The sequence below is a fragment of the Zingiber officinale genome, chromosome 7B (assembly GCF_018446385.1).
Source record: "Zingiber officinale cultivar Zhangliang chromosome 7B, Zo_v1.1, whole genome shotgun sequence".
In the NCBI taxonomy this organism is placed as follows: Eukaryota; Viridiplantae; Streptophyta; class Magnoliopsida; order Zingiberales; family Zingiberaceae; genus Zingiber; species Zingiber officinale.
In genome coordinates, this window is record NC_055999.1 from 112698839 (window position 1) to 112770927 (window position 72089).

At 39.4% G+C, this 72089-nt stretch overlaps 1 protein-coding gene and 3 long non-coding RNA genes across 4 annotated transcripts; 1 reads left to right on the forward strand and 3 right to left on the reverse strand.

Annotated features, from left to right (window-relative positions):
• Positions 1-4835: 4835 nt before the first annotated feature.
• Positions 4836-5777, reverse strand: LOC122004080. Its single transcript, XR_006118207.1, has 3 exons — positions 5253-5777; positions 5092-5170; positions 4836-4906 (listed from the first exon to the last, which is right to left on the reverse strand). It is a non-coding gene; the product is annotated as an uncharacterized LOC122004080 (long non-coding RNA).
• Positions 5778-12774: 6997 nt separating this feature from the next.
• On the reverse strand, positions 12775-13745 carry LOC122004081. The gene is made up of 3 exons (XR_006118208.1): positions 13218-13745; positions 13057-13135; positions 12775-12871 (listed from the first exon to the last, which is right to left on the reverse strand). It is a non-coding gene; the product is annotated as an uncharacterized LOC122004081 (long non-coding RNA).
• Positions 13746-30391: 16646 nt separating this feature from the next.
• Positions 30392-35788, forward strand: LOC122004082. The gene is made up of 3 exons (XR_006118209.1): positions 30392-30931; positions 31059-31169; positions 35668-35788. It is a non-coding gene; the product is annotated as an uncharacterized LOC122004082 (long non-coding RNA).
• Positions 35789-68043: 32255 nt separating this feature from the next.
• On the reverse strand, positions 68044-69372 carry LOC122006952. The gene is made up of 2 exons (XM_042562660.1): positions 69190-69372; positions 68044-68817 (listed from the first exon to the last, which is right to left on the reverse strand). The coding sequence occupies exons 1-2, from the start codon at positions 69262-69264 to the stop codon at positions 68197-68199; spliced, it is 696 nt and encodes a 231-aa protein (XP_042418594.1). The 5' UTR covers positions 69265-69372; the 3' UTR covers positions 68044-68196.
• Between the last annotated feature and the right edge of the window lie 2717 nt (positions 69373-72089).

Genomic DNA, 72089 nt, shown 5'->3' on the forward strand with positions numbered 1-72089 from the left:
ACGGTGCAAACGGAACTAATAATTCCATTTCCTTTTTTTGATATTTTTATCTGATTTTCATATTATCATTCAGATATTTCATTTTTCAAATATTTTAAAATTTATAATTAAATATTTAATTAAGTAAATATTTATAGATAAATTCGTTGAATATCAAATATCTTTAATTCTCTCCTTAAAAAATTAGATTTCAAAAAAAAATAATAATAATAAAAGTAAATAAGTAATCAATGCCCACTTTTTTTGGTGGCCCCTGCTACACGTCACCCACGTGCAACCAATGCAAAGCCCGTCTTTTTTTTAAATATTTTTTTATGTATTTTTTAAAAATATAATGTGGAGAGGATCCGCATGGATGCCCTAATAAGGAAGACGTGTGGCAGCCTCGCGCTTGTTGCGAAGACAATAGCAAATGAGACCCACAGAAGTCGCGTGTTGCTTCCCAGTTGATCATGGTCTTTGTGTTGATTTACAGTGAAACAACGTTCTAAAAGAAATCAAGAAAGTAAATGTACAAAAAGATATTCGGTGATTGACTAAAGCTCACCTATAAAATTTCAGAATTCCTAATTAAAGAACTCACTAAAGTTGTTATTTTTCAAAAAGTGCATTTATTTCCGATAATACGCCTCTCGCCAACTGCTTATCCCATTCCCAAAAATCAGAGCAACATATTCAAAATAAAAAAAAATATTTGATTCGGATGCATATAATCTCGACATCTCTTCGCTCTCCCAGTTCACAGAAATTAAATCTCCTCTCTCTCTATTAGCTCGTCGAAAACAATTTCCTCAAAAGTCGAAATCCTCCACGTAGATCTATCAACTCGCCGAATGTGACTTAGGATCTATTGATAATCTTTCCCTCTCCCATTCAAGTTTAGGGTTTAGTTTGACTTCTCCTTCTGTATCCCAACGTTGGTCATCTGTCTCCTCTCCTATCTTGGATCGCTGACCTAGTATTGTATTTCAACTTCTCGATCAGGTATGTTTCATATTTCTATTGTAGTCCCCATCTCTTACACATGTTTAGACTTTGCCACACTTTAACTTGCATTCCTTTGATTTGATTTTGTATTGGTTTGCATTGTCCTTAACCACCACGCTATTTTCTTGAAATCTGAAAATCCATCGATAACTTTTAATCAAAATTCATTGGTGGGCGTGACATAGAGTTTTATCAATTTTAAAATCTTATAACGGGTAGACTGTATTAGACTGGTTAGAGGGGGTGAATAATCCTGAAAATAAGTTAATCGACTTTTACTTAGCAAGGATAGTCAAATTAATTAATCACAAATAATTAACATTAAAATCAATAACAAAAATAAAGTAAGTGAATAAAAAGATTTACTTGGTTACAACCTAGGTGATTGTTAATCCAAGACAATTATAAGCTTCACTAAGAAAAATCTTCTTCGTGCAGGCGGAGTAGCCTCTTACAAACTTTGAATGCTAAAAAAAAGCTAGGAAAATCAATACAATGATTGTTGTTAAATTCCTTACTCCATGGAGTTTTTTATAGTCTCCTGAGATGATGTTACCGTTGGCTGATGTGGCTCGGAGCCACCTCCAAAAGGATCCAAGACGCCTTTAGTGTGGTTAAAGTTTTATCCTTAGTGGCATAGTCACCAACGTCTCTGCCACGTTGAAAGGCACCTTCATGAGGATTGACGGCGCCTTCACACCTCTTCTGAAGGTACACAAAAATTAAATCTCCTCTCTCTCTATTAGGTCGTCGAAAACAATTTCCTCAAAAGTCGAAACCCTCCACGTAGATCTATCTGCTCGCCGAAAGTGACTTAGGATCTACTGATAATCTTCCCTCTCCCATTCAAGCTTAGGGTTTAGTTTGACTTCTCATTCTGTATCATGATGTTAGTCATCTCTCTCCTCTCCTATCTTGGATCACTCACCTTGTATTGTAATTCAACCTCTCGATCAGGTATGTTTCACATTTCTATTGTAGTCCCCATCTCTTACACATGTTTAGACTTTGTCACACTTTAACTTGCATTCCTTTGATTTGATTTTGTATTGGTTTGCATTGTCCTTAACCACCACGCTATTTTCTTGAAATCTGAAAATCCATCGACAACTTTTTATCAAAATTCATTGGTAGTTTCAAGCCCTCATTACATAGTTATTTAATTATGTTACACATTTAATAATTTACAATTGATTTTCCTTGGAGGCCTACTTTCAAATTTGTTTTGCATGATGCACCTTTTTGTTCAACTATGACTTCCTTCTTATATAGTGTAAATGGTTCTATTTTTACAATCGGTGATCTAATTGATATCTATTGTTCAATTCTATTTAGGAGGGCCTCGTCTAGTAGGCCATATAACAAGTTTGTATATTCTTCATCCAGGTTCACTGTAAGGAACTAAAATTATCTAGTAATATATCATGATTGAATATGTTATATTAGTTGGTTAATTATATATTTATGCACAATTACAGTCAACATCAAAATGTTTGTGGAAGACTTCCACAACACTTCATAAAAATGGATATGGAAGATGGAGGAGTTAAGTATATTTTTATACCTATTGCCAGTGATAGAATACACTTTCACTTATTGTCTATTAGCACAAATACAATGACTTTTAACCATTATGACTCTCCAACATATAATTTTGAAGTAGTAGTGAGTATACGATATTTGTGTTTATGTTAGTATTTTAGTATAAATTAATAGTTATGTTTGTTTTTTTCATTTATTCATATAGGTATCTAAATTTTAAGAATATCCTCATGAGAAACTTAGTGATATTCGTCATTGTTTAGAATATTACCACTCTATTGTTGGTTCGGGTCGGCCGACTGGAGAGGGTTGAGTTGCCTGAAACACTAAAATACGTTTCTCGATCTTTCAACTCAGGTTAGCAGTAATAGCATAAAGATAAAATTAAACAATAAGAAACTAAAAAAAGAGGCACCAGAATTTACTTGGTTACAACTTAGGTGATTGTTAATCCAAGCCAAATGAAATCTCTTAAAAAGTCTCCTTTACTAAAGGCGGAGAAGCCTCTTACACTCGTTAACAGCTCAGACTATTGCTAGGAAATCAATACACAATTTGTTGTTTCTTTCCTAGGTCTAGGGGTCTTTTTATAGCCCCTGGAAAACCTTATACACAAGCTGAAGGCACCTTCCATAGGACTGGAAGGCCCCTCCAGCAAAGCAAAAGATAAAACTTTATCCATTCTGCCAACGGTCAGATTGCTTGGACAAAGGCGCCTTCCATGGCTGGTTGAAGGCGCCTTCTGCCTTAAGGTTGCAAAGGCGCCTCCAACTCCTGTTGAAGGCGCCTCTAGTAGCTCCATAGCTGTCACGCCCCCAGAAGAGTCCCTGTCCGAGAAAATTTCGATAGCATCTCCCCTGTACGGCGGACAATCAAAATTTTCTACAAGCACTAAATACTCAGCCACAGGCGGCTGGAATAATAACGGTAATGAAAATCAATCACCACGCAGTTTATATATATATATTCAGCCTCTGGCTGACACAACCACGCAGTAATAATACTCTGACTCGAAATCAACCCTACTCAACTACACTCGTAAAGCCCAAATCCGATTTTTTTCTTACCTCTTCTGCCGTTTAGGCAGGCATGTAGTAGAGTAAATCCAAATCATACGAAAAGTTCATCCAACGGAAAGATTCCATACAATATCCATATGTAAGTCCAAAACAAAACTAAAATAAAGTCTGATAGCGAAAAGCTAAAATGAAACAACTCAAAAACCAGCAGCGGAGTAGCACTACGTGCAGTGGGACTAGCGACTGGAACTCCCTCCTGACAGCATCAACCTGAAAATAACAACAATGGAGGCGGGGTGAGTCCAACACTCAGCAGGTACAATTGATATGCAAAGTAAAGAAATAACACCTAGCACTAATCATGCGTACAGTCTCCTGATAAAGATAAAGGTAACTACAAACCGAAGAAGACAGGAGAGAAATCTGTACTAACCAGGACCCGGTAAAAGGACAAACAGTCCGAAAGGTATAGAAGACCTGTATGCATGTCAATCAAGGTATCCAAGCAATGTGCAGCATATAAGTGCAACAAACACAAACACAAACAATAAATGCATCATGCATATGATGCCAATGTCATGGTCACCCCTGACGCCAGTCAGCCAACTCACAACAAAAGTGGGACTAAGTGGATAGGGCTGTGACAACCGTGCACTCAGCAACACTACTCACGATGGTGATCGAGTGGACGGGATCTGTCGAGTACATACGTACTCCTACCCCAAATCATAAATGGGGAGCGCAATGCTCTCAACTCCGGGTATGACGGGGAGGAATCTCTAACGTGCTACACGCTGCGTCACACTACCCCTGAGCGGATCAACGGAGCACCGGAAGAGTCAAACTGACGTGCTACCACGCTGTATCTCGCTACCCATGAGCGTCACAACGGAGCACCGAACAGTGATGAAACTGGCAATGTGCTCGACAATAATGGAGCAATCTATCGCACAGCATGCGATCATGCAAATGGTGCATGTCACTAAGCATGGTAATATACTAATCCAACCTCTGGACATATCATAATGTGCACAAAAGCGAATGAATCATATCAAGATATACTGATCAATAAGGTATCAAACCTAGGTCCTGAACATGTGAAACGTGGTTATATCACTACCCATGAGCATGATAGATCAGGTACAAGACCAATACGAGATGCAATCAAACAATCAATCAAACAGGTAACATGTATTGGGCAGTGATTAACCGAAATAAATAGGAAACACAATTAATGCAACATATTATTTTCATTACTAAGCATATCAAAGACAAATAGTCAAAAGTACCCGCCTCCAATCGAAAAGGATCGTATCCAAAACAGATCCCCCGTCAAGACACCGTCTCGAATCAATATCCTGTAATAAATCATACAGTTTGGCTAAGTTTAATTATAACTAAAATAGCTAAACCAAACTATTTTCTTCAGGAACCCCAATTGAATTTAACTAAAAATCAATTAGGATTAGTTCCATTAACCCTAACCATTCTACTATTCGATTTCGTTAAAACCTACACATGAATCCAACTCTCTACTTCTTACCTCAATTCTTCTTCAGCCGTTCTGTAATGGCAACAGAACCAATCAGTAATGAGATGACTGGAATTGAGGAAACCCCAATCTGCAAACCCGGTCAGAACCAATCAACAACAGCACTGATGTTTCAAACCACAATAGAAACCCTAGGGAGGAAAAGGGAGAACCTCGGATCAGCAATGAAAACCAGGGCACAATGAACAACAAATCAGATTGGTAGCGCCGAGGAGATGGGTGTCGCGGCTGAGGCTAGGGCACAGCTCTGCTCGACGATCGGAGGGAAAGCTCTAGGGCCGAGGAAGGCCGGCGGCAGCGCTGCTCCGGGCGGAGGGAGAGGCGATCGGCGCTGTGCCAAGACACGGCAGAGAGGAAGAAGGGCACAGAGAAGTCGGACTTGGGAGAAAGGAGGAAGATGACCGGCGCTGCTCTGTGTGTCGCCGACGGCAGTGGCTCGGTGTCGGGTGGATAGGGCAAGCAGAGGAGAGGAGTTTGGCTCGGGCAGGCGGTCGGGCGGCGGTGCTAGGGCTCCGGCAGAGGAGAGGAGGAAAGGGAGAAGAAGTGGCCGGCGTTTTTGTGCTCTCGGAGAGGAGGAATCCGCCGGCCGGCGGTTAGGGCAGAGAGGAGGAAAATCGGCGGCGTCGGGGAGAAGGGCTCGGGCTCGCGGAAGAGGAAAAGAAACGGAGGAATAAAAATAAGGAAAAAGAAAAAGAAAAGAAAAAGAAAAAATAAAACTTTTCCTCATTTAAATAAGATAGTCTAAACAGGCTTTTCCGGGCCCCGTTTTTATCCCCGTGAACTTATCCGTACGAGCTCCGAAAAATTCCCGAAAAATTTCCAAAATTTCCGAAAAATTCCCTTAATCATATTCGCCTATTTCCGGTATTTTACATTCTCCCCCACTTATAAAAATTTGGTCCCCAAATTTCGTTATCTACCATCAGCAAATGCTAACAACAGACAGCAAGTATAAATGCTGAACGGTAACTAAATCACATACCTCAAGTGAAAAGATGGGGATATCGAGCTCGGATCGTATCCTCAAGCTCCCAAGTAGCCTCCTCGTCTGAATGATGCTGCCATCCGACTTTAACCAGCCGGATGGTCTTGTTCCGCAACTGACGCTCCTTCCGGTCGAGAATCCGTACCGGAACCTCCTCATAGGTAATGTCAGGCTGAACTGGAACATCGGGTCGGGCACGTATCTCCTCAGCATAGATACGTGGAATACATCGTGGACGCCTGACAGGGACGGTGGTAGTGCCAGTCTGTAAGCTACCGCTCCGATCCTCTCCAAGATCTCGAAAGGGCCAATGTACCGCGGAGCTAGCTTACCTCTGAGGCCAAATCTCTTCACCCCTTTCGTGGGTGAAACACGCAGAAATACATGGTCGCCAACAGAGAACTCCAGGGGTCTGCGTCTCCGATCAGCATGGCTCTTCTGACGATCCTGCGCCTCTGACATCCTCCGTCTGATAGTACGGACCAACTCTGCATCCTGCTGAACTCTATGAGGTCCCAACAACTGAGCCTCTCCAACCTCATCCCAAAGGACGGGTGTCCGACAAGGTCTACCATACAACGCCTCAAACGGTGCCATCTGGATAGCCGAATGGAAGTTGTTGTTGTAGGCAAACTCTACCAACGGCAGATGGTCCTCCCAACTGCCTCCGAAATCCATAACACATGACCTCAGCAGGCCCTCTAAAGTCTGAATGGTCCGCTCTGATGTCCATCCGTCTGCGGATGGAAAGCTGTCTGAAACGGAGTTGTGTGCCCAAGGCCTGCTGCAGACTCTGCCGAAACGAGGCGTGAACCGTGGATCTCTATCCGAAATGATACTCAATGGAACACAATGTAGTCGATAATCTCTCGGCATAATCGATCCAGGGGATCAGTCCTCCAAATCGCTAAAAAGTGCGCGGATTTGGTTAATCGATCAACGATTACCCAAATCGCGTCATGGCCTCGTCGTGTCCTCGGCAACCCTACCACAAAGTCCATGGTAATGTGATCCCACTTCCACTCAGGAATAGGAATCCGCTGAAGTAATCCTGCAGGTCTCTGGTGTTCAGCCTTCACCTGCTGACAGACAAGACATCTAGCTACGAAATCCGCGATGTCTTTCTTCATGCCGTTCCACCAGTAGGAACGCCTCAAGTCTCGATACATACGGGTCCCGCCTGGATGGATCGCAAATCGAGAACGATGTGCCTCCTGTAATAGCTCCTGTAAGACCGGATGAGACTGAGGTACGCATAATCTGCCTCGGAAGTATATGATACCCTCCTCGTCTCGTGTAAACTCGGTCTGCTGCCCGGAAGCTATCTGACTGCTAATAAACTGCAAATGCTGATCACTGGCCTGTGCCTCTCGGATCCTCGTCCTGATCGACGACTGAGCAACCATGGTAACCAGAATACCCTGCTCTGTCGGTCCCTGCTCCTCAAGATCTAACTCCGAGAAACTCTGAATCAAGTCCGTGACTGAAGTCCGGTGGCAAGCTAAAGTCCCTCTGGACTTCCTGCTGAGCGCATCTGCAACCACATTAGCTTTCCCCGGGTGGTAGCTAATGGTACAATCGTAGTCCTTCAGGAACTCCATCCATCTCCTCTGTCGGAGATTAAGCTCCTTCTGAGTGAAAATGTATTTGAGACTCTTATGATCAGTGAGAATCTCAAATGTGATACCGTATAAATGATGACGCCAAAGCTTCAAAGCAAAGATGATGGCGGCTAACTCCAAGTCATGAAGGGTAGTTCTTCTCATGCTCCTTCACCTGAGCATAAGAGACTACTCTGCCGTGCTGCATCAGAACGACAAACCCTGTAGAGCAGCGTCGGTGTAGAGTACAATCCATCCTCTCCGAAGGTAAAACCAAAGCTGGGCCGACACTAATCTCCGCTTGACTCCTGAAGCAATCCTCGGACCATATGAACTTCACGCCTTCCGGGTAAGGCGTGTCGGTGGCATAGCAACACGCGAGAAGCCCTCTACAAAGCGTCGGTAATATCCGCCAATCGAGCTGCGGATCTCTGGCGACTTGGTGCTCCCAACCGGTGGCGACCTCGATCTTCGAGGATCAATGAAATACCTGCTAGAAACCACGTGTCCCGAAAACCGATCGAGGATAGCGAATGCACACTTGCGAACTTGGCGTCGGTGATGTCGTCGAAGAATCTCCAAGGCGTGCGATGATCGTGCATGCTCCTCCTCGGAACGAGAGTAGACCAATATGTCATCAATGAAAACGATAACAAACTGATCCAGATACTCCAGAAAGATGCGGTTCATCAAGTCCATAAACACCGCTGGAGCATTGGTAAGCCCAAATGGCATTACCAAAAACTCATAATGACCGTATCTGGTACGGAAAGCTGTCTTCTGAATATCTGAGTCTCTGACTCTCAGCTGATGATATCCGGATCGCAGATCAATCTTAGAATACACTGAAGTACCTCTGAGCTGATCAAACAAATCCTCAATCCGTGGTAATGGATATTTATTTCTGACGGTCACTGAATTCAGCTGCCTGTAGTCAATACACAACCTCATAGTACCATCTTTTTTCTTGACAAACAGAATGGGAGAACCCCATGGTGAACACTAGGGCGAATAAATCCCCTTTCTAAAAGCTCCTGGAGTTGAACCTTCAGCTCGTTCAACTCTTTTGGTGCCATACGATACGGAGCTTTCGATGTCGGCCCGGTTCCCGGAATCAGCTCAATAGCGAACTCCACTGGCCTTCTGGGAGGCAAACCTGGCAGCTCCTCTGGAAATACATCTGGGTATTCCCGGACAACAGGAACATCGGAGAGCTGCGAACTACTACTGTCCTCAGTACTGATCAACGATAACAGAAAACCATGACAACCGTGAGACAGCAGCTTCTGCGCCTGAATCGCTGAAATAATCGAGATGCCGTCGTCTCTGATGCCAGTGAAACTCCACGAGGGTTGGTTCGGAGGCCGGAAGGTGACCACCCTCGTCTGGCAATCAACGGTAGCATGATATACTGATAGCCAATCCATGCCAAGAATGACATCAAACTCGATCATCTCCAATACTAGAAGATCTACCATAAGTATCATGTTGCCAAAGTCTAGGGCGAACCTATGATCTCTGGGTGACGTCTAAAGTATCACCCGACGGTAGGGAGATAGTCAATCGCCCAACCTAACGATGGTAATCTACCAATCTCCGCGTAAAGTGCAGGATATAAAGAATCGAACTACGATGTCAATCAAAATATCGTGATAAATGCATAAATAGAAATCGTCCGGAAAAGCGGATCCGTCGGCCCGAGCATCCTCTCTGTAATCGCATGAACACGACCGGTCTCGGAGGAGGAGGTGGTAACATCGCCGCGGTAGGCGAAGCACTCGCCAGCTGGACTATGTGCGGATAAGGCGAGAGGATGGTGGCGTCTTGTGCGGTGGTGGGGTCGATCGCCTGAGTCGGATAATATGGTCACGAGCAAAACTACGGGTGCTGAAGCCTGGAGTACTCTGTCCAGCATGCCAAATCTTTGCTGCGGAGGCTGCTCCTGCCGTGAGGTGTGAATCTCCGCCCTCCTCGTCGAGACACCTGGACTAGGCTGTCCCCTGCTCGACCCTCCACAGCCGTGTGCTGAGCCTTCGCTGACAATCTCGGCTCTGGTGCCCGGCAGTTTGCAATAAAAGCAAACCGATTGTCCCTTAGTGTGATGTGATCTCTGGAACCACATCGGAAACACTGTATATCGCTAGTGGATTGTTTCCGATCCTGCCGAGGAGACTGGAAACGTCCCGAGGAAGGCATCACGACTTCGAGGCCTACGAGAAACCCCGGAAGAACTCTGACCTGATCCTGTCGCCTGTGTCTGCTGGACCAGCCCTGATGTCTGACCCGTATACTTTCTTTTCCTGTCCGGATATGCTGTCTGCTGAGCTAACTCTATCATCAAAGCTCAATTCAATGCATCAGAGTAAGATGTAATCCCTAATCCGGCAAGCTGTACATGCAGATAACCATCCAATCCCTATATAAACTGCATCATGCGAGTTCTGTCCTCCGCAACTAACTCTGGACAAAACTGAGCCAACCGGAGGAATTCAGTATTATACTCGGTCACTGAGCGATTATTCTGCCTCAGACTCATAAAATCCTGTCGGCGAGCCATCTGATAGGACAGTGGAAAGAAACGGCTCTCAAAAGCCTCTCTGAACCTGGTCCATGTGACGTTGCGCTCACCAATAATAGAACGCTGAGTAACCCACCAGGTATTAGCTTCATCCCGTAAATGATAGGCAGCCAGCTCTGCTTTCTCCCACTCGGAGCAAGCCATATAGAAGAAAGTCTGCTCCATAGTCTCTATCCATGACAGAGCCATACTCGGATCGAGATCTCCGCGAAAAAGAGTGAAACGAGTCTTCATCGACTCGGCCAGTGCTGGAATCCTAGCTCGTGCAGCGACGATATCAGTGATCTGTGTCGGGACGGCTGTAGGAGCTGGCGGAAACACTGGAGCTGATACTACGGGTGGTACCGCGGAATAGACCGGAGGAGGAACTCCCGGTGCTGCTGTATATACCGGAGCATAAGCTGTCGGTGGTACTGCCTGGGGGACAAAAGTGGTGGGAGTGCTGCTACTGTAGGCACTGGGGGCACAGGTGCCACTGGTGTCGGGTACACTGTAGGTCCAGGTGGCGGTGGTGCCGAGTACGTCGTAGGCTGCTCTGGAGCAAATGTCGGGTACGCCAATGGTACACCTGATGGTACGGTAAACAGGGTAGGCGTGGATACCGTCGGTGTGGCCAAAGTAGGTATCTCTACAGGAGCTATCGGGATTTGAGAGCCCGATGCTCCCGCTGCATCCCTGACTGACAGGCTCACTAACAATGGGCATCTTTGGCATATCCAGAGATCCCGTGGTCCTCCCACGTGGTCGTCCAGCACCACGTCTCGCAGCAATACGAGTAGATCGTCTCATATCTGTTAAATTAAATTACAGATATCAATACCAATATAACAACCATAAAATAACAACATACCTATTTGATGTGAGATGTCGCTGTCCAGTTCCCAATTTGACCTCAAAATTCCGAACGTACATATCGCGGAAATCATAAATCAAACGGAAATCGAAACATAACCATATCGAAAATCCGATAATGCCGGTTTGACTCAAACTGGCTAACCCAAATATCACGAATACCAACAGCGGTGTCGATAAATCTCGAACACAGCGGTATCATAACCGCTCGATACCAAATAATAAATTGTATCGCCTAAATCGAAAATCCAAAATACGAAACAAAAGATCGTAAAACTTATACCACTAAATTGTCACGCCCCGAAGAGTCCCTGCCAGAAAAAATGTACGGCGGACAATCAAAATTTCTACAAGACTAAATACTCGGCTGGAATAATAACGGTAATGAAAATCAATCACCACGCAGTTTATATATATATATTCAGCCTCTGGCATAGTAATACTCGACTCGAAATCAACCCTACTCAACTACACTCGTAAAGCCCAAATCCGATTTTTTCTTACCTCTTATGCCGTTCAGCAGGCATGTAGTAGAGTAAATCCAACGGAAAGATTCCATACAATATCCATATGTAAGTCCAAACAAAACTAAAATAAAGTCCGATAGCGAAAAGCTAAAATGAAACAACTCAAAAACCAAGCGGAGTAGCACTACGTGGACTAGCGACTGGAACTCCCTCCGACAGCATCAACCCGAAAATAACAACAATGGAGGCGGGTGAGTCCAACACTCGGCAGTACAATTGATATGCAAAGTAAAGAAATAACACCTAGCACTAATCATGCATATTCCTGATAAAGATAAAGGTAACTACAAACCAAAGAAGACAGGAGAGAAATGACTAACCAGACCGGTAAAAGGACAAACAGTCCGAAAGGTATAGAAGACACATGTCAATCAAGGTATCCAAGCAATGTGCGGCATATAAGTGCAACAAACACAAACCAACAATAAATGCATCATGCATATGATGCCAATGTCATGGTCACCCCTGCCGTCAGCGACTCACAACAACAGTGGGACCGAGTGGGTAGGGGTGACAACCGTGCACTCAACAACACTACTCCCGATGAGTGATCGAGTGGACGGGATGCTGTCGGAGTACATACATTCTACCCCAAATCATAAATGGGGAGCGCAATGCTCTCAACTCCGATGCACGATGACGGGGAGGAATCTCTAACGTGCTACACGCTGCGTCACACTACCCGCGGATCAACGGAGCACCGGAAGAGTCAAACCGACGTGCTACCACGCTGTATCTCGCTACCCATGAGCGTCACAACGGAGCACCGAACAGTGATGAAACTGGCAATGTGCTCGACAATAATGGAGCAATCTATCGCACAGCATGCGATCATGCAAATGGTGCATGTCACTAAGCATGGTAATATACTAATCCAACCTCTGGACATATCATAATGTGCACAAAAGCGAATGAATCATATCAAGATATACTGATCAATAAGGTATCAAACCTAGGTCCTGAACATGTGAAACGTGGTTATATCACTACCCATGAGCATGATAGATCAGGTACAAGACCAATACGAGATGCAATCAAACAATCAATCAAACAGGTAACATGTATTGGGCAGTGATTAACCGAAATAAATAGGAAACACAATTAATGCAACATATTATTTTCATTACTAAGCATATCAAAGACAAATAGTCAAAAGTACCCGCCTCCAATCGAAAAGGATCGTATCCAAAACAGATCCCCCGTCAAGACACCGTCTCGAATCAATATCCTGTAATAAATCGTACAGTTTGGCTAAGTTTAATTATAACTAAAATAGCTAAACCAAACTATTTTCTTCAGGAACCCCAATTGAATTTAACTAAAAATCAATTAGGATTAGTTCCATTAACCCTAACCATTCTACTATTCGATTTCATTAAAACCTACACATGAATCCAACTCTCTACTTCTTACCTCAATTCTTCTTCAGCCGTTCTGTAATGGCAACAGAACCAATCAGTAATGAGATGACTGGAATTGAGGAAACCCCAATCTGCAAACCCGGTCAGAACCAATCAACAACAGCACTGATGTTTCAAACCACAATAGAAACCCTAGGGAGGAAAAGGGAGAACCTCGGATCAGCAATGAAAACCAGGGCACAATGAACAACAAATCAGATTGGTAGCGCCGAGGAGATGGGTGTCGCGGCTGAGGCTAGGGCACAGCTCTGCTCGACGATCGGAGGGAAAGCTCTAGGGCCGAGGAAGGCCGGCGGCAGCGCTGCTCCGGGCGGAGGGAGAGGCGATCGGCGCTGTGCCAAGACACGGCAGAGAGGAAGAAGGGCACAGAGAAGTCGGACTTGGGAGAAAGGAGGAAGATGACCGGCGCTGCTCTGTGCGTCGCCGACGGCAGTGGCTCGGCGTCGGGTGGCTAGGGCAAGCAGAGGAGAGGAGTTTGGCTCGGGCAGGCGGTCGGGCGGCGGTGCTAGGGCTCCGGCAGAGGAGAGGAGGAAAGGGAGAAGAAGTGGCCGGCGTTTTTGTGCTCTCGGAGAGGAGGAATCCGCCGGCCGGCGGTTAGGGCAGAGAGGAGGAAAATCGGCGGCGTCGGGGAGAAGGGCTCGGGCTCGCGGAAGAGGAAAAGAAACGGAGGAATAAAAATAAGGAAAAAGAAAAAGAAAAGGAAAAGAAAAAATAAAACTTTTCCTCATTTAAATAGGATAGTCTAAACCGGCTTTTCCGGGCTCCGTTTTTATCCCCGTGAACTTATCCGTACGAGCTCCGAAAAATTCCCGAAAAATTTCCAAAAATTCTGAAAAATTCCCTTAATCATATTCGCCTATTTCCGGTATTTTACAATAGCTCCACTCTAGTTCTTCCGTTGTTCCGTTCGCCTGGGTGATTTCGGCCAACCGAAATAAAGCTCACCCGAACCCAATTTCGGTCTTCTCCTCGAGCAGGCTTTTGCTCCAGCTTCTCGTCCCGTGAATGTCACACACGTCCTTCTCGTCTATCGATGTACTCTTCCGCAACATCTCGACCCTTGGACGCACCGAGCCTATCGACTCTCTCCCGTGCTGTCCTTCTCGCTAGTCGCGTCTTCCGCTCGACTTTCTGTGCACCTAAGCTCCTGCACACTTAGACACAAGGATCGAAACATAACAAAACCTAACCTAACTTAGTTGATCACACCAAAATAACCTTAAGATTCCAACACCTATTGACAACTAAGTCTCTATTACATGTTTCAATTGATTGTTCCTAACACGAAGTCAACTTATAAATAAACGAAAAACAATATTAATGTGCAATTTTGACAAATTTTGAATACTAAATATCTTATGTTATTTACAACAATAATTGTAACTTTATTACAATGTAATACATTAGATATCTTATATATGATCTGAATATAGATTTCAAACAAGCAAAAAAAAAAATTATAATGGGTGTATCAATATCAATTTTGACGGACATCTTTTCAAAAATTTTAGTTTAATTATTCATCTTGTTGTAACAAAAAGAGTTTGGTAGGGATTGTAACTGTGAATTTATTTATGTATGTATGTGACTTATATATTTTTAGTGGATAGATATTTACTGCACGTTTGAAATGATACAGCAGAGTTATGGTTATAGCAATCCTGTGCTAGTCATATAATGTATTGGTAATTGTCGTAATAACTGTATTGTTAATTATATTAGAGTTGTTTGTTATTACTTTTATTAAATGTTTATTTAACAGTGTTATGTATGAATTTATTTATAGTAAATTGTTACAATGTTTTTACTATCATGTCGAACAAAATACAGCATATCAATTGTCACTTTGGTACTATTATTTGACAATTAACACCACTATTATTCTGATCATTGAACAATAGCATTACAAACTTTTGATCTTTGAAAATTAACACCACAATATTGTTATTTATCCAAAAAAATGATGATCTCTAAAACTAGCACCAAAATGATGTTGCCATATTGTGATCTTTGCAACACAGTGGCATCGGTGTTTGAACAACAACACCAAATAGCTTATGAGTTCTCTAAACCAGCACCACCATTTTGTGATTTCACCAACTCAATGGTGCCAGTCTTTGAGCAACAACACCAAAAATGGTTCTGATTTTGTGCCAATTAGCACGAACTCATGACTTCTTGTGAGGGTCTCAGAATTAGGTGTACACTTCTTATATACCTTCTCCACATTCCTCTCTTATATCCTGTGCCCATTTTTAAGAAATCTAAATCTCCTAAATTCATCAATGAGTTTCGATCAAAATCTATTGATAGACTTAGCAAGCTATGATTAAACCGTTTGCAAGTTTGACCCATTTCTACAATGCCCTAGAGTCCAAATATGTCCTGAGTTATTAGCTTCAAAGCATTCCCTACATTGCTCAAATGGTTTTTAGGATTCATTTGGTTGGGGTTATTATCAATTGTTGGTTGGCCCTAGGAAGATCATACCGACTCCACTGTACAAAAATTTTGTACAAGTGTCGAACCTTTCCTAAACAACCTATTGTGTTCTTTAGAAATTAAATTAGAAATCGCAAACGGAACTTAACACTATTGATTCCAAATTTAACTTATCTGTTCTTAATGGTTTAGATTTGGATCGCAAACGATGCTTAACATTATTGATATAAATTCACCTATGTTATAAATTCAATTAAATATTAATTTCTAAAATTGACTTCCAGGACTGCATGGCGAGGCACTAGTCCTTCTTGGGTATGGGATCATCCACCACCGCCTAGACAAAGCCTTTTAAGGAAAGCTAATATTTAATTTCCTTATATAACTCTAGGTTTAACCAAAAAGAACAATAGAATCACAAATTCGAAATATAAAAAAAAAACACAAACTTGAATCACAAATTCGAAACTCTAGAATCATCTGCATCTTGTGTTTGGAATTCATACAAAGAAAAACTAGCATGATGCGGAAAATAATTACTAGTTATACCTTTTCTTTGTATGCTAATAACCTCAAGATCTTCTGTCGTATTCCTCGCCTCCTCTTAGACATCGTGTGGGCGACGATCCTCCAAGATGAACACCACCCAAAAGCTCCTCCTTCTTCTCTAATATTCAGCCACCACCACCACCACCACCAAGGAAAAAGAAAGCAAGGGGAAAGGAAAAGGGAGAGGGCCAGCCACAAGAGAGAGCACAAGCAATAGAATAAGAATTGATACCTCATGAGGTCTCTCCTCCCCTTCTTTTATAATACTTGCCCAAGGCAAATAAAGAAAGATTTTTTACAAAAATTAAAATCTTCCTCTTGTTTTCCTTTTCTCCTTTTTAATTTCCTTTTCTCCTTTTAATTGATTGAATGGTCGGCCCCCTTGCTTGGGCACCAAGCAAGGGTGGCCGGCCCTTAAAAGAAGAAAGAAATATTTTGTAAAAATTTTATAAGCAAAGAAAGAAAGCTCTTATAAAATTTTACAAGCTCTCTTCTAATTTCCTAACATGGATGTTTAAAAAAGGAAAATTTTAAAACAAGTTTTAAGATTTAAAACTTCTCATTTAAAATTCCCTTTTTTAACATGGTTACAAAAAAAGAAAATTTAAAATTTAAAATTCTCTTTTTAAAAACCATGTGGATGGTTAAAAAGGGAAAGTTTTAAAACTTTTAAAACCTTTCTTTTAAACCATGTGACCTAATTCAAATAAAAAAAAATTTATAATTTTAAAATCTCGCTTTTAAAACTTGTAGATATCTACAAAGAGAAGATTTTAAAAATTCAAAAATACCCCTCATACTTTGAATTATAGTGGTCGGCCCCCCTCTTGCTTGGGCACCAAGCAAGGGGCCAGCCCCTTTGAGAAGGAAGTGGTCGGCCCTATGGCTTGGTCACCAAGCCAAGGGTCGGCCCCCTCTTGGACACCAAGATGGGCTTTTCATGAGTGGATTTGAGGCTTCATTGTGGCTATGACAGGGACCTAGAGGAGAAATTGGTTTTGACCTCCCGACGAGCTCGAGTATCCCGTGTTCGCCCCGAACACACAACTCAAGTTCATCAATAATAACTCATTCCACTATAGAGTTATTATTGCACTACCGCACCAATCCCAAATTACATTATGGGCTCCTACTTATCATGAGTGTGTTAGACTCCCTGTGTTTAAGATGTCGGATGTCCACTAATTAATTGAGTTACTGACAACTCATTTTAATGAATATCTCAGTCCAAGAGTAGTACCACTCAACCTTATCGTCATGTCGTCCACCTGCAGGGTTTCACATGACAATCCTTATGAGCTCCTCTTGAAGACATTATCAACCTAGATTACTAGGACACAGTTTCCTTCTACAATCAACAACACACACTATAAGTAATATCATTTCTCAACTTATCGGACCTTTTGATTTATCAAGCTAAATCTCACCCTTTGACAAGTTAAAGAAATAAATATTAAATATATGTGCTTGTTATTATATTAGGATTAAGAGCACACTTCCATAATAACTAAAGTTTTGTTCTTTTATTAAGTCAGTATAAAAAGAACTTACCTTAAATGGTCCTACTCAATACACTCAGAGTGTACTAGTGTAATTTATTAGTCAAGATAAACTAATACCTAATTACACTACGACTATTTCAATGGTTTGTTGCTTTCCATCTTAGTCGTGAGCTACTGTTTATAATTTATATAGAACCGATAACATAATCTTCTATGTGACACCACACATCATATTATCTACAATATAAATTAATTGAACAACTACACTTAGCATATAAATGTAAATATTTTTGACCAATGTGATTCTATATTTCTAAATAAATATTTACAAAAGTTAGGCTTTTAGTATACACTCTAACATCAATAACCTTAGTTATCCACACAAAATTATGTTGTTTAACTCCTTTTGGTTTAGGTAATGGGCAATTCCCTGATGCATTCCCAGTGCATCAACAAACATCAGTAAAAGGGGAATAAAACCTGAAATGGGATTACCTCAGAATTATAAGATTTTTCTTGATTCCGAGGTTAATGAGAATCCAGCCTCAGTCGTTTGTTGGTCGAGCATGAGCAGCGACTGATCGTCGTAGCGAGAGCGAATAGCAGTCGATCATTCCTTCATCGCAGCGAGGACGAGTAGCGGTTGGTCCTCCAATGGCAAGCAGCAGTCGATTGTCACAGCTAGGGCAAGCAGTGGTCGGTCGCCCCATGGCTAGCAACAATCGATCGTCTCATGGAGTGAGCATGAGCAATAAATGTTGTCATCATTCCTTTTGTGCAGAAGGCTAGCCGGATGTGGCGGCGGCTCATCAGTCTCATGAACAAGACGATCGACAAGTGGGGGCGGATGTTGCAGGCGCACAATCGCCATTGCGAGAGACGACGGTAGGGACGGTAGGTTCACAATCACGTACGTGAGGTGACTGTGATTTTGTTTAACTTTGGGTTTTTTTTACTTTAAATTTTTGATTAAAACTTTAGTCAATTAATCAATAAACTCCTAGCTCTAATTAAGATAAATTAAGTAGATCTAATCTAAAGCCCAGTAAAATTATTCTCTAAAAATTCTAAAATATTATCTAAATTAATTTATTTATATATTCATCATTAATAATAATAATAATAATATTATTATTATTATTATATATTTTTTTGGTTTATTTTCACTCTTATAAACTTATTATTATCTAGGTTATAATTAAAGCCTCCAAATAAATAAGTTTTATTCCATTATCTAAGATTGAACTAAATAATATTAAATTACTTTTTGTTTCCCATAATTTGATTATGTGATTACCTAATAATTACACAGTCAAAATTATGCATAATAACCAAATGCACACTTAAATTTTTAACTTTGATTTTGATCTTTGAATAATAGCTCCAGAATTGTGTTGATCCTTGAAAACTACCACCACTATTTGTGAGATTAGTATAATATATCGGTTCTAATATTTGAATAATAGCACCACAATTGTATTGATCATTGAAAAACAAAACTACCATTTTGTTTTTTATCATAAACAACGGTTCTATTATTTCAATCATAGTACTAGTGTTTTAAAAAATTTCATTATGCATGTCAATTGGCACAGACCAATAACTTCTATAGAACTCTCATAACTAAGGTTGAACATCATCTCTATCTATTTCAAACTCAACTCTTCCATTCCATGACTATTTTTTAGAAATTCAAATCCCCTAAGTTTATTAATAGATTTTAGTCAAAACTCATTGATCGACATAACAAGCTGAGATTCAACCTATTCCAATATGGTAGGTTTTTTGCAGTGCCCTAGAGTCCAAATGTAACTTGAGTTATTAAAGTTTAGCTTGTAGGCAATTCCAGTAGTGCTCAAATGAATTTTAAAGTTTCAAACTTTATGCCAATTGGAACGGATCCATAACTTCGTTTATGAGGCTTAAAACTAGGCTTCCACATCATAACAACTATCTCTACACTACCTTCTTCTAATACATGTCCATTTTTCAAAAATCCAAATTCTCTAGGTCCATCAATGAGTTTCGATCAAAATTCATTGATAGACTTAACAAGCTCTTATTGTACTCATTCCAAGTACGATAGGTTTTGACAGTTTCCCGATCTAAATGTGCCCTAACTTATCATCTTAAAGACATTCTTAGCAATGCTCAAATAGTTTTTAAAGTTTCAAACTTTGTTTCTAACCTTTAAATTACAACATCAGAATGGTGTTGATCCTTGGAAATCAATACCACCATTTTAGTATTTCTAATAAACAATAGTTTTGTTCTTTTGAACTCTACACTGGTGTTTTAAAAAATTATATCATGCATGTCAATTGGCATAGATTCATAACTTCTTGTAAGGGCCTAGAACTAGGCTTGCACACCATATATATCTTTTCCACACTCAACTCTTCCATTCCATGGCTATTTTTCATAAATCTAAATCCCCTAGGTTCATTAATAAGTTTTGGTCAAAACTCATTGATGAACTTAGCAAACAACGATTGGCGACATTCCAAGTTCGGTAGGTTTTTGCAATTTTTTAGAGTCCAAATGTGCTCGAAGTTATCAGTTTGAAGACATTCCCAACATTGCTCAAAATATTTTAAAAGTTTCAGACTTCGATTTTGATCTTCAAATAACATCACCGTAATGGCGCTGATCATTGGAAACTAGTACTATCATTTTGTTAATTATCGTAAACAATGGTTCTATTTTTTCAAATGCAGCACCAGTGTTTTAAAAAATTTCATCATGCATGCCAATTAGCATGGACCAATAACTCTTGCAGAGGTATTAGAACTAGGGTTGCACACCATATATACCTTCTTCACACTCAACTCTTCCATTTCAGGGTCATTTTTCATAAATTCAAATCCCTTAGCTTCATCATTGTATTTCGATCAAAACCTATTGATGGACTTAGTAAGTTCCGAGTGGATCCATTCCAAGTCCGATAGGTTTCTGTAATTCCTTAAAGTCCAAATATGCCCTAAGTTATCATCCTGAAGATATTCCCAATAGTACTCAAATGGTTTTTAAAGTTTTAGACTTTGGTCTTCGAATAGCAATACCACAATGATGCTGATCCTTAGAAACCAACACCATCCTTTTTAAGATCAACAGAACATATTGGTTCTGATATTCGAATAACAACATTTTAATGGTGTTGATCCTTAAAAACCAACACCGTCATTTTGTGAGATCAATAGAACATATTGGTTCTAATCTTCAAATAGAACCATCACAATGGTGGTGATCCTTGGAAACCATCACCACCATTTTGTGAGATCAATAGAACATATTGGTTATGATCTTCAAATAATAGTCCCACAATAGTGTTGATCCTGGGAAACCAACACCATCATTTTGTTATTTATCATTTACTAAAGTGACCCCCAGGACATAGTTGAGTTGGCTACTGTTGGATAGATATTGCTACAATGGACAAGGGGTTGAATCTTGGTAAAGCTGAGAAAAATGCTCTCTCCATAGTGGCCAACTGTAACTTCCCGATTTACCTCCTCACATATAATCGTGAAACTGATTGTGTGGGGTTGCGGTGTGACAGATTCCACCCTTATTGTTACAATGTTTTTACTAAAGTGTGTATAAGCTTGCTGTATATTAAACAAATACATTATTATATTTAAAACAAAGCATGCCTAAATCATATCAGTGGGCATGTTAATTTAGGGTTACCTCCAAAATTTTGTTCTTTAACTCATCAAACACTTCAATTCAATTCTGTGAGGAGGTAGTCTTATTTTTTTAGTAACCACTGGCTTGTCCTTTCCTTTCTCATTGACATTCAAATCAGACTCGTAGCCTAGAAAACTCCTCAGCCTCAACATCATTCAGATATCCCCTTTACTGACTGAATAGGGTCTACAATAACTAATTGATTTTTTACTCTCCTTTTTTTGGAACCCTATCAAACCACAAATGGGTAGTTCCTGTAGGGTGCATTTACCATAGGAGATGCTCTTTTTTGTACAAACCTTCCTCCTCATAGGAGATGCTCTTTTTGGTACAAACCTTCCTCCTAGTGGATGTAGTATCCTGTTATGTTTGTGTCGTGCTTAGAGGCTCCCACCAACAATAGTAAGTTGGCCATATATAAAGGTGATAGTAATGCAAATATGTGTAACTTTACGACTGATTTTGCAATGAATGAGTTGCTCCTACTACAAAATGGTCAAATTGACCTTGCTTAGATCCCAAACTATCATCATTCTACTTCTTTGCATACGCAATGCGTCATGCTCAGTTCTAAAATGATGAAACCTAAGCTTCAACAGTTTGTGATCCACTTCATGCTTGAGTTTGGTTTCCAAAAGTCCCAATATTGCAATTCCTTGCTTTCAAAGGAGACCCTCTACTAGGAATGATAATTTCTTTTGAACCCTATAAACGATCTGATATATGACCCGAATGAAGGAGAGTATAAAGAGATTTTTTTTTGTGGACTTGATTAAACAATCGGATAATCAGTATGAAGATTTTTGGGTTCAAATCTAAAGACAGGTTTAGTAGAATTCTACCCATACCTAACCCGAATACCCAATCATATATATATATATTAAAGAAAATTTTCATTTCATCGCGTCCTCTTCATCTTCCACTTTAAAACCCTAAACCCTATATTCTTTAACTTTTTTTGGGGGGATGAAAATAAGGTTTAATCCTAAAACTCTTAATTCAGTTAAGCGGAATAAATCGACATTATCAACTAAACTAGAGTTGCACCATTGAATGTTGATTTTCAAAAATCAGCACCACAGATAGTTCGGTTAACTTGAGTTTTGATCGAATTAATTGATGTTTTATAGGTCTAGTTTGGTTGATCTTTATTGGAAAGATTGGTCGGTTTGGTTAGTTTGAAAATTTTTGATTTATTCAGTTTCAATTTAATCACTTCGGTCGATTGAGTTTTGAACCGATTGCTCAGTCCTAATTTGGATAAATTATTTTTAATATTTTATTATTTCTTCTATGATATTTAATTTGTTAATTTTTTACTTTTAATCTTTTTTTCTTCTTATTTTTTTAACGAAATTAGTAAATATTCATAACTTCATCAAAATAATTTAATTTAAAATATATATATAATTATAGGTGGTAATAGGATATTTGGATAGGTTATGGATATCTGATCCTTTAATAAGTATAAGAATAAGGAAGGAGATGAAAGTTGAATATCGGATGGGAATAGAAATAAATATAATAAATGGGGGCAGGGACAAAAGATATAAAATCTAATTTAAATCCGACCTGTTATCATCCCATCCTCTACTCCTCTTGTTTTCTGGGCTGGTTGGAGCTCCTAAAATTCTATATAACTATCTTCATGTCTCCCATTAAGGGTGGAGTTAATGCAGGTTCAAAGTGGATAGCTTGGTCTAAAGACAAAAAATGATAACATGCAAAAAAAAATAAAAAATAAAATAAACATAATCATAAATGAGCTCATTACAGAAAAAAAAAATATGTTTCAAGAAGTGGGCTTAGAGAAAAAATAATAACATCCAATTAAAAAAACAAAGAATAAACATAATCAGGAGCTCATTAGAGAAAAAAAATAGAATATGCAATGAACTTTAAGGAGTTCCTAGAACTCCATCAGTTCATGAAGATATTTATTTAAGAATTATAGATAGTTGAAATATTTATTTAAGAACTATAGATAGATGCAATTCTATTAAAAAATATATGTGATATTTGAATTTTATTTTAAGTTAGAAAGTATAAATAATTTTAGTTTGAGCTTGGTATGAAATAAAATTTGAATTAGTTTTACTTGTTCGAACCTCGATTCAAGAAGAATAGAATTATAGTTCGAAATGACTTAAATTTAAGTTCAGTTCAAATTATTTAGCTTTAATTTAACATATTTAAATTAAAATTATGTAAAAAAAATAATCAAAGTTTGATTTAAGTTCAGCTCACGAATAATTCGTTAATAATTGAATAAAATATTATAGATTCGATTAGGAATGAAAAAAATTATTGAACATTAAATTCGACTCAAATTCAATAATTTCAAACACAAACCAACTATTTTTCGAATTGACTCAAAAAAAAGTTGAATATACTCATTCATTTGCACCCTATTTGACTATACAAATCCTAACTCCGCTCCTATGAGTAATCTTCCTTCCCTTTCATGCTGCCATGAAATTGTCCTTGGTTACCTAGAAATCTCTCTCTCTCTCTCAATATATAAAAAGCTTTACAAATTAAAAATGTCGTTAATCGAGTCACTATATGAATTTAGGTGGTGTTTAGTTAATGGATTTATGAATAAGGGAATAGAATAATAATAAAAGATAATATTTAAATTGTGAGTTTGAGAGTGACAATTTGAGAATGATTTCTACATTTATGGGAATCAACCAAACTCATATAAGTAGGTGAATTTCATTTTCATTCTCATTCTATCTAACTATCAAACTCATACTCATAGCTAGTCATTCCAGTCATTTAACCAAACACCATCTTATATTTTTATATAATACCAGTTAAAGCACGGTTCAAACCATATTTGATTCATTTGGAATCCGACTCTTAATTGACACACCACACTACAAAAAATAAAAATTTTACCGATGAAATTTCCGACGGAATTTTAATTTAGTCGGAAATCCCTACTTTTACAAACGAAATTATTAATTCCGTCGGTAAATTCTGATTTTACCGACGGAAGAGTAATTTTCGTCGGTAACCCCAGGATTTTACCGAAGGAATTAATAATCCCGTCCATAAAATTAGGAATTTCCGACGGAATTAAAATTCCGTCGGAAATGCCCCTTAAAAAACCCTGAAGCTTCGCTTATTCCCTCACGTGCGACGGCCGACTCTTCTCCATTTTCCCCGATCCCGATCGCAGGTATGACTTTTCTCCTTCTTTCCAACTCTTCTCCGTTGTTTTCCAGTGGTCGGCAACTGCCGCTGGCCTGCGCCCACCAACGGCGGTCGGCGGTGGTCGCCTACACCCACTGGTGCCCGCCAGCTGCTGCCTGCGCCTGCTGTCGGCTGTGCTAACCGTCATCGGCCGCCAGCTGGCTGCCGATGGTTGTACCGGTCGTTGTCGGCTGCCAGTTGGCTGCTGGCGGTTGTGTCGGCCGCCAGGAGCTGCTGGCGGTTGTGCCGGCTGCCAGGAGCTGCTGGCGGTTGTGCCGGCCGCCAGGAGCTGCTGGCCGTTGTGCCCGTCCATCGTCGGCCTGATCCAGCTTTGTCGCCTGCTGACAGGTTTTGCTTGTTGCCGCGAGCAACTTGTCATTTATTGTCATAATTTTTTAGCTAAATTATTTTTATTTTGTAAACATGTAGCATTTGCTGCTCTTCTTCTGTTGGCTTACACATCTTCAAGTAAAATTTACTAAATTATACTGTATGTTATTTAACATGGTTCAATTTAGAAATATGTTATGTTAATATGTTAATCTATAACATAATATAGTCCGTTTGTTTGTTTTGTGTTAGTATGTTAATCTATGCTAATTTCTAATTCTGAATATATTAGTTCTAGGTGAAAATGTCTATGAACAAAACTTGGATGTACAATCGATTAGAAAATAGATTTATCAGAGATGATTTTATTGCTGAAGTTGAACAGTTTGTGAACTTTGCTAAAAGTCACCCTGAATGTATGAATTGTGTCGAGTTATGGTGTCCATGTAATCATAAAAATGTCAAAATAGAGCTTTCCGTGATGAGGATACTGTAAAATTGTATATATGTAGAAATGATTTTGTGGCAAATTACTACAATTGATACTGTCACGGAGAGCCTTATTTATATGAACCAATTGAACCTTATGGTGGTTCATCATCTGGGACAACTGTTACCGCTCCTGAAGCATCAACTAATATTGATATTACAATGCAATCAATGGTTCATGGTGCGATGAATGCTGCAGTTGATTATTCCAATACAGATGAAACACCAACACCTGAATATCAACAACTATATGAAATGTTAAAGGCTAGTGAAAGAGAAGTGTGGAAAGACATTCCCTCTGGTCATTCTCAATTATCAGTTATTGCAAGGTTATTGAATATGAAAGTAGAACATCATTTTTCATAAAGATGTTACGATGACATTTGTTAGTTGATGTCAGAATTGCTTCCTGCTGATAACATAATGACTGATAGTTTTTACAGTACAAAAAAATTGGTCAAAGGTTTAGGTTTGCCTGTAGAGAAGATTGTTTGTTGTATAAATAACTGCATGATATTTTGGAATGAAGATAATGATCTGCGTGAATGTAAAATCTGTACACACCCTCGTTATAAGCATGGTACTCGCATATCAGGGCAGAAGAAGAAAAAGATTGCTTGGAAAGTGATGTATTATTTTCTGTTACCTGCTAGACTTCAACATTTGTATGCATCTGCTGCTACAGCTTGCCATATTACGTCACATTATGAGCATGAGCAAGATGGAGGTATAATGTGTCATCCTTCTTATTCACCAGCATGGAAACATCTAGATGATGTATTTCCTTCTTTTGCAATGGAACCACGTAATGTGAGATTGGGACTTTCTGCAGATAGATTTCAGTCATTTGGATAGTCAGGGCAACAATATTCATCTTGGCCAGTTATATTAACACTGTACAATTTACCATCATGGATGTGTATGAAAGATGAATTTATGTTCCTTACAGTACTTATTCCTAGTCCAACCAATCTCAAAGAGAAGATAGATATTTTCTTACAACTTCTGATTGTCGAGTTAAATGAATTATGGAATGTAGGGTCGGTGATTTATGATGTTGCAAGTAAAACTAATTTTAGATTGAATGATGCATTATTATGGACGATCGGTGATTTTCCAACATACTCAATGTTGTCGGGTTGGAGCACGACTGATAAATTAGCATGTCCACACTGCATGACTGATTCTGATGCATTTTCATTATCTTACAGTAGGAGGGTGTCTTGGTTTGATAATCACCGTAAATTTTTACCACTTGATCACTCTCTCAGGCGAAATAAGAAAAAAATTTTAAAAAATGTTGTAGTTAGAAACCCCCCTCCACTCCATGCTTCAGGTGAACAAATCATTCAGCAAATTAATAGTTATGTATTTCTACCAGTATTTCAATCTGGTTCTGATGAGATAAATAAATATATTGTTAGGATGTGCAAGTGTGGTTGGAAGAAAAGGAGTATTTTTTGGGAGTTATCGTATTGGAAGTATCTGTTTATTCGACATAATTTAGATGTTATGCATATTGAGAAAAATTTCTTTGATAATATGTTTAACACTGTGATGAACGTGCCTAGAAGAACTAAAGACACGCAAAATCACGCGAGGAATTAAAAGAATTAGTCAATAGACCAGAGTTGTATCAAGATGAAATAACTAATAGATTTCCAAAGGCTTGTTATACATTGGACAAAGATGGCAAGCAAGCTTTATGTAATTGGTTGAAAGAAATCAAATTTCCAGATGGGTATGCCTCAAATATGGCTCGATGCGTGGATATAAATAGATTAAAGATGTTTGGAATGAAAAGTCATGACCGTCATGTATTTATGCAAAGACTTATTCCAGTAGCTTTCCATGACTTACTTCCTCAAAATGTTTGATAAACACTCACTGAATCGAGTCTATTTATTAGAGATTTGACAGCAATGTGTATTACGATGGATGATATGCTTCAGCTAGAAACAGACATTCCTCTCATATTATGTAAACTGGAGCGTATATTTCCACCAAGTTTTTTTGATTCAATGGAACATCTACCAGTACATTTACCATACGAGGCACAAATAGCAGGTCTTGTGCAGTACAGATGGATGTATCCATTCAAACGATTTCTGAGGAAATTAAAAAATAATATTCGTAACAAAGCAAGAGTTGAAGGGTCAATATGCAATGCTTATCCAGTTGAAGAAGCTTCTTCTTTCTGCTCCTATTATTTTGTTGATAGTGTGCAAACAAGACATCGCAAGTGTCCTAGAAATTCTGATGATGCTTGTCAGCCGATATATCCATCGATCTATCGCAAGTGTTAAAGCTACATGGAATACTTACTGTGCCAAACTCTACATAGATCGTATGTATTATATGAGAAAGAAGGGCACTAGGTCTGTGTATGTTTCGGAGGTTATATGGAGTGCATGGACGGCCACCTGGGTTGCAGAAAGGTGGCAAGCTAATACCGAAAAGGCAAAAGCAAATAGGAATTCAGAGCTAGGTGGCCGAAGCACCGGAACCGCTCGGCATACGTCAAGATCCAGATCTATTGTTGAGCATACCATGAATCTGGTGAGTATAATTTAAAATTATACTTTGTAACAAATTTTATATTTATTACCAACCTTGTATAATTTTTTCCCGAATTTTTTGAATGTAGGAACGTGACCTTGCTCGACATCCCACATGTATGGAGGTCTTTCTCAAGACCCACAGGAAGAAGGATGGGTCATTTGTTGATTCTCGATCTCAAACTCTACATGTAAGATTATTAACTTTATTACATTTGCTCATTTCTATCTTGATTAGTATTTAGTAATACTGATCAAATTGGATACTATATTTTTTTTATCGAGCAACAAATGACAGAAAGGGTGGCTTAGGCATCTCAGCCATCAGCAGAGGGTGGAGAGTCACATTCTTTATCCATCGACGATCTAAATGAGATTTATTATGATGTTATCGTTTGAGAAATCCAATAGGTTGTGCTAGTTCCTCTTCTTCTAGTGAGATGCAGTCTTTAAAATGTGAAAATCAAGAATTGCGTACTCAACTGAAATCAATGGATCAGAGTATGACTGATATGGATTAGTGGAGAGCTGATGAGGAGAAGAAGAGAGCTGAACGTGACAAGAGTAATAAAGATCTCATGGCCCAAATACAGGCGATTGTGGCTTCTTTTACCTAGGCATCACATGGTTCTGAGTCACAAGAGACTCAAGATCCATCAGACGATGATGATTAGCTTTTTTGAGGTTTGTTCAACTACACTTTAGTTTTTTATTTATCATATAGAACCTGAGCTAATATATTTATTCTGTTTTGATATTAAAACATGTTTATTTCTAAATATTTTATTACTATATGTTTCGGGAGTCACGTTCGGTCCTATTTACATATTGGCTCTTCACTACATCATTTGCTCATTTTTATTCAGGTATCATTTCATATAAAATTCATTATACATATATATGTAAACTGTTTATTTATACATCAAAATGATCATTTTGATATAGGATTTTCTTTATAATTTAGCGTTCTTGTATTATTTGGAGTACATTCTAGTGCGGTATGTATTATGTAAACTTGACTTTAGATATGGATATTTACATATATATATTCTGTAGATTTGGTTAGCTATGGATTATATGGAATGTTTTTTTTTTGTGGATTTTATTAGTGTGTGATTGTTATATGATATATATATATGTGTGTGTGTGTGTGTGGATTATATTTGATGTGGATTATATTTGCTGTGGATTGTATTTGATGTGTGGATTGTATGATACCATGGTTTGTTTATATATTTGAAAATTTTATATGGGAACAACGTGTAAACGATTTGAATCTGGAAATATTTTTTTCATTTTCCGTCGGTATTTCTGAAATTTCCTGATGGAACCTATGGTTCCGTCAGAAGTTTTCCGGTATTTGGTACAGTATTTTTGCCAACGTCATTGATGAAATTAAAATTACCAGGAGTTTTCCGATATATATTACCGACGGAAATGGCGTTTTCCGTCGAAAATCATGGACCATCGAATATTTTCTCGACGGAAATTATTTCGTCGAAAGTCTGTTGGTATAGGCATATACTGACGGAATACCGATGGATATTTTCGTCGGGAAAACTTTTTTTTTTTAGTGCCATGGGCGATCAATTACAGATCCATCTATTGAACTAGATCAACAGGTAGGTTTGAGTTGGATCTGCTTCAACCTGATCGAGCCTGGTCGTGGTCAGGTCTAGCATAGAGGATTGTATTAGCTGGTGTTAACTATCCATGCATTAATTGTTGCATTTGAGTAATTTGGCCATCGATCCACCAACTAATGTTCCTAGTTCAGATGGATAACAACCGGTGCACAACACAGTTGGTAAATGTTTGACGATGAATATATGAATTAAGTGTTTAATTGCTACTGGACATATCCTCATGATGAAACCTCTCATCGTGTTAATATGAGAACATATTAATAGAAAAAAAAACAAAAAAAAAGACTAATCAAGTTGGGTAACGTTGAGTCTGGGGTGACCGGTCCAACTTCACTGAAGTTTCCTATTGACCATTAGGATAAATCGGGAAGCGCTCACAGCGGGCAGCCCAAGAGCACAACATCCTTTAGTTGCGTGTCTCATTTGAAGGAAAAATTCTTATAAATTCACGATAATTATAGTTCGAACCGTGGATACCTAAGTGATAATCTAAATATCCTACCATTATATCATAATTCCGAAGATAAAAATAGACTAATAGAGATATTAGAGACGAGTGAATCATTTACGAGAACCACTCGTGTTTACTGATTTACTAGTTGAACCGAAAGTGGGGCCAAGCAGTATCCTCTCCAGAGGAGAATTCTGTTTTAGTTCAGATGGATAAGCCTAAGACTTAGGATTCCAAAAATAGATATCATTTCCCTAACACCTACTAAACCCTCTCTCTCCTCTCCGGTCATCTTCCGATGAAGCGAAAAAGGAAGCCAAATGGCGTCGGTGATGAGGATTTCTATCACCAGTCCCTTCTCTCTGCATCTGCTACCGAACTGCCCTCCTCTTCCCTCTGTTCCTTCCTCTCACCTTCCGCTCTCCACCTCCCATCCACGCCCCCCCCCCCCTCTTCCTCTTTCCCTCTCTTTCTCCTCATTTCCGTTACCCAAGCACCGGAGAATCCCCCCTACCCTCTCTGCGGCTGACGACGACGCAGAGGCCGGCACCACCGACTACGACATGGATGAGGAGGATGTCGAGGAGCTGGATAACAAGAAGGACTATGACATCGAATACGACAAGATACTCGGTGTCACGCCCATTTCCCCCTCCGCCGACTCGCCAGACGACATCGAGATGGTCGCCGTCGAGAGCTTCGTGTCCACACAAGGGTGGGAGTCCGAGACCGTCGTTGACTACCGTATCAACTAGGAGGAGTTCCAAAAGATCCGCCTCTTTCACTGCGACTTCTTTATTCGAAAGTCGCCCGACCCCGTTGACAACGTCTACGATTTTTGAGAGGCATCGTCTCTTCTATCTTTATGTCTCTGGTAGGTCATGATGCCCTGTTCCTCCCCTTTCTGACGTGATTTTCTTTGTGGCTTTTCAACAAGCATATGTATGTTACTCCTCCTGACACGGATGTCTACTCAATTCTGAAGGTTTTGGCTCCCATGCCTCAGAAGGTGTGCATAAAAAAGTTGCAACTTTTGTAACGTTGTGTGGAACATAACTATGATTCTTTACGGATAGCATGTGTAAACTGGAGCTTACTGCTTACCCAGCTAATAACTTATTTCTTGGGTTTGTTAGTACATTCGGTGTGCAAAATCAAACTTTGGAAGCTACAATGTCACGGAGCCGGAGCCGCCCATAGACGCACCTAGAGATCCACTGTACAAAACTGAGAGGGAAATTATGAAGGTATGTATCTGATGAATTTCTTTATTCAGTGCTTCTCTATCAGTACAAATGTCTCATGTAATTTGGAATTGTTGAAACTTGAAATGGTCAAGGGAGTGATAAAGTCCTTTTTATACAATCTCGTTGGTTAAAACTTACAGGAGATGAACATAAACGAGTAATGTTTGCCCAACAGCAATCCAATTCTACATATTTTTTTGCCTTGAATCCTGAGCTTAGCCTTTTGATTGAAATTCATCTTCTTGTGGTACCATGATGTGGATGCCTTTGTTGAACATCGCTATAGTTGGAAGCAAATTAATTACTACCTAATTTGCTATTAGAAATAAATTAGCTATTGCCTAATTAGTAGAAAATAAAGAATGACCTAATTTAACTACTGCTATAGTAGAAAACAAATAATGGCCTAATTAGCTTTTCAATTTTTAATTCCTTGTTTTCCTTTATGGTTGTTCTTTCCTAATCTTGTCATATTTGACTCCTTATATACGGAGTGTCATTATTAATAAAGGAGGAGAGAAACATTGAGTAATTGGGCCTCTGTCTAGGACGAGCCTTCCCCCTTGAGTGATTTGGACTCTGTCTAGGACGAGTCTTTTTCCTCCTCCCTTCCCCCCTTACGTGTTGCATGACCAAGTACGGATCCGGATCTTGACCTGTGACTCGATCCTATACTCGGGACCATATCAACTTAGTATCAGAGCCGATCATGGGTGACACGGATCCTATCACATCCAAACTTGAGGCCTTCATGGAAAGATTGATGTCACAACAACAAGTCTTCATGAAGCAGATCACTTCCCGCCAGCAAGGATTAGAGGACCAGATTACCGTGATTTCCCATACTGTTCAAGATGCTAGGCGACGATCTTTGCACACTACAGACAGCCCTACCAGCGCAGAGTATGACCCTGCTAGAGGCTCAGAGGTCAGACCTGAACTGCCAACCAGCGGCACCATGACTCCGCGATACTCAAAGATGGAGTTTCCCACCTATTCAAGAGAAGGGGATCCGCTGAGCTGGGTTAAAAGGTGTGAAAAAAATTTTACCAACCAAAGAACCACAGAGGCTGACAAGGTTGATCTTGCTGCCTTCCACTTGGTAGGGGAAGCCCAACTTTGGTTTGATCAGGTAGAGCAAGAAGAGTCAGAGATGACTTGGAAGCAGTTCAGAGACCACTGTCATATCCGATTTGGCCCGCCCCTAAGCAACAACCCTTTGGGAGAGCTAGAAAATCTGAAGTAGACATGCTTTGTAGAAGACTACCAGCGCCAATTTCAATCTCACCTCGCTCGGACCTCGGACCTCGGACCTCCGACCACTACAACAAGTTGACTTATTCATTGCAGGGCTAGTCGAAGATCTCCATATCGACATCGAACTGCAGAAGCCTGAAAACCTAGGCATTGCAATGAATATGGCCATGGCACTAGAACGAAAGCAGTGCTTCCATCAAGGTGGGGGGTTGCTGCACATGAATTGGGGCGGGACCACAACCAAGCTCAACACCAGCAGTGGAGGACCTCCTTTGGCGAAGACCAGGACCCAGGACATCAGCAAGGAGATTCCACCTGTTTCATTTTTCAAGAGTCCGACTTGCGCCGAGATGGCAGAACGGAGAGCCAAGGGTCTTTGTTTTAACTGTGATGAATCCTACTCCACGGGTCACAAGTGTAAACGCCTGTTTTGGATTGGAGTGTCTGATGATGACAGGGAAGGTGAGGAAGAGGGGGAAGTGAATTCAAAATTTTCCCTTCATGCTATTAGTGACGTTATACCCCGCTTTCGAGCTTGAGGACAAGCTCAGTATCGAGGAGGGGAGTGATGATGTGGACGCCGAGGTGGATGCCTTTGTTGAACATCACTATAGTTGGAAGCAAATTAATTACTACCTAATTAGCTACTAGAAATAAATTAGCTATTGCCTATGATCCCGTCCGGAAGCTAAGTCAGACGGAGGTCGGCTGTGCTGTCGACGGCGTTGACGGGGGTCGTTGAGACGTGTTGCTGGTGCTACACTTCCTGCAAGGGCCACCGCGAGAGGATAACGGAAGATGATGACTAGGACGATGAGGCGAGGGTCTCCTGCGCACACTCCGACACGCATCCAGGTCGTTAGAGACCAAGAACTAGGAAAAAGTCCTCGGAGCAGGTCCTCCGACGCTCAAGTCAGGTCCTTTTTCCCCAGAAAAGTAATTAAGGAACCGGAAAAGTAGAAGACGGGTACAAAAAAGGGTGAGTGCACGTACCCGCATAAGGGAGAGGTCCTCCCTTTTTATATGACTTGGTGTATTTCTGGAACCTGACAAACGTCCTGGAGTGTTGGGTGTCAGGCTTTGTCTGGCGGTGAATGACATGTGGCATTCTATCATCGGTTGCAGGAAAGTTCTTCTGGTAATGAGTCACAGACCATTGGAATATACCCTGACACATAGTGGTTATTCTCTGACAGGTGGTTGCGATTCTCCGTCTTAATTATCGTGTAGTGGCCTACAGACTTGATGGGAGAAGCTCAGGTTGACCAATCTATCCCGACCAACATATCTTGACCTGTAAGTCTCAGTCTGCAAATCCTGATCTGTAAGTCTCTATCTGTAAAGCTTGACCTGCATAGCCTGCATAGCTGGACTCGGAAAGTCCTGCTCTGTAAATCCCGACCGGAATGGTTCCTTCCCCTTCTTCCTTATTCCTGCTGTTATTCTCCCGGCCTTTCGACTAGAGCACCTCAACCAGCGCACTCATTCGTACTCCAGACCTGGATCTCTTACTCGAACAACCTTTTTGAGCCCCTGACCTGGACCTCCTGACCGAGCATTCAGAGTCAGCTTCCGACCTAGGCCTTTTTACCCGTGTAACCTACCTTAACTCCCGACCTGGAACTTCAGACCCCTTGCTAGATGGGTCACAACCCCCATGACTTAATACCACGTCTCCTTGACTTCTGACTGCCACGTCCCCTCGACTTTTGCCTACCACATCCCCTTGACTTCTGACTGCCACATCCCCTTGACTTCTCACTGCCACATCCCCTTGACTTCTGACTGTCATGTCCCCTTGACCAGGTCATACCTTTATGCATCGTATCAGCCTAATTAGTAGAAAATAAATAATGGTCTAATTTAACTACTGCTATAGTAGAAAATAAATAATGGCCTAATTAGTTTTTCTATTTTTGATTCCTTATTTTCCTCTATGGTTGGTCTTTCCTAATCTTGTCATGTTTGACTCCTTATATAAGGAGTGTCACTATTAATAAAGGGGAAGAAAAATTGAGTAATTGGGACTCTGTCTAGGACGCGCCTTCCCCCTTGAGTGATTTGGACTCTGTCTAGGACGAGTCTTTTTCCTCCTCCCTTCCCCCCTTACGTGTTGCATGACCAAGTACGGACCTCAATCAGAGATCATATTATAATATTGAATAGACATGAATATTTCTATGGTAAAAGTAATAGGCCCAAAGGAAAGTTACTTTTATGCTAGATATATGCATAAGGTGGCTTACAACTATGAAACAAAATATTATTTTGTTCAGATCATGCTCAAAAGATGTCGGCCCAAAGGAAGGTATATTATGTGACCGATTCAGGTTATTATAAGCTATGAACCAAAATATAACTCATATAAAGTATCATATTATGCACATAATGGGTCGACCCAAAGGAAGACACATTCTGTAGCCAATTAAAGTTTGAATTATATTAGAGAGTATCACTAACAAATAATGTGTTGATCCAAAAGAAAGCACATTATATTGTACTTGGTATCTCATAAAGAACCCATTTATATGCATTTAAAATTTTATTTTATTTGCATAATTTCATATTACTTATATGTTATTGGCTTTAGTTAAATCATGAATTTAAATAAATTTCTCTCTTTAATTTCAATATAATCTGTAACTGCTAGCATTAATAACATCCCAACACTAACTGGTTCAAATTTTACTAAATGAAAAGAATACGTGGCCATAATCTTAGGTTGCATGGACTTAGACTATGCATTAAGGAATGATCGTCCTGCACCTTTGACCGGTGTTAGCACGATAGAGTAGAGGGCTGAATTTCAGCTGTGGGAGAAATCAAATCGCATGTGTCTGAGTATCATGAAGCTTTCCATACCGACAACAATAAAGGACTCGATAACTGAGGGACAAGATGCTAGGAGTTTTCTAAATCAATTGGCAGACCAATTCACCTCAAATGAAATGGTCGACACTACCACACTTCTTATGAAGTTGGTAACTATGTAGTATACTAGAAAAGGAAACATAAGGGAGAGACTAAGGCTTGAGACACCTAAAACTGCTCCCCTAACATCTTGATCTCAAGGTTTAAGCAAGAAATGAAAAAGGATCAATAACAAAGGAAAAGGAAAACAAACTACAGTTTCTGGGAGTTTTCTAAACATTTTAGTTCGGAAGTCAATCTAGCTATTGTACCCACTAACACTTGGTGGATAGATACTGGTGCTACTACTCACATAAGTGTCACTATGCAGGGTTGTCTCACGAGCTGACTTTAGCTTGATGGTGAAAGATACATCTATACTGGAAATGGAAAGAAGGATAAAGTCAAGTCGATTGGTGTTTTTAAGATTTATTTAGGAACCAATATTTTTCTGGACTTAGAAAATACATTTATTGTACCATCATTTCGAAGGAATTTAATTCCAATTTCTTGTTTGGACAAATCAAGTTATTCTTGTTCATTTAGAAATTGAATTTTCAGTATTTTCTTTAATTCAGTGTTGGTTGATAATGGTTCCTTGGTTGATAAGCTTTATAAATTGAACACCTTTACTCATACGGTTGACAACATAATAATACATAGTATAGGTATGAAACGTAAATTGACTGATGAAAATTCTTCCATGTTGTGGCATAGGCATTTAGGATATATATCCAAACAATGCCTAGAAAGGTTAATGTCATATGGAGTTCTCGATTCCCTTGACATATCAGACTTTGATATCTGCATAGAGTGTGTTAAAGGAAAGACCACTAACAAAAGGAACAAGGGGTCTAGCCGTTGTAGTGACGTTTTGGAGCTAATATTTACGGACATTTGTGGATTATTCCCTAAGGCATCTTGGAATGGACACACATATTTTATTAGCTTCATAGACGGCTATTCCAAATTTGGCTATTTGTACCTTATTCATGAAAAATCACAATCTTTGGACATGTTTAAAATTTTCAAAGACGAAGTTGAACTTCAATTAGATGAGAAAATTAAAGTCGTCTGATCTGGCCGTGGAGGTGAATATTACGGTTGATATGATGGATCAGGTGAACAACGTCCATGATCTTTTGCAAACTACCTTGCTGAGTGTGGGATTGTGCCTCAATATATCATTCCTGGTACACCCAGTCATAATGGTGTAGCTGAGCGTCGCAATCAAATCGTAAAAGACATGGTAAGAAGTATGATGACTTTCACTTCTCTACCAGAGTATTTACGGGATGAAGCACTCAAGACTATAGTTTACTTACTCAATAGAGTACCTAGTAAGGTGCTAACTAAAACCCCATTCAAGATGTGGACAGGCAGAAAGCCTAGCATTAAGCATTTACACGTTTGGGATTATCCAGCTGAAGCTAGGCCTTACAAGCCTAATGAAAGGAAACTAGACTCAAGAACAATTAGTTATGATTTTATAGGTTATTCTGAGAAGTCAAGAGGGTATAAATTTTATGATCCCTCTAATAGATCCTTCTTCAAAACGGGAAATGCCAAGTTCATTGAGGACAGTGGGAGTGAGAAGGTAAGGGAAATATCTTTTGAGGAATGCATTGGCAATCCTCCTGTGGTCACTACTAGTGCGATCAATAGTGGCGTGGTTACCATACCATACATTATGGGCATTATACTATTACGACCCTTGACGGCCGGTTAGAGGGGGTGAATAGCCCCTGCACAAATAAAACAAAACAAATACCCTTCTTGGACTTATAACTTAGAATAAAACACTTGCATAGCCAAAATAGGAAATAAACTGAAAAGACAGAGACACATAGAATTTTACTTGGTTACAGCCAGAGAGGTTATTAATCCAAGGAATAAAGTTGCGCTAATTTCTCCTTCAAATGGAGAAGCATCTTTACAGCAATGAAGCATATAAAGACAAAGCTAAAACAGACAAAGAAGCATGTACAAATGTTGCTTGAATAATTCTTATTGTTGTTAGCTTCAAGGAGCAGGGATACTTATATAGCCCTACTCGGGGCGCTTGGAGTGGGATAAAACTCTATCCCCGATGCACCCGTCAAAGGCCACGTCGAAACTGATAAAACTTGGGTTCTATGCGCACCGGACTGATCCAGGCGCCCGGAATGGTTCCGGGCGGCCCGAAGGGGAAAATCAACATTTTGTTGACTTTCTCTCCAGGCCTCCAGCTTCGGCTCCGCTTGCTTCAATCCGAGTCTTCCGCTCCGGCTCCGCTCGCTTGGGTGATTTTGGCCATCCGGAATAGGGCTCACCCGAACCCAACTTCCGGCCTTCTCGAGCAAGCTTCCGCTTCGACTTCTCGTTCCTCGAAAATGTTGCGCCCCTCCATCTCGTTCGCCCGCGTACTCTTCCGCAGCACCTCGCCCCTCAGACACACCGAGCCCATCGGCCCCTAGGCGCGTCGGACTGCTCCAGGCGCCCGGAATGGTTCCGGGCGGCCCGAAGGGGAAAGTCAACATTTTGTTGACTTTCTCTCCAGGCCTCTAGCTTCGGCTCCGCTTGCTTCAATCCGAGTCTTCCGCTCCGGCTCCGCTCGCTTGGGTGATTTTGGCCATCCGGAATAGGGCTCACCCGAACCCAACTTCCGGCCTTCTCGAGCAAACTTCCGCTTCGACTTCTCGTCCCTCGAAAATGCTGTGCGCCTCCTTCTCGTCCGCCCGCGTACTCTTCCGCAGCACCTCGCCCCTCGGACACACTGAGACTGTCGGCTCTCTCTCGTGTCGTCCTTCTCGCTAGCTGCGTCTTTTGCTCGACATCCTATGCTCCTAAGTTCCTGCACACTCAGACATAGGATTAAACACAACAGGGCCTAACCTAACTTGTTTGATCACATCAAAAAAATCTTGGGGTACCAACAATCTCCCCCTTCTTGATGTGAGAAACCCAAGCTAAGTTAGGGTAAACAAACATAAAGTAAAAGAAAAAAATTTGTAATTTAAAATGCAAAAATTTAAACTACCTCCCCTAGACTTAATTTTCCCTTCTCCCCCTTTGATCACATAAAAAATGAGGTACCAAAAGAAATCTAAGGGTAAATTTTTTAAAAAATAGGAAAGTTTTTAGTTAAAAAAAAATCTTATTTTCAACATTTTGAAAAAAAAACTTATCAAGTTTTTGAAAATTTTGAAAATAATTTTGATAGCACTTAAAAAAATTGCAATAATTTTAGAAAAAAAAATTTAAGTAAAAATATGTTTTATATCACCAAAAAAAATTGTAACATCAATAATTTCCTAAGTTAAACAAATTTGTAAAAACTAATTTTGTAGAAATAATTTTGGTAAAGTAAAGCTGATACTTCCAAAAAAAACTTTAAGTCTTTAAAAAAATTTCAAGTTAAAAACACCGAAAAAATATTTGAGTAACTATTTAGAGTATTATTTAATTATAATTAAATGTTTTATCAATTAGTCAATTAAATATTTTATTTCATTAATTGGCTTACAGGCTATGGCGAGGCACTAGGCCACCTTGGTTATTGGAGCAACAACCACTTTCTAGACAAAGCCTCTTAAAGAAATTCAAACATTAAATTTTCTTGCTGAACGCCCTAAGTCTAATTAAAGTTCAATTTAGACAAGACTTTGGAACCCAATATAGGTTCTAGCCAACCAGGTTAATTAAAAATCTCTTAGGAATATATTTCTGACAAATTTTCTTAATTTATCCCTTGTGGTAATTAAAATACCAGTTCAAACTATTATATTTTCTAATATTTTGATTTTTAACATTTAAGCATGCATGATTTTTCAAGTCTTCTACTTGTATTTTCAATTCATCATTTTTTAATTTTAATTTTTCAAAATCTTCTAATAGACAAGATTTGGTTAGAATTAACTTTAATTCTTTATTTTCTTTTTCTAGTTTGCAATAGTCTTTAGATAATAATTTAACAAATTTAAATAACTTATCAGGAGGAAGAGATCATACCTGACTTACCTTGTCGATCTCGTTATCCGTAGCTCCCCCTGAACTGTTACTCTCTTCCGATGTCTCTCCCCCTTCATCGATGCTCTCGATACTCATTTCGGACGAGCTTACTTCATTTTCATCTTCTTGATGACTTGCCATTAACGCAAGTCCGGAGAAAGCCTCAATCTCTGATTCGGACGACGTTTCGTCCCACGTCACCTTCAGGTTTTTGTTCTTGTTCGTTTGGATGGGCTTCTTGTTCTTGCCCTTGTTCTTCAATTTAGGGCAATTATCTTTAACATGACTTTCTTCATTGCAGTGGTAACATTTAATTTTCCTTTTCTTTCTACCATACAGATAGTTAGTTTTTCTAGATTTAAATAATTTTTAAAATTATTTTACCATCATTATCATTTCATCGTCGTCCAAAGAGGATTTTGAATCTTGTTCGTCAATCTTAGCCTTGAGGGCAATATTGTGCTTAGGCTCCTTCTTCAAATCTGCACATCTCGTTTCATGAACTTCAAATGTTGAGAACATTTCATCTAAGGTGACAGCTTATAAATCTTTAGAAATATAGTAAGCATCTACTAATGATGCCTACTCAGTAGATAAAGGAAATGCATTAAGCGCGTATCTTAGCAAATCTCGATTGCTTACCTTTTCTCTGAGATTCGTGAGTCCGGTGATTAGTTCCTTCTCGAGTGAAGATGTGCAACGATTTCTTCTGCTTCCAGTTTTATGTTGCTTAACTGATTCCTTAGCAGATCCCGTCTCACGAGCTTGGCTTCGGACGCCCTTTCATGTATAGCTCAAAGAACTTCTCCCATTGCTCCTTTGTTGAGTCGTAGGCACCAATCCAGTTGACTTCTTGTGGTGGCAAGACGCTGAGCAAATGGAACTCTGCTTTGCCGTTTGCCACGAAGTCGGCCTGCTCCTTCATCCACTGGTATTCTTCCTTGCCTTTGGGTGCTACAAAACTGAATTTCATTATTAAAAGTAATTCAAAGCCAGTTTTAAAGAATACCTCCATTTTCTTTTTTCAGTTCGTGAACTCCCCCTCAAACTTTGGTGGGTAGATGCTCGGTCCGGCCATCTCGTGTGCTTCATTCGACGGTTAGTCCTCCTGAAGCATTCTAGCTCTGATACCACTTATTAAGACCCTTAGCAGCTGGCTAGAGGGGGTGAATAGCCCCTGCACAAATCAAAATAAAAAGAAATATCTTTCTCGGACTTATAACCTAGAATAAAATACTTGCATAGATAAAATAAGAAATAAACTGAAAAGGCAAAGACACAAAGAATTTTACTTGGTTACAATCGGGGAGGTTGTTAATCCAAGGAATAAAGTCACGCTAATTTCTCCTTTTGGCGGAGAAGCTTCTTTACAACAATGAAGCACAAAGCTAAAACAGACAAAGAAGCGTATACAAGTGTTGCTTGAATAATTCTTGTTGTTGTTAGCTTCTAGGAGTAGGGTTGCTTATATAGTCCTGCTCGGGCTGCCTGGAAGGGTTCTAGGCGCCTGGAGTGGGATAAAACTCTATCCTCGACGCAACGGTCAAAGGCCACATCGAAACTGATAAAACTTGGGTTTCGAGCGCTCAGAAGGGTTTCGGGCGCCCAGAATGGTTCCGGGCGCCCTGAAGGGGAAAGTCAACATTTTGTTGACTTTCTCTCCGGGCCTCTAGCTTCGACTCTGCTTGCTTCGGTCCGAGTCTTCCGCTCCAGCTCCGCTCGCTTGGGTGATTTCAACCATCAGGAATAGGGCTCACCCGAACCCAACTTCTGACATTCTCAAGCAAGCTTCCACTCCGGCTTCTCGTCTATCAGAAACACCGCACGCCTCCTTCTCATCCGCCAGCGTACTCTTCCGCGGACCTCGTCCCTCAGACACACCGAGCCCGTTGACTCTCTCCTGTACCGTCCTTCTCGCTAGCTGTGTCTTTTGCTCGACATCCTGTGCTCTTAGGTTCCTGCACAGTTAGATGTTGGATCATAGACGTTCGATAGAGGGGGGTGAATATCAATTATAAAAATTTTGAAAAGAGTACGCGCAGCGGAAAAGACAAAGTCAGAACAATGCTAACACAAGAACCAATTTTACTTGGTTCGGAGCCTTTGGCGACTCCTACTCCAAGGCCCGCACACAAAGGTGCTTTCATTGGGCAATCTACTAGCAATTCGAATATTCGATTACAAACAGTTAAGTACAGGAATGCTAGAAAAATAAATACCGACAATGAAAAGAAATGGAGCAGAGAAAGAAAACTCGTCAGAGATCGCGGCGTTGCAGGAGCACAAGAGAGCAGTTCTTTAGTTCTGAGTTGTTGTATCGAGTTCCGCCTTTGACCCTCCTTATATAGGAGGCTCGGGGCGCCCGAAAGGGCCCCGGATCCCTTCCGGGTGCCCTGGTGTGACGTGGCAGGCCCAACCAGCGAGCTCCACGTGTCTACATCGCGAAATGGATAATATTTGCCTCCGGGCACTCGGACCTTCTTTCTCCAGAATGTCCTTCTCCTGCAAGATAAGGTTAGTCCGAGACAAATATATAATGTGTATCCTGTAAAACAATGTGTTAGCACAGTTTATAAGTTCAACATGAAGAGTATGACTTAGATTCCGTCTTTCCGAGACCGGAATCTAGTCACGATCTCGACTTAGATATCCGAAATGGATCTAACCCGGATCGACGTCTAATGTTCCCTTCCCGGGAGCGTGTCCTCACAGTCACTCCCTTCCAGTGACTTACCTTTACTTACCCGCCAGACGTTCGGTCAGCCCTTCGACCCATCTGGACTTCTCGCCAGCTATCCGGTCAGCCAGTCGACCTAGCTGGACTTCGTGCCAAGCGTCCGGTCAGCCCGTCGACCCTCTTAGACTTCTCGCCAGCTATCCGGTTAGTCCGTCGACCTAGTTGGACTTCATGCCAAGCGTCCGGTCAGCCCGTCGACCCGCTTGGACTTCGTGCCAGCTATCCGGTCGGCCCGTTGACCTAGCTGGGCTTCGTGTCAGACATCCGGTCAGCCCGTCGACCTGTTTGGACTTCGCCTGCACACTCGGTCAGAGTGCTAGATAACAACAAACCTAACTTAACCTAATTTGTCATTCATCAAAACCTGAGTTAGACCGTTAGTGCTAACCGCACCAACAATCTCCCCCTTTTGATGGAATGACAACCTGGTTAAGTTAGTGAAAAAATATGCAAGTGAAAAAAAAATAGCATGGTTTTTTAAGGTTTATGTTAGTTCTTAAATTTGACATTTTGTTGCACTAACTTAACCACCTATCCCTCCCCCTTTGGCATTCATCAAATAAGGACATAAGGCAAGTAAGCAACAATACAGAGTACAGTAAAAATTGTAAGAAATGATGTCAAGTTAACTTGGGAGAGTTTTAAATTTCACCATATAGTAACTTAACTTTTGTAACATAACTGAGTTTTGAAAAATACCTAATTTAGCAATATAACTTAGTATATTTTGAGTAATTTTTTAAAGATAATTTTTATAAAATTAGATGAATTTGCCAACTCAAAGAGAAAGTTTTTAAAAGCTAATATTTAAGTATAAGTTTAGGGAAGTTAGTTTATATAGTCTAATTTTCAAACATAAGTGTTTAAGTTTCAAGTTTCAAGAAATTAAATTTTCAAACATGAGTTTTTAAAGCCGAAGTTTCAAGATCAAGGTTTAAATTTTCAAAATGAGTTTTAATTTTGAAACACTTTTTACACATGAGTTTTTAAAACCAAAGTTGCTAGACGAAAAAAACTTTTCAAAACCAATTAAAACTGAGTTTTCAATTTTCAAAATCTTAGTTTATAAGATCCAATGTAAACCCTCAGTTTTGTAAAAGCTAGTTTTTAAAACTAGAGTTATAAAGAAAATATTCAAAAAAAAAATCAACAAAAAATCTACTTTTCAAAACTGATTAAGATTTTTCAACATTAAGTTTGTAAAAGCTTCAATTTTCAAAACCTTGGTTCATAAAATTCAATCTCAAAACTAATAAAAAAATTTGAGAAAAGACATTATTTTTAAAGTGGAGAAAATAATTTTGGTGCTAATTGTGAAAGTAGGTTGATTTAATCCTCCCCCTAAACCTGACATTCAAAATAGTTGTCTAACCAATTAGGTACTTACTGACTATCAAAAGATAGCAGCTTTCTTTTGGTTAGTCAAGTTAAGTGCATTGCAATCAGTTAGTGTTTGACTGAACTGAATAACTTAACTTGATCAATGTCTGTTTTGTATTTAACGCCCAGACTTATGTCAATGCACTGAAATAAGCATCTTAAGTCCAGGCAATCTGCCTATGCATCTCACCCCTTTCTATGTTTGGCAATCACAATCAAGGTAAAACTAGGGTGTTGGTGAGATGCTCAAATGCTAATCCTAGGGGAACATGATTTCTAAGGGATTGACCTAGTCTAGGGCTAAAATTCTTTTTGAAATTCTACAAATAGGAAGGTTTTGAAAAACAATTTTAACCTAGGATTTAAAACAATCATTTTTGAAAATAGTTTAAATTTTAATGATCCTAATCTATTAAATTAAAGCAGAACCAATCAAATCTGAAATGATAATCAATAGATCAAGATGTACTACAAGAGCTGTAATAGAGTCATAACAGAACTATATAACAAACACAACTACTGAGATGATGAAGGAGGTGGTCCGGAACCCAGAGAACGAAGTAGTGCCAACAGATCAGTATGTCGGGTCCAGTCATCCTCTCGTAGGTCTCATCGCAGGTCAGAGATCTCCTGCCGCACATCTCGTCGTAGATCGGAGACCTCCTATCGCACCTCTCGTCATAGGTCGGAGACCTCTCGCCGTATGTCTCGATGAAACTCGGAGGACTCCTACTGGAGGCTCGACATAGCTCTCTTTAGTCCGGATACTCGATCGGCTAGAGTGCAAGGAGCGGGACGTGGGGCTCGAGCTGGTGTTGGGGCAGGAGCGGCCTCGTCAGGAAACAGTGCGAGAAAAAACTCATCCTGCTCTGCCTCCTCCTGCTGGGCATCTGGGTCGGGCTGGTGTTGTGCCCTCCTCTGCCAAGACATGATACCCTCACCATCTATATGGACACCAGCTAGGGAAAAGTTCCTAGCTCCTATAACGTCAAACTCGGTCATAGAGCGGATGTCACCTCTGGTGACATCAATGTCCAAAGAGGACATATATGCTGTCAGAATGTGACAGTAAGGCATATGAACTCGTCCACTAGTCACGTATCCGGAAGAGTAGATAATGATGGAAAAGATATGTAGGCTGATGTCAATATCTAACCTATGACACAGGGCATAGAGAAGAAAAGAGTGGAATGGGTGCATCATCGCGATGTCGCGAGTGCTCAGTGGTAGAATGCAAAAGACTAAGACCCTATAAGGGCGTAGTCCTGGACTCGAAGGGCAACTGACCTAAACTAGGTCACAGTGGGTACTCGCTCGCCCCAAAAAAATACGAATAAATCGTATCAAGAGTAATATGCGAGTAGGGATCTCCAAATGGTAGATTCCTGGGAGGATAGCACTGAAAGAGAGAGGTAGATGGCCGCAACTCTAAAAAGTCCCGGATGATAGTAGGGGATAGCGTGATATCAGTACCAGCTGCCCTAGTAGTATATGTAAGGTCATCTACTTTCATTAGGTTGTTATAAAATTCAGCACACAGACCTATGTTGACTGGACTAGTACAGTTAACAAGGTTCCGCAAGTTATAGTGGTTTATAACCTCTATAACTGGAACGTAAGAACATAAAAAGAACGCTCTATCTACACATTTAGTCCTAATGGCCATATAAATGATCGACTCAAACTTAATCCTAAGCTCGTCAGTGGGAAACCTAGGGTCAACACTAGGAGTGGAGGGCCCAGGACCAAATTTAGAACGTTTCCGAAATTATGAAACAAAATTATACTAAGTAAAGAAAACAAACATGCAACAAATTTCTAAATATTTAAACAGATGACAAGAATTTTACCGAGGAGCCATCGTAAAATATTTTTAGAAATGACGACCTCGGTTGATTCGCAACAGCGTATTAGCCGTAGAAAGAAGGAAAGCTTAATTTAAAACACTTTCGTAGTAAAGCTCGGAAGGAGCCTTGACGAAAGTGAAAGGAGGTGGTGCAAGTGGAGGGGGCGCCCTTGCCCCCCAATATATAGGCGGCTCCGGGCGCCCGGGGTCAAGTGTGGCGGGGCGCCCGGAGTCCCTTCCAAGCGCCCCGGGTCAGTATACTAGGGGCGTTCGCCCCTGGTTTTTGATTCCGTTAAGTTTTTCTTTTTTTTTAAGGGACAAGAAAATTTTAAATAAAGAAAATTTAAGTTTAATTTAAAAAAAAAAAGATTTAAGTTTAATAATTTTTAAATAAAAAAAATTTAAGTTTAATTTTTAAAATAATTTTTAAGTTAAAAAAATTTAAGTTTAATTTTTAAAAATAATTTCAAAAGTTTAAGTTTAATTTTTAAAATAATTTTTGAGTTAAAGAAAATTTAAGTTTAATTTTTGAAAATAATTTTAAAAATTTAAGTTTAATTTTTAAAAATAATTTTTAAGTTAAAAACAATTTAAGTTTAATTTTTTAAAAAATTAAAATTAAATTAAAAAAATTTAGGTTTAAATTTTAAAAATAATTTTTAAGTTGAAAACAATTTGAGTTTATTTTTTTTTAAAAAAATTAAGTTTAATTTTTTAAAAATAATTTTTAATTTAAAAAAATTTTAAGTTTAATTTTTTAAAAATAATTTTTAAGTTTAAAAAAATTTAAGTTTAATTTTTAAAAATAATTTTTAAGTTCAAAACAATTTAAGTTTAATTTTTAAAAATAATTTTTAAGTTGAAAACAATTTAAGTTTAATTTTTAAAAATAATTTTTAAGTTAAAGAAACATTAAGTTTAATTTTTAAAAATAATTTTCAAGTTGAAAAAAAAAATAATTTTAATTTTTAAAAATAATTTTTAAGTTGAAAACAATTTAAGTATAATTTTTTAAAAATAATATTTAAGTTGAAAACAATTTAATTTTAATTTTTTAAAAATAATTTTTAAGTTGAAAAAAAATTTAAGTTTAATTTTTAAAAATAATTTTTAAGTTGAAAACAATTTAAGTTTAATTTTTTAAAAATAATTTTTAAGTTAAAAAAAAATTAAGTTTAATTTTTAAAAATAATTTTTAAGTTGAAAACAATTTAAGTTTAATTTTTAAAAAAATAATTTTTAAGTTGAAAACAATTAAAAAAAAATTAAAACAATAATTTTTAAGTTTAAAAAAATTTAAGTTTAATTTTTAAAAATAATTTTTAAGTTAAAAAAAAATTAAGTTTAATTTTTAAAAATTATTTTTAAGTTAAAAAAAAATTAAGTTTAATTTTTAAAAATAATTTTTAAGTTAAAAAATTTTAAGTTTAATTTTTAAAGGTAATTTTTTTAAAAAATTCAATTTTAATTTTAAAATGTTAATTTAATTGATTTAATTAATTTCATTTAGGTCCTTAGTCATCTCACTCAATCTATGTTTTCAATCAGGAAATCCTATAATTTTGTGAGATGAATTGGGTTCAATTTTAGGATTTGTTTTTAACTTGTGTTAGATTCAGGTTTAGCTTTGGGTTCAACAAATAGGCGTTCTCTAGATAAACTTCTGGGTTATGATGAGTCACTTGGACATCATTAAAGTAATCATGCCTTGGAGGTTTTCCAAATATTCCTATCCACTGGACTTAGTACAAAACCTTGGTCTAACTGGTTAGGATTCATAAAGGGTAGCTTCGGTCAGTTCCACTTAGCCAAATGCACCAGGTCGAAGTCATATCTTCCTAGACATGCATAGACTAAGCTTTCCTAATGTACTATCATCCAAAATTTCACCAGTACCATTTTTCAAGTTAAACTTGAACCCTTTTTACCTAGTCCTAATTACCATGTCGAGTAGGTTGGTTAGGGTTACCCTGCCGGGTAGGTTAGTTTTGGAGGTGTCATCTATTCTGGAGCCTCCCCCTGAATTAATGGTCGTTTAATTTTAATTTTTAGTTCTAGGTTTATGTCTATTTCATTTATAGTTATACTTTACTTGTTGATAGTTTAAATTTTGGTGAGTTCTAATATATTTAGATTTTAAGTTTTTTGGTTTAGGTTTGTATTGATTTGGTTTATTCGATTTTATGTAATATATTTTATCTTTAGGGATATAATATTGGTTAGGTCATATTTGCGTGGTCAAACACGCTTTCGGAACCCAGGCTTTATTCGTTGGTTTGTATTAGGTTATTAATGATTTAAAAGTTTTATTTGAGTTCGACTTATATCCAAGTCCGGTTTTATTATAACATGCTTTTTGATTATTTAGGATTAAGTCTAAATTTTTTGATCTGGTAGTAAATTTTTCTAACATATTTTTTAAATTATTAATTTCTAATTTTAATGATGAATTCTCCTCCTCAAGTGTTAGATCTTGAGTTGGTTTATTATTTACAATTTGTTCCTTGATTTTCCTCAAGGAACAATTTGTTTTCATGTTCTAATTTAACTAACTTATTATTTAAGCAAGAAATAATTTTTAAAAACTTTCGGTTTAAGGTTTGGAATACCTCTTCGGAACCTTCGGAAACGAGTACGGACTCGTGGCTCGATTCGGGTTCGGATCCATCTTCCGATTCGTCTTCCGACTCTGCTTCGTGGGCCATCAGCGCGAGGTGGCTCTGGTGCTTCTGATCTTCGGCTTCCGATTCGTCCGAGGAGGAGTCATCCCACGTCGCTTTGAGGACCTTCTTTTTGGTCGGCTTCGGTTTGTCAATCTTTAGTCTTGGACACTCGTTCTTGTAGTGCCCCTTTTTGTTGCATCCGAGCATGTTACGTTCCTCGAATCGGCTGGAGAACTGATTTTTTGTAGATCCTTCTTGCTGAAGCTTCTCTTTCTCCTGGTGAACATCTTCCTTACCAGGTTCACCAGGTGTTCTTCATCTTCAGAGCTCTGGTCAGAGTCTTCTTCAGGTTCAGGCTTGTTCTTCTTGGAGGAACCTGCATATAAAGCAACACCTTTCTCGGCTCCAGCGTTAGTCTGCTCATGTAACTCCAATTCGCAAAATAATTCATCTAATTTAAGTTTAGTTAAATTATTAGAAATTTTGTAGGCATCTACGATGGATGCCCACAAACTATTACGTGGAAATGCGTTTAACGCATACCTGATTAGGTCTCTGTTGTCCATTTGGTGGCCTATTGCGTGGAGCCCGTTGAGGATATCCTTGATCCTCGCGTGCAGTTGACTCGCTGTTTCTCCTTCCTGTATTTTTATATTAAATATTTTATTTAATAATAAATCCCTTTTTGTTACCTTAGTGTCGCTAGTTCCTTCGTGCAACTCGATCAATTTATCCCATAGTTCTTTGGCATTCTGATGCGGTCCGACCCGGTTCAGCTCCTCTCTTGTTAATCCGCATTGTAATGTATTGATCGCCTTGTTCTCCATTGATGCCTTCTTCTTTATGTCTGATGTCCATTTTTCAGGATCCAGTAGATCCCCGGAGCTGTCAACTGGTGGTGTGTAGGCTTTTGTGACGCTCAGCCACTGGTCGAAATCTATCTTGAGATACACCTCCATCCGCATCTTCCAGTACGGGAAATCATCCCCGTTGAAAAGGGGAGGTCGCACTGTGCTGAAGCCCTCGATCTGCGACATTTTAATCTGCACAAAAAAACAAAAAGAACAGAGATTCCAAGACTTGGTCTTGGATTAGCAGTGCGGGAGAAATTAAATAAAAATAACTAAATTGGTGTTGCACTAATTTAGATTTAATTATGACGGAAGGAGATTTCCAAAAAGGTAATAATACAGTTTGAAATTTTACGAAAAACTGAAATTCGAAAATAAAAAAAATTTAAAAACAAATCACCCTCTTGTCTGATTGGTGGTTGCACCAAATCAGAGCGGTACCTGCTCTGATACCACTTGTTGGATCGTAGACGTTCGATAAAGGGGGGGTGAATATCGATTATAAAAATTTTGAAAGAGTACGCGCAACGGAAAAGACAAAGTCAGAACAATGCTAACACAAGAACCAATTTTACTTGGTTCGGAGCCTTTAGCGACTCCTACTCCAAGGCCCACACACAAGGGTGCTTTCGTTGGGCAATCTACTAGCAATTCGAATATTCGAATACAAACAGTTAAGTACAGGAATGCTAGAAAAATAAATACCGACAATGAAAAGAAATGGAGCAGAGAAAGAAAACTCGTCGGAGATCGCGGCATTGCAGGAGCACAAGAGAGCAGTTCTTCAGTTCTGAGTTGTTGTATCGAGCTCCGCCTTTGACCCTCCTTATATAGGAGGCTCGGGGCGCCCTGGTGTGATGTGGCAGACCCAACCAGCGAGCTCCACGTGTCTACGCCGCGAAATGGATAATATTTGCCTCCGGGCGCCCGGACCTTCTTTCTCCAGAATGTCCTTCTCCTGCAAGACAAGGTTAGTCCGAGGCAAATATATAATGTGTATCCTGCAAAACAATGTGTTAGCACAGTTTATAAGTTCAACATGAAGAGTATGACTTAGATTCCATCTTTCCGAGACCGGAATCAAGTCACGATCTCGACTTAGATATCTGAAATGGATCTAAGCCGGATCGACGTCTAATGTTCCCTTCCCGGGAACGCGTCCTCACAGTCACTCCCTTTCAGTGACTTACCTTTACTTACCCGCCAGACGTCCGGTCAGCCCTTCGACCCGTCTGGACTTCTCGCCAGCTATCCGGTCAGCCCGTCGACCTTGCTGGACTTCGTGCCAAGCGTCCGGTCAACCCGTCGACCCGCTTGGACTTCTCGCCAGCTATCCGGTCAACCCGTCGACCTAGCTGGACTTCGTGCCAAGCGTCCGGTCAGCCCGTCGACCCACTTGGACTTCGTGCCAGCTATCTGGTCGGCCCATTGACCTAGCTGGGCTTCGTGCCAGACATCCGGTCAGCCCGTCAACCTGTCTGGACTTCGCCTGCACACTCGGTCAGAGTGTTAGATAACAACAAACCTAACTTAACCTAATTTGTCATTCATCAAAACCTGAGTTAGACCGTTAGTGCTAACTGCACCAACATTAGACACAGGATTAAACATAATAGGACTTAACCTAACTTTTTTGATCACATCAAAATAACCTTGGGGTACCAACATATATATCCAGTGAGCATAGTGAGTCAAGATATTTCCATCACATCTCCAATGCAATTGGAGGGGTCTGCCACTGAAATTGAAGTATTATCTCATATTGATGAGAAAGTACCTCAACCACCTCAAACACAAGTACCTTTAAGGCGATCCACAAAGGAACGGAGAACCACGAATTCTCATGATTATGTTTATCTCCAAGAGCATGATTTTGACATAGGGTTGGAAGGTGATCCTACATTTTTCAAGAAGTCAAACAATGCTCTAACCCTGAAAGGTGGATTAACACCATGCAAGAAGAGTTGAAGTTTATGGCCAATAATGATGTTTGGGAACTTATCAAATTTCCTGAAAGAAAGAAGCCCGTTGGTTATAAATGAATATTTAAAACCAAGTGGGATTCAAGGGCCAATGTCAAAAACTATAAGGCTCATCTTGTTGCCAAGGGATTCACTCAGAAAGAAGATATTGATTACAAAGAGACTTTCTCACCTATATCGATGAAAGACTCCCTTAAGGTAGTCATGGCACTTGTAGCTCATTATGATTTAGAGCTACATCAAATGGGCATAAAGACTGCGTGCATTCCTCAATAGAGACATAGAGGAGTCTATATATATAGTGCAACCAGAGAACTTTGAGTCTAAAAACTCAAAGCACCTAGTATGTAGATTAAAGAAATCCATTTATGGTTTAAAGCAGGCATCCCATCAGTGGTACCGGAAATTTGATCAAGTGATTACCTCATTTGGATTTAAAGAGAACCCCGTTGATCAGTGCATATAAATCAAGTTCAGTGGGACCAAGTTTATTATATTTGTCTTGTGCGTGGATGATATATTGCTTGCGAGCAATAATAAGGGTATGCTACATCAAACCAAGTCATTTCTATCTGGTAATTTTAAAATGAAAGATCTTGGTGAAGCATCCTTTGTTTTAGCCATACAGATCTATCGTGATCGTTCAAGAGGTATTCTTGGACTTTCACAACAGACCTATATTGAAAAGGTGCTTATAAGGTATGGTATGCAAAATTGTACACCTGGTGACACACTTGTGTCAAGAGGTGACAAGTTCAGCTTGCAGCAGTGTCCACGGCTTGAACTTGAAATAAAGGAGATGGAGCAATTCTCGTATGTATCAACAGTGGGAAGTCTCATGTATGCACAAATTTGTACTCGACCAGATATAACATTTATAATGGGAATGTTAAGCAGATATGTTAGTAATCCAAGAACGTCACACTGGAAAGCAGTAAAGAGAGTGATGTCGTATTTGCAAAGAACTAAAGGGCATATGCTCACGTATCGAAGATCAGATCACTTGGAGGTAATTGGATATTCAGATTCTGATTTTACTGGATGCTTGGATAGCAGGAGGTCCACTTCAGGCTATATCTTCATGCTTGCTGGAGGGGCTATATCTTGGAAAAGTGTCAAGCATACGCTAATAGTCACTTCTACTATGGAGACAGAGTTGATAGCATGCTATGAAGAATCCAATCACGGGATTTGGCTACGGAACTTCATCACAGCATTGTAGAACGTTAATGCCATTGACAGACCATTGAGGATTTACTGTAATAATAAAGTCGCAGAACTTTATGTCAAGAACAATCGCAGTTCGTTGAAGTCTAAACACATCAACATCAAGTTTCTAGTGGTTAAAGAAAGAGTTTAGAGTTGTCAGATTATGGTAGAGCACATCAGCACAGATTCCATGTTGGTCGATCCAGTCACCAAAGGCTTAGTGCCTAAGGTGTTTCATGCGCATGTTGTGGATATGAAAGTCCATCTTATGGAAGAAGAACTCATCTAGTAGGAGTCTATATTTATTACTCTATGTTGATTAATAAAGACAACTATTTGCTTTGATTATTGTACGTACTTAAAGTTTAAAACATTAATGGGAATTTATATGTTTATTTGGCACTCTAACGATGATATCATATTTACTGTTGTTATTTAGCATTTGGTGTTTATAAATAAGATATAGATTCCTTTTGGAATCATACAGTTTGGATCATGATTTGTTATTGCAGTTTAGCATAAAGTATTTTACAAATATGATCTAACATCTTTTGAGGTTATCTTAGGACCAGTTGAAAATTGACATGTACTGATCACATTTCATGTAATTTTCACTCTACACATCTGCATCTTGATCTATGTCATTAATGATATTGGTATTGTGATTACTGTTGGAGCTTGTTACGATCATATACAGTAGCTATGACCTCTTTAGTCCTATACTAATGAAGTTAATGGACCAGATTGTTTGTAGGGGTATCTTATACCTATAAAGTTTGATATCAATTAAAGTTTTACTTGTATTCCACATACAACTCACATATAGCCCAAATGAGAGATTATTAGATATAATTATCCCTATTAGGTGGGCTTATTTGTAAGTTGGATATGTAAATACGATCTAAACCCTTTAAAGTAATCTAATTTAGGCTTATTGGATTTGGTTGTTAGATGTAGACCTTGTATGTATAGAACCTTTAGTCGCGCATCTATTATCATTTATATGCTGATAATAGATGTTCAGTATATATATGGACTTATAGTCCCGCATCTATTATTATCTATGGGATGATAATAGATGTCCACTATATATAGGGTTGGTCCCGAAAGGCTTAGGGAATAATCTTGACATAGTTTCTTGTTCCCCATTGACAAAAAGCTTTACGGTGTCGTCATCCCTTAAGCCCCTTAGAAGACCTTCCTTTCCGCTGCATCTTCTTCCATAGAAATTAAGTCGACGATGCTAAAGACAAGGATATGGTTCTTCAATTAGGTTCTTTGTCTATTATGTTTATATATTTATTTTTCTTATGTCATGCTTGTTGGGTTTTTCGGGTCGCGAAAACCGCTTTTCGCGTCGCGGAAACCCCGAATCGCCCAAGCCACGGATCTCGTGCAAGGTAAAACTTTCGAAAAATACGAGTACGAGTTTAAAACACGATCGACTCTTAGATCTACGAGGGAAAAACATTTACCCTTGATGCGTGCCCTTCGTAATCCCGCAACGTCCAAAGGTAACCGGATCTCGAGACCGTCAAGCGAACGGTCCTCTAGCGGTATCCACACGAACAAGGAGTGGTCTTCTACCACTCAAAGATGGAGAAGAGAACCCACAAGTGTGCTAGCACTTTCTAGGGCTCTCGGATTGGATCTAAAAGGTGAGAAAGGAGAGAAGGGAAAAAGGAACTCACACACTCCTCTAGGTACTCTCCTTTTGTGACCTTCACACCACCTAGTTGCTTGGAATCAACTCTCACTTCTTCTCCACCATGAAGCCACGACCATCAGCAAGCTAGAGAGAGGGAGAAGCACCCAAGGAAGAAGAAGCATTTACCACAATTAAATTGCCATAAGACAAAACCCATTTTTCTTTTTGTGTGGCTAGATTGGTCATACCAAGTAGGATGAGTCAACCTTCATGATGATGTGGCAAGACATCAAGTCAAACTTGATGTTTCAACTTCCATTTGGTCAAGTCAAACATGACCAATTTTCTTCCTTGTTGAGTTAAATCCAACCTTTGATTCAAGTCAATTTTAATTTAATGAATCTCAATTCATTAATATAAATTGACTCATGAATTAAATTTAAATTAGACTAATTCAACAATTGAATCTAATTGAGTCTAACTCAATAAGTCTAATTGGAATCCAATCTTTGATTCATCATATGAATCTAATCCTATTGGTTCATCATATGAACCTTATGTCCATCCACTTGTTCTTTGTGTGTGACCCAATTGGTTCTTGTAACGTTGGCAATGTTTCTAAACTCCTTTAGAAACATAAGCAATGAGCGGCATCTAGCAATACATCATTGCTACCCAAGTTACAAGAAATGTTGAGATCCAACATCACCTTGTGACTACTAATTGTGACTCCTCACAATATGTGACAAGTGTCCTTCTATCCTAGACATCTAGATTGATCAATGTGAGGCATAGACCGTGTCATCCTCTGACCAATCTAAATCTTGAACTCCGAGTAGACTCACTCAATCAAATGAGCTCAATATCTCATATTGACTCATTTGGGTATGGCCATACACTTCGTGGTCTCACTCTATCAAGAATATCGATGTCTCTCCCGTCATATAGGAGGGATAGATCCTATCTACATCACTCACATCCCTCTGCATAATTTGTTATATACCTAGTAATCGCCTTTATAGTCCACCCAGTTACGGGTGACGTTTGACGAAACTAAAGTACATAACTCCTTATGTAGGGATCCATGGTGACTTCAGGTCTAAGGACTAATAGTCATACTAATAGCCACATGAGAAAGTATATGACACTCATATAACGATCCATGATACTTTCTCATGGCGGGTCATTCAGTATACATTCTCCAATGTATACCCATGTGTCAGCTTGATATCTCTATATACATGACTTGTGAGATCAAGTCATCGAGCTTACCTACATGCTAGTCTTATTGCATTAACATTGTCCCTGAATGTTAATACTCGACTATGAATGATTTAGAGTAGTGTTCCCTACATCATCTCACTATCGATTCAACTAATCGATTGATATAGGTATGAACCTTCTACTCAAGGACGCTATTATACTTAGTCTATTTGGCACTAATACAAATAAGTATAATAACCAAACAAATGCCTTTATTAATATACAAGAATATGATACAATGAGTCCATACAATCATCAAATGATTGGCTCTAGGGCTCTAACTAACAATCTCCCACTAGCACTAGTGCCAATCAGTATAGGCTGTGAGGCCTAAAGACCTAGTGTGACCATCATGCTTCCTCTGTGCCAAAGCCTTGGTCAAGGGATCTGCGATGTTAGCGTCTGTAGGTACTCTGCAAATCTTCACATCTCCTCTATCGATAATCTCTCGAATGAGATGGAAGCGTCGTAGTATATGCTTGGTCCGCTGGTGTGAGCGAGGTTCCTTCGCCTGTGCTATAGCTCCATTGTTGTCACAATAGAGCTCAATGGGGTCAGCAATGCTGGGAACCACCCCAAGTTCAGTGATGAACTTGCGGATCCAAACTACCTCCTTTGCTGCCTCTGATGCAGCAATGTACTCATTGTAGAATCACCATCGTATCCCGCTTGAACTCTTCCAGTGGCGCCACCATTAATGCAAAATACGAACCCCGACTGCGATCTATAGTCATCCTGGTCGGTCTGGAAGCTAGCATCACTGTAACCCTTTGCAGTTAGCTCATCATTGCCTCCATATATCAAGAAATATTCTTTAGTCCTTCTTAAGTACTTAAGAATATTCTTGACCGCTATCCAGTGACTTTCACCTAGATCTGACTGGTATCTGCTCGTCATGCTCAAAGCATACGAGACATCAGGTCGAGTACATAGCATGGCGTACATGATCGATCCTATGGCTGAGGCATAAGGGATCTGATCCATGCGGTCTCTCTCCTCTCTAGAAGAGGGACCTTGAGTCTTCGAAAGACTCATGCCATGTGACATCGGCAGAAATCCCTTCTTGGAGTTCTGCATGGAAAACCGAAGGAGTACCTTGTCAATGTATGTACTCTGACTTAGGCCAAGCAATCTCTTAGATCTATCTCTATAGATCTGAATCCCTAGAATGTGGGATGCCTCACCTAAGTCCTTCATTGAGAAGCAACTCCCTAGCCAGGTCTTGACAGACTGAAGCATAGGAATGTCCTTCCCAATGAGTAGTATGTCATCCACATACAATATGAGGAAGACAACTATGTCCCCTACAATCTTCTTGTAGACACAAGGCTCATCTTCGTTCTTGATGAAACCAAACTATTTGATCGCATCATCGAATCGAAGATTCCAGCTCCGAGAAGCTTGCTTTAGTCCATAAATGGACCTATGCAGCTTGCATACTCTACTAGTATGCTGTGGATCTACAAAACCCTCAGGTTGTGTCATGTACACATCCTCGAGTAGGTTTCCATTCAGAAACGCGGTTTTGACATCCATCTGTCATATCTCATAGTCATGGTAGGCTGCAATAGCAAGCATGATCCGAATGGACTTAAACATCGCTACTGGAGAAAATGTTTCATCATAGTCAATACCATGAATCTGCTTGAAACCTTTAGCTACCAAGCGACCCTTATAGATAAGTCCATCCATGTCAGTCTTTCTCTTAAAGACCCACTTACACCCAATGGGTTTTACCCCTTCAGGTGGATCAACCAAAGTCCATACTTGGTTGGTGTACATGGATTCCATCTCGGATCTCATGGCTTCTAGCCATTTCTCGGAATCTGGTCTCATCACAACTTCCTGATAGGTGGTAGGCTCATCCTCTATGAGCATAACGTCATCATGGTCAGACAAGAGAAATGAGTATCTCTCAGGCTGACGACGTACCCTATCAGATCTGCGAAGAGGTATGTCTACTTGAACTGGTTGTTGTTCCTCAACTCTTTGTGGAACATCATCCATAACACTTTGTGGTTCCAGTTCAATTTCCATCGAGGCTTCAGTGCTATTGTTTGCATCTTGAACTTCTTCAAGATCGAACGCGCTCCCACTAGTCTTTCTAGAAACAAAGTCCCTTTCTAGAAAAACCCCAGTCTTTGCCACAACTACCTTGTGCTGACTGGGAATGTAGAAGTAATATCCCTTAGTTTCCTTGGGATATCCAATGAAATAGCACTTGTCGGATTTGGGTCCTAATTTGTCTGAGACTTGACGTCTTACGTAAGCCTCACAGCCCCAAATCCTCATGAAAGACACCTGGGCATCTCTCTCAGTCCATATCCTATATGGTGTCTTTATCACGGCCTTTGATGGAACTCGGTTGAGAATGAAAGCTGCCGTGTCTAGAGCATATCCCCATAGATATGTCGGAAGATCTGTGTGACTCATCATAGACCGTACCATATCTAATAAGGTATGATTCCTCCTTTCGGATACACCATTCCACTGTGGTATTCCAGGAGGAGTGAGTTGGGATAGAATCCCACACTCAGCTAAATAGTCACGAAACTCATGGCTTAAGTATTCACCACCTCGATCTGATCGAAGTATATTAATACTCTTGCCAAGCTGGTTCTGTACTTCATTCTTGAATTCTTTGAACTTTTCAAAGGATTCAGACTTATGTGTCATCAAGTACACATAACCATATCTACTGAAGTCATCAGTAAATGTGATGAAGTATCTATAACCGCCTCTAGCAGCAACATTGAAAGGGCCACATACATCACTATGTATGAGTCCTAACAAATCAGTTGCTCTCTCGCTGTGCCCACTAAAGGGAGTCTTGGTCATCTTGCCTCGTAGGCATGACTCGCATATCTCATACGATTCAAAATCAAATGAGTCCAGCAAACCATCCTTATGGAGCTGGGATAAGCGCTTGTCATTTATATGACCTAAGCGACAGTGCCAGAGGTATGTTTGGTTCATGTCATTTGACTTGAACCTCTTGGTATTTACGTTATAGATAGGGCTCTCTAGATCTAGAATATAGAGTCCGTTTATCAGAGGTGCACTACAATAGAACATATCGTTTAAATAGACGGAACAACATTTGTTCTTTATTATAAACGAAAATCCTTTCTTGTCCAAACAACAAACGGAAATTATATTCTTAGTCAAGGCAGGCACATAACAACAATCATCTAATTCTAGTACAAGCCCAGAGGAAAGAGATAGATGATAAGTTCCTACAGCAATAGCAGCAACTCGTGCTCCATTGCCTACTCGTAGGTCTATCTCACCCTTCGTCAATGCCCTGCTATTCCTCAGCGCTTGTACATTAGTACAAATGTGCGAAGCACATCCGGTATCTAATACCCACGATGAAGAAATAGAGAGGTTGACTTCTATAACATTTATACCTGAAGTAGAAATCTTATTTCTCTTCTTCTTAAGATCTTCCAGGTATTCTTTGGAGTTCCTCTTCCAGTGCCTTGCTTGTCCTTGATATAGGTGACAAAGATGTTCAACCATATCGTAAGCGCTCATCAACTCATGTTGCTTCTGAAGCTCAGAGTTCATGGTTGCGAGCATAAGACAAGACACATCTAATGCGTCATCTTGATGCTTCTTGTAAGCATCTCGGTCTGCTCGCGTGGCAGTGGCAGGAGGAGCCTCCGGAATGGGCTGCTCCAGAACGTACAGTTTACGTTCCTGAGTGAGAACTATTCTCAGGTTCCTGTAGCAGTCTTTCTTTGTGTCTAGCTTAAACGATCGCAGAGAGAAAATGTTCGTATTTGACGTCATGGTTATCTACAACAGAAAATTTGCAGAAATAAATATCATATTCTTTTAAAATCATTTAATTAGGCCTTCAATTAAATGATGCTCCCACTGAATTCTATAATTCTTGTGGGACAAGATCCACATCATACTAACCCTTGAGTTAGCTTTGGCTAATACGCCCAAGGCTTAGTATGATCGGTAGGTAACGATTACCAATTACATCTCTATGCAACTCTTGTTTATAAAATCAATATCCGCATTTATATTAAAACTCGAGTTAGCTTTGGCTAATACGCCCGAGAGTTAATATAGATGTGATTTTGACCTATCTTTTCCAACCGTTGGAATAATGCCTATAGTTGACTCGATCCAACCGAGTAACTAGGAATACTCAATCTAATTGAGCTTTGTATTCACCCATGCGTTGATAGGCGGGACCAAGATTGTCCCTCCGTACCCTACCAAGATAATATGTATTGCTCTGCTTTGGCAGATTCAACAATACATGTGATCGAGGTAGTGATAGGTATCACGGCACGGTTAGGCATTTAGAGTTGGTTCGATCGAGATCTAATCTAATCGAAAAGGATGCATCTTGTGCACACTTAGATCTAATCTAATCGCAAGGGTGCATCATGTGCACGACTTAGATCTAATCTAATCGTAAGGCACTAATTAATTAATTACTTATTAAACATGCATCACATACACAAGCAATTAATTAATTTATTTGTGATTTAGTCATGGCCCTACTACGATCTTCTCAAGCCAATGAGAAGATCGATTGGTCAACCTAGGGTCAACATCTTCTCCAAGCTCCTCCCTTTGACCACCTTGTGTTGCTCGTGCCCGCCTCGGAACTCCGTCTCGTGTGGACCCTCCACCGCTCCAATTTGTACATTACAATTTGAAACTCGAGTTACATTCGAGTCTAAATCCAATTTACAACAAGAATATAAGAGAAAGGCACGACGCGCAGGTCGCGGAAAAATAAAAACATACAACACGCGCAAACACATAACGGCACGCAGGCCGTATTATGAATTACAACACAATCCAATCATATTGGGTTTTTGGGCCATGACTATCACAAAATTAATATATAATTCAAAATTATATATTTTAATAATTTTCTATAATTTTTTAAATAATTTTTACAATTTTACGAGTAAAATTTCCCGGCGGTCCCGTTTAGCGGTTTCGGGCGCAATCGCGGAACGGATCCCCTTGCGGGGCCTAGGGGCAGCGCCCCTACCCGCGATCTAACCATCGCGAGGGTTCGTTTGCGATCCAACGGCGCCTAAACCCGCTGTCCCAAAACGATTTGGGCCGAGACATTGCCGTTTCGGAAAAATCTTCCCGGCGAGTTCGTTTTAAGCGATTTCGGGTGCGATCGCGGAGCAAATCCCCTTGCGGGGTTAGGGGCAGTACCCCTACCCACGATCTAACCATCGTGAGTTGCTCCTTTGCGATCTAATGGCACCCAAGCCCGCTGTCCCAAATGGATTTGAGGCGAAACGAAGCCGGTTTTGAAAGATCTTTCCGGTAGCCGAAGCCTACAAGTGCCGAGACACTTGTGCTTCGCTTCTACGGGAAAATTACCCATAAAATCATAAAAAAAACTAATTTTTACAGAAAATCACAGAAGGGTTTTATTTTTCATAAAAATAAAAACAAACTCGTACAAGCCTTGCACGTGGCTCTGATACCACTGTTGGGTTTTTCGGGCCGCGAAAGTCGCGGAAACCCCGAATCGCCCAAGCCACGGATCTCGTGCAAGGTAAAACTTTCAGAAAATACGAGTACGAGTTTAAAACACGATCGACTCTTAGATCTACGAGGGAAAAACATTTACCCTTGATGCGTGCCCTTCGTAATCCCGCAACGTCCAAAGGTAACCGGATCTCGAGACCGTCAAGCGAACGGTCCTCTAGCGGTATCCACACGAACAAGGAGTGGTCTTCTACCACTCAAAGATGGAGAGGAGAACCCACAAGTGTGCTAGCACTTTCTAGGGCTCTCGGATTGGATCTAAAAGGTGAGAAAGGAGAGAAGGGAAAAAGGAACTCACACACTCCTCTAGGTACTCTCCTTTTGTGACCTTCACACCACCTAGTTGCTTGGAATCAACTCTCACTTCTTCTCCACCATGAAGCCACGACCATCAGCAAGCTAGAGAGAGGGAGAAGCACCCAAGGAAGAAGAAGCATTTACCACAATTAAATTGCCACAAGACAAAACCCATTTTTCTTTTTGTGTGGCTAGATTGGTCATACCAAGTAGGATGAGTCAACCTTCATGATGATGTGGCAAGACATCAAGTCAAACTTGATGTTTCAACTTCCATTTGGTCAAGTCAAACATGACCAATTTTCTTCCTTGTTGAGTTAAATCCAACCTTTGATTCAAGTCAATTTTAATTTAATGAATCTCAATTCATTAATATAAATTGACTCATGAATCAAATTTAAATTAGACTAATTCAACAATTGAATCTAATTGAGTCTAACTCAATAAGTCTAATTGGAATCCAATCTTTGATTCATCATATGAATCTAATCCTATTGGTTCATCATATGAACCTTATGTCCATCCACTTGTTCTTTGTGTGTGACCCAATAGGTTCTTGTAACGTTGGCAATGTTTCTAAACTCCTTTAGAAACATAAGCAATGAGCGGCATCTAGCAATACATCATTGCTACCCAAGTTACAAGAAATGTTGAGATCCAACATCACCTTGTGACTACTAATTGTGACTCCTCACAATATGTGACAAGTGTCCTTCTATCCTAGACATCTAGATTGATCAATGTGAGGCATAGACCGTGTCATCCTCTGACCAATCTAAATCTTGAACTCCGAGTAGACTCACTCAATCAAATGAGCTCAATATCTCATATTGACTCATTTGGGTATGGCCATACACTTCATGGTCTCACTCTATCAAGAATATCGATGTCTCTCCCGTCATATAGGAGGGATAGATCCCATCTACATCACTCACATCCCTCTGCATAATTTGTTATATACCCAGTAATCGCCTTTATAGTCCACCCAGTTACGGGTGACGTTTGATGAAACTAAAGTACATAACTCCTTATGTAGGGATCCATGGTGACTTCAGGTCTAAGGACTAATAGTCATACTAATAGCCACATGAGAAAGTATATGACACTCATATAACGATCCATGATACTTTCTCATGGCGGGTCATTCAGTATACATTCTCCAATGTATACCCATGTGTCAGCTTGATATCTCTATATCCATGACTTGTGAGATCAAGTCATCGAGCTGACCTACATGCTAGTCTTATTGCATTAACATTGTCCCTGAATGTTAATACTCGAGTAGGAATGATTTAGAGTAGTGTTCCCTACATCATCTCACTATCGATTCAACTAATCGATTGATATAGGTATGAACCTTCTACTCAAGGACGCTATTATACTTAGTCTATTTGGCACTAATACAAATAAGTATAATAACCAAACAAATGCCTTTATTAATATACAAGAATATGATACAATGAGTCCATACAATCATCAAATGATTGGCTCTAGGGCTCTAACTAACAATGCTTAATTAATGAAACGAAGATCCATACTCATATGTTCTTATATTTCTTATATGTAAATTCTTATATAGTTATTAGAATCTATGTGGCTTAGGTTTTTACAAGAACTATCACCTAACTCATCAAGTGCTTGAAAAACAATTCGCCTACATACAAGTTGCATATTAATTGTTGATAGGCACGTATTAATTGTTGATAGGCAATAACAATAGACTTAAAAACATTTGAAACATAATGCGCAAAGACAGACAAACTTTATTTAAAAAACAAACAAATCATGTTAGCGCTCTGTTCAGACTCTAGACAAAGACAAACAACTTTGCTTAAGCCGACCATTGCAATCTGTTAGCAGTCGTATGTGAAATTTTTTTTTTTCGTGTGTTTTCTTTCGAAAGCATAAAAGTATCCTTTAGTCTATTATCATTGTTTTGTTCATATTTGCCCAATCATTTTAAGTTTTCATGTCCTGGACGATTGCTGTTTCCTCGTGCTTTTCAGTAGTTGCTGAACAGTCGTTTGCTCAGTGATTCTGCTCGGGGCAGGTTACCAACTGTTGTTATGTTGGGAAATTAATTTGGTGATTAACAGAGATAAGGTGACTATTTTATGAGTAGATCGTTATAAATTAATTTCTCAAGTAAATGAGAAATTAATATCTAATGAAAGGTTGGTCCGATATGCTCAAATGAAATTTGATTCGCATGTGTGTTGAATTCATGGATGAATGCTAACTCAGAGTATATAGAACCATTGAGACGTATAAAATTTAATTAATTAATTTATTAATTAATTTCATTGATTAATTTATTAATTAATTAAAAAATTAATCATTGTGATATTAATTAATATTTATAATAGATTAAGTAAATAAGTAATCATATAAATCAATTAAATTAATTAATAATAAGAAAAAGGTTTAAGCGAAAAGGTTAGGGAAAAGACATATCCTATTTCCTTTCACCTCTTGGGAGTAACCATTCATCCCTATAAAACAAATATCATTCCTTTCACTCAATACACTCAATTCTCAAGTAGTAAATTCTCCTCTTGTGTTCTCTTTTCTCTCTCCTCTGTTAAGAGGTTCAAGGCTTTGAAAGTTCGACAGGGCTCGAAATTTGAAGTGCTCCTATTTCGAGGCGTAAGTCGTTGTATCTTGGGAGACGATTGCCAATAAATCGTAAGCACCTGGACATGGCAATATCATCTTAAAAAAAGAAGGCCTAGCCTTTACCTAGACCTTAATACTCTTATCCTTAGGGATAAGTTTACACAAACGGGTTGTGTCGATATCCAAAGGAATAAGTCGACAACCAACGAGATTAGGTTGGTAGTGACAATACCAAGAAGGATATGTCTCTTACCCAAAGGAGTACTTCGATAACTGAAAGGGGATGTCGAGAGTATAAATAGGATAAGGTCCACATCATCATACTGAGCTCCACCGGTTAGAGTCATCGGCACATCGTCGAGATGACTAATCGAGTCCAACTGTTGGATCTCAACACCGAAGATTAATATACCCATATTCTTCTTAAAGAAAAATATCCAACAATATTAAGATGATATTAGCGATTATGGTGACTGTGGGTCCCACTCCTACTAGAGAGAAATTGTAGAAATTCTCCGTAATCATCTTCAAGCGATGACAGTAAATGATACTGTATTACTTGGAGAAAATGTATCTTTTAAGGTTACTATCAAAAGATGTCCTAGCGCATCTAAAAGTGAACCTCAAGCAATATGAGATTTACTCGCAAGGAAGAATAGAATTTTTCTATGTGAGAACCATGCCTTAAAAAGATAGACAACAAAATTATACCATGGGTATAATGATAGTTAAGGCTTTGTGGGGGTCATTTGACTAAAGTCACAAAGTTGAGGATAGTGAGTTTAAACTATCTAAAAAGAGGGCTAATGAAGGTCTTCAGATAGAAGATCAAGCCCACTTAGTAAAAAGTTAGACTTGAGTCTAACTCAATAAGGCCTAAGTGGAGGTCAAAATAGATGAGTTAGAAGGATTACATTACATGTGTTGCAACTGATTAAGAATTGAGTTAATTGTCTAATGAAGAATAAATACAATCATGATCAGCACTCTAATCAAACTGTTGGTGCAGGGAGCACCAAACGATTGAACCTAAGTTTTGATTATGACAAAGGGTTCAAAGTTAAGGTTACTTGTTGTCTAACAATATTGAATGAGATTGCATGAAAGTATTAAGTGTTCTTAGGCAAAAGTCCTAGTCGATTCTAGGCAGGTGGAAACCCCTAGGGGAAGGTAACCCTAGGTCCTAGGGGGGAGATAACCCTAGGTGGTGGAAATTCCTAACTACGGTTAGGTAAGATGAAGTCTTGGTGGGTCGAGCACTTTGGGCGAAATCCTAGAGTCAAGGACTTTAGGTGAAAATCCTGGTGGTCACGAACCAGGTGGAAGTCTAGACGAGTCGTGGAGCAGACGTTCAGTATGAAAACATGAAGTCTCGGATGCTGAGCAAAAGTCCAGGCGGTCGTGGAGGACCGATCTGGCAAAAGGTAAACTCTCCTGAGAGGAGTAGGTGAGGACGCGTTCCCCCGAAGAGGGAACAGTAAGCGTCGCTTCGACCGAGAGTTTCAACCAAACTCAAATTAGAATCGGGCAGTCAGAGGTTATCAAATTCATATTTTACATATATTTTATACTATTTGGACTAACTTTATTTTGTAGAAAACAAAAGATGGAAAAAGTCAATCCGGGCGCCCGAACCCGAAAAGTCATCCACAAGCTGACGTGGAGTGCGTCGATTGGCCAAGACACGTGGTCCAGGTGCCTGGAATAGCCTATATAAGCAGCATTCGACCGGGAGCTTGATAACAACCCTCAGAATAGCTTCTGCTCTTGGGCGCTGCTCAGAGAACACTTCCTCGACGCTCAAACGCTGCTCCAACGATCGAAGGTTGAATTCTTCAAATATGTAGTTGTCAGTATTCCTTACTTTACAGTTGTGTTAATCTTGTAATCACATATTTGTATTATTTAGATTGATTAGTGATTGACCATCGAAAGCACTCTCACGTGCAGGCCTTGGAGTAGAAGTCGTCATACACTCCGAACCAAGTAACTCTTGGTGTTTGTATTGAAGACCAAGGGATGTATATTTCTTGAGTCGAGTATCTCTCGAAGAGTAATACTATCTTGGTCAGCACTCTAATCAGACAACCACAGCTTTGGCTCGAGAAGATTGGAAGACCAAGGGATGTATACTTCTTAAGTCGAGTATCTCTCGAAGAGTAATACAATCTTGGTCAGCACTCCAATCAAACGACTGCAGCTTTGGCTCAATAAGATTGGAAGACCAAGGAATATATACTTCTTGAGTCGAGTATCTCTCGAAGAGTAACACAATCCTAGTTAACACTCCAATCAAACGACAGGTCTTTGGCTCGATGAGATTGGAAGACCAAGGGATTTATGCTTCTTGAATCGACTATCTCTCTAAGAGTAATATAATCCTGGTCAACACTCTAATTAGACGAGAATAGCTTTAGTTGAGTGAAATTGGAAGACCAAGTAATGCATGCTTTCTAGATTGAGTACTTTTTTTTTATAACAAGTGTAATCGTGATCATCATCCTGATTAGACAACCGTAGTTTTAACTCAGTGAAATTAGAATATTAGAGTTATAGAGACTTGCTTTTAAGGAAGATTAAGGCCCTTAAAATGTTTTATAAAACACTAGAAATATGGTTGAAAAAATTAACTAAGCAAGATTATCCATGGTGATTGAGGGAGACAATGCAGGATATTATTCAAGGAATGTTTCTCAAGGAAGAGCAACATTCCAATAATTGACTATATCACATTCAGCTCAATTCAACAATGGTGGCTTAAACATTAAGGAGATGATAAAAGTTATGTTGATAAATTTTGGATTTATCCTGAAAATTATGGGGGAAATTGTCCTCTAGGTAAACCACAAGGCTAAGTGAGATAGAAAAAATCTCTATAAGGCATTGAAAGATCATGAATCTTCTAATGTGGGAGTTAACCACTGTGCCAATATATATGATACATTATGATATTTAAGAAATTATGAGAAGGGCACTAGTATAAAATGGTAAGTTTTGAAATGACTTAATACCATTAAAGCAGTAGATCTCTAGTGGTAAAATCTCCATTGAATATGAAGAATTGTGCGGATCCATTAGGCCTACCAAAAGATCAATTATACTGCATGTCTAGGGGAATGAGCCTAAAACTCAATATTTAAATCGAATAGTGGTAACTCAATTATGTTGATTGGAGATCCCAAGATCATGGCTCAAAAGGGACAACTAAGGTACAAGATTCGAGGCATCTAGGAGTAATTACTCCAACTCATTTCTAGAGACAAAAGGTGCAATTTATGAAATGAGTAAAGGATGAACAAAAGTTCTTAATGATTCCTATATTGTATCGTAAAGGGTATAATAGGGTATTGCAGAATACTCTTAATAGGAGATCACCTATATAAGTGTGAAGAGGGCCGCTTTAATAAAACACTTATGAATCCCAAGCTTTGTCCATTGCCAAAATAGACACAATAGAGAACTAGTAAAAGCCTAGGGGGCTATTGTGCTATTGTGTGCGTATGATCGTCTTAGTTTACACCAACGGTTGAACAATTCAAGGCATAGTTCATTGGGCAACCAAATAAATCTGATCATATTCCACTATGGAAGGTTCAAAACTACAAACTACTTTTCTTGATGCAATAGTCTTCCAATAAAACTCTTGTTTGAGATTTGAAATTTATTCATAATTTTCATTCATGTGGGGGATTGTTAGAAAATTGGTTTGGTGACCAATAGGGATAAGATGACTATTTCATGAGTCGACGTCGTAAATCAATTTCTCGAGTAAATGAGAAATTAATGTCTAATGAAGGGTTAGTCCGATAATATCAGATGGAAATTTGATTCGCATACGAGTTGGATTCATGGATAAACGTTAACTCGAGTATGTGAAACTATTAAAGGGTATAAAATTATAATTAATTTCATTGATTAATTTATTATTTGATTAAAAGATTAATTATTGTGATATTAATTAATATTTACAATAGATTAAGTAAATAATTAATCATATTAATCAATTAAATTAATTAATCACAATGAAAAGATTTAAGGGAAAAGACACATCCCATATCCTTTCATCTCTTGGAAGAAATCTTTCATCTCTTGAGAGTAACCCTTCATCCTTATAAAACAAATCTCATTTCTTCCACTCAATACACTCAATTCTCAAGTAGTGAATTCTCCTCTTAGGCTCTCTTCTCTCTCTCCTCTCTTAAGAGTTTTAAGGCTCCGAAAGTTTGACAAGGCTCGAAATTTGAAGTGCTTCTATTTCGAGACGTAAGTGTATCTTAGGAGACGATTGCCAATAAATAGTAAGCAACTAGGTGGGGTAATATCATTTAAAGGAAAGAAGGTATAGCATTCATCTCGACTTTAATACTCTTATCCTTAGGGATAAGTTTACCCAAAGGGGATGTGTCGATATCCAAAAGGATAACTCAACGATCGACGAGATTAGGTCGGTAGAAAAGTATATTTCTTACTCGAAGGGGTACTTCGATAATTGAAAGGAGATGTCGAAAGTATAAATGGGATAAGGTCCACGTTGTCATACCAAACTCCATCAGTTAGAATTATCGACTCGGTGCTAAGATAACTAAAAGAAAAGTATCCAACATGTTAAACACTGTGGTTTCAGTTGCCTGAATCGCAGTTAACGTATGTCGATATGCTTGAGAAAGCATGTAACCGATTTGCTTAAGGAAGGATTTCACTAATAAATCAACTTCTCAGTAAACATTATCAACCCTCACGGAGAGGAGAGGAAGAAAAAAAGGAAAAGAAATGAAAAGGAGAACAAGAACTTCTTCCAGTTACAACGTAGACATGGCGATCGTACTGCACATCATATGCACTGACTCCTCTGTCTCTTGGGGATCAAACTCGACGGCGCCACCACCATGGGCATCGGTCTCTTCATCGCCGTATTCACCACCGCCGGAGTTTGTGCTTTGACAGCCACCAGAGGAATCTGAAACGGCTGCCGCCACGGCGGCGGATTCCTCCACTGAGGCAGTGGCCCTGCGAGCAGCAGCGTTTGCAGCGTCGGCCCTGCTTCCAGAACAGCCTGCAAAAGCTTCCCTTTCTGCGGCAGTGACCTTTCCACGGCCAGCCTATTCACCGTCGCACTCGCCCTGTCGTAGTCGACACTGGCCGTGTTCGTGGCGAGCTTAGTGCTGGAGAACTCCGACGATCCGCCCGCGGAGGATTCGCACAGCTCGGGGATGATGCTTTCGGGCATCGGGGAGCGGCAGAGCTCTCTCGCTTTGGGCATCTGTGAGAGCTCGGAGAGCAGGAGCTTGAGATGACCCCTTGCTTCGTCTCTCTCCCGGGTCACCATTTGGAGTAGTATCAGCAATTGCCCAATGCTCTGCTCGCCCCTCCTCACCTCCTCCTCGGCGTTGGCTTTCAGAGCCTCCAGCTCCAGAGTGGTGCACAGGAGCTTCTGCTTCAATTCCTCCATGCTCTGCTCCAAAAAACAAAAAAACAAAAACAACAGAATGCTCGCCGTCACTTTCATCTTTTCCTTTAGATCTAAAATACAAGCCGAGCTATTCAGAGAACATGAACGTGGTTAGGGCACCATGTCAAGGTGATTGGACACCAACATCTCTGTACCAGACAAGAATCTAAAAAGCCAGTAAATTTTTTCTGCGGGTTCACATTCGATGAGCAGAGCATGCAAGAATCTTCTGCCTAACCATGCAGGAGTTCAACCTTTTCCACTTGCTCACTCAACAAACACTAAATAACTAACAAATTGGGGCGACTTCTCGTAATCAAACAAGTTTAACACACAGAGTGAGTCGACGAGAAAGAAGAGAGAAATAGGACTGACTTCGTGGAAGCCCCAAAGCGAAGGGAAGCTCGCGTCCATGGCGAGCTCTTCCAGGCACCAGGAATCCACACCCATCCCCGCACGATCAATCTATGATTTTTTTTAAAAAAAATGTCATTTTGTTGCTTTGCTAAGAAAATGCAGCGAGCAAGAAAGTAGATTGAGGGAGTGTTTGGCAAAAGCTATGGAAGAGGATTTATAGATGAAGAAGCCAAGAATCATGCCCCTTGTTTATGGAAGCCGGTCCCACAACATGAACCTGACCCTCAAAAGATATGGAATACTTCTTATCTTTTTGCACTCACTCGATTTTCAGTTTTATAAGTTTGGTAAGTTACATATCAAGAATCATACCTTCCATAATTTATCCGGTATAACGGTGGATGATATTCAATGTGTTCGACGTGGTCAAAATTAATATTTTGATTTTCCCCTCTCATCTGCATACAATTATCTTCTCTCTTATATGTAAGTCTCTTTTTGGCATATAAGATGATGCTAGTTTGTACAAACTAGCACCAGTGTTGGTACTGGATCTTTAAAGACCAACACTAGTAATGGTTTGAAACTAGCACCAGCTAGCATCACGTTGGTGCTGGTCTTTAAAGATCAATGTGGTGTTGGTCATTAAGATTAGCACTAGTTGTTGTTGGTTTCAAACCAACACCAGTCAATGTCACGCGGTACTAGTGTTGATTTGCGCAAACCAACATCAATACTGATTTGCGCTAACCAACACCAACAACGCTGGTTTCCTCTAACTAGCACCGATACGTTGGTGTTGGTTTCAAGTACCAGCTAGTGTTGGTTTTAAGTCAGCACCATGTTTGTGTCGTCCTTTAAAGATCAGCATTAACGTGATGTTGGCTGGTGCTAGTTTCAAACCAGTACTGGTGCTGGTCTTTAAAGATCATCAACACCAACGTGGTGCTGGTTTACATAAATCAGCACCACTGTTGGTATTGATTTACACAAACTAATACCAACATAGTACTGACTAGAGAGAGAAGAGAATTGCATACAGATGAGAGAGGAAAAAAAATCAATTTTGGTCGCGTTAGAGCATCACGTTAGATGTCATCCACTGTTGTGAAAGGTATCATTCTTGTTTTATATGTATATGTTCTGCTGCGGACGAGTCTGTGCAGACGAATCCGTACCTAACATGAATTTCATTTTTTTTATTTTTTTTTTATTTTTTTTTAAGTTTTCAATTATGCTAATAAGATGTTACCTTTACGTTTAGAGGTGAGTTATAGTATTAAACATAAAAAAAAAATTAATTGAAAAAAAAATCAGGTGTGCACAGGATATGCAACATAAGGTGCTTAGGATAATAAAACTCTCTATATAGAGAGAGAGAAATGTTAACCTGCACATCCCATCTATGCGTGATGCATGGACGACTGAGTGTGATTTCAAATGCCCGAATTACTTCTAAACGCCCTGAGTCAATTTCAAGGACTCGAGGTGCCCGAAAATGATTGAGGTGCCTAAAATCGCACTCAATCGCCCACGATCATGCACATTTAGGATGCTCACCTAAATTATAATTATGCTTCTCACCTCTCTTCCGTAATTATGCTATGCGACTAGTGAGTTAGGATGCTCGGAAATGATCCGGGCGCCCTGAGTGAGTCAGAATCGAGATGTCCAAATCACTTCCAGACGCTCTGACTGACTTAGTCTCGTAACGCAGTCGCAAAAGTGAGATGCACAATATATATATATATATATATATATATATATATATATATATATATTAATGCATACCCCGACTGTTTACGGCCGTGGGTGACTGAATGTGAGTCCGGATACCCAGGTCATTTCCGAGCGCCTTGAGTGGTCATCCATACCATATCCATACATAGATAGTACTAGTAGACTAACATTTCTCTCTCCCTTCCCCTTATATACTGCTACTAATAATAAAATTAATAATTTTTAATGGAAATTATTATACGATAAAGGGTTATATAATATCAAGATCACCTATCCATCTAGAAAAAATCACCAAAAAACTAATTCTTAATCATTTACCATGGATTATGGAACCCTGCAGTTGACGTATTAGCCAAGATCATCTTTTATTTTCTTGGGCTTCATCCCCACCTAAAATGCTAGATCAGAGCAAAAAGTAAAACCCTAGCTAGCCCTGAGAGAGGAGCTTGAAAAATGTGAAAGGTTATGTTGTTGCTAGTGGTAGACAAATATATATCAACGTTAAAGAAAGTAAATTGTGAAACTAGAATATAAAAATAATTTAAAAACTAAAGTAATCATTAATCAAGGTTGATTCTTGTGGGAGGGAAGCTGACAAATTAAAGGTGCATGGGAAAAAGCTCACCATGTGGATAAAATATTACTATGTATTACTTAATTAATAAACTAGGATTTTGTTTATGACTTTGTTCATTTTTTTCTTCAAAGGGTTCAATGATTAATATGAAACTCAAGGCGAAGAGGACAAGAGTGAGGAGAAACATCAAAATCGGAGGGTGTCATGTTCATTGGATCTTGTCATATATTTTTGAGATCTTCACTTGCTTCTCTTCTCTTTTCTTCACCTGTGGCTCGGTACCAATGTGATATTTCCACGGGTCACTATGAATAAGTAGGTTACTATTGTTGGAGGTGGTAGCATGATGTGCCCTCAAACTTCCTATCCTGCCTCTTTCAATATCAATAAATTTTTTTTTTTTAAATAATAGGTAAAATTTTATGGTTTTTATTAAAAGGTTTCTTTTTATAAAACATCAAAATAATATATTTTTTATTTTAAAAATACCCTTGTTGTAGCAATACCCTATGGCTCAATCGTCGGCCCGCCTCACCCCGAAGTAGGGATGCCAATTCGGATGGATTGAGTCAGGTTGGGTCAGGTTGAAATTTTTTTTTTA

What these genes read in the sequence shown, in the direction of transcription:
- LOC122006952 (XM_042562660.1), bottom strand. Translation starts at nt 69,264, where the DNA reads ATGGGTGTGGATTCCTGGTGCCTGGAAGAGCTCGCCATGGACGCGAGC. An exon ending in CGCTTTGGGGCTTCCACGAA is followed by an intron (nt 68,818 to 69,189) that starts GTCAGTCCTATT and finishes TTTTTGGAGCAG; the next exon opens with AGCATGGAGGAATTGAAGCA.